Consider the following 72,089-nt stretch of genomic DNA (forward strand, 5'->3'; position numbering starts at 1 on the left):
TAGATACTTTGTAGAACATTGCATAGTATTATTCTAAGATGGAGGTAAACATTTTTTAAAAAAAGAGTATATGGTACTTTTTATACAGTAGTTCCTTAATAAATGCTTATGGAACTTAATCAAACCCCTTCTACTCCAATAAGATTAGTTTCTGAAATGCTTCCCACACATACAATGCTCATTCCCAATTCCAAGACTTGAAAGGATTCAAGAAGTTGATGTTGATTTCATGTTTTTGTCTAAAGATCATAGTCCACATGAAGACAGATCTAATCAATACCTGTGGATTCTGACCACTCACCAAAGAGTAGCTGGAGCCTCTCCAAGGTCCATTTATGTGGATGGAAGCTTCAGGATTATTTTGGTGGAAGAAGTATAGGGACGGGGGTAAAGAGAAGGGAAGGCAATTGGTTGGAAGCAAAATAAATCTGAGATATTAAGACAGTGGTCTGTAGGCAGTTGAACACTGGATTTTGAGTTAGGAAGACCTGGCCCTGGACAAGTTACTTAAACTTGTTTCTGAGTTTCTTCATCTGTAAAAGGAGCTAAAATTAACGACCTTAATCTATAGCCCTTTTAGTTCTCTATGTGATTTTGTTGTTATTGTTCAGTTGAGTCTGGCTTCATGACCCCATTTGGGGTTTTCTCAGCAAAGATACCGGAGTGGTCTGCTATTTCCTTTTTCAATTCATTTTGCAGATGAGGAAACTGAAGCAAACAAGACTAAGTGACTTGCCGAGAGACATACAGCTAGTATCTGAAACCAGAATGGATTTGAATTCCTGACTCCAAGCCCAGTGCTCTATCTATTATGCCACCAAAATTCCCTATCTTTGTAGTACTATAGTTAATAAGAACTATAAAAGAACTAGTGAGAAATCAAAACAGGATATTTGCCCCTTTCACAGAACTACCTCCTTTTCCTTTCAGAATTCTGATTGATTTCTAAGAAAGTCCTATTTTGCCCTAAATGTTCATCTCCTTGGAAATTTTTAACTTTATGATCACTACTACAAGTTATAGCCCATGACCCATCTGTGATCAAGTCTGAAAGACTTTGTTACATTTTGGTGGAAAATTATAGCTTCTCTTGACAAAGGAAGGAAGGAATAAATAGATTGATGCATGTCATGGGTGGATGAATGAGCAAATGAATGAATGAAGAAAGTGTTGTATACTACTCAACTTGTACAAAGTACTAGGGATACAAATAGAAAAGTAAGACAGTTCCTACTCTCGAGTTTACATTCTAATGGTAGATATAACATATATGGAAGATTTTAGTTCCATGTTAGGTGGAAAGGTCTCCCATGGTCCTTATATTGTAGCAGCAAAGCAGATCACACACACACATACACAAACACACTTGCATTTATTCTGATTACAAGTAAAAACAAATTTTAACATTTGCTTTTTAAAATTTTGAGTTCAAAAGCTTCTCTTTCTCTCCATTTCCCCCTCACTGAGGAGGTAAGCAATTTGATAAGGTTATATATGTGCAGTTATGTAAAATATATTTCCATACTAATCATACTGTGAAAATCATACTGTGAAAGAAAACACAGCCCAAAACCTCCCCAAGAAAAATAAAGTAAAATAAAAAAAATCAATTATGCTTCCTTCTGCATTTTGACTACATCAGTTCTTTCTCTGGAGGTGGATAGCACTTTTTATCATATGTCTTTCAGAATTGTTCTGGATCATTGTATTGTTAATAGCTCAGTAATTCACAGTTGATTATAGAACAACATTGCTTTTACAGTGTACAATGTTTAACTTGGTTCTGAGCACTTCACTTTGCATCCGTTCATTATTCTGAAAGCATCCTGCTGGTCATTTCTTATACCACAATAGAAAAAAAAAACAGTTGTTAATATTTTTTAATATCATTTCCACTGGTCAATGATGTCAGTTTCTGATGTAGAACCATTTGACAGCGCCAAAGATTTTGGTTGGTGCAGAGAATCGATACCTGGACTTGGAACTGAGAAGATCTCTGTTTGAATTCTACCTCAGACACTATCAGTATAACCCTGGGAAGTTCACTTAAATTCTCTGCCTCAGTTTCTTTATGTAAAACGGGAATAATAATAACCCCAACTATTCTGTACACTTTACACCATTCCTCAAGTGTTTTTTTTCTATCCTCCTTCCATCATTGAGTTACTCCTGGAACTTTTGTTTTGAGGAAAGGCCAAGACCAGCTACTCAGAAGAATCCTCTAGATAGTGATGGGCAACCTATGGCCCGAGGGCCAGATGTAGACCCCTGAAATGTTCTATCCCCACACACCTTTTTTCTCATCTGATGAATACAATGAGTAGGATATAATACAATGAAACTTCAAAAGAGTTGCCTTAGAAGAAGACTGACAGGTGAGCATTTCCTTTCCTTTGGCCCCCTCTTTAAAAAGTTTGCCCATCACTGATCTAGACCATTATCCTTTCTACTGCAGATTTTGCCACTATGCCTCAGCTGCTGTCTCCATCTGCTTCATTATACCATTGATAAGTTCATCCCTAGAACTTTTAGTTTAAGGAGAGAACCAAACTATTTGAATTTTGCCACATTGCCCTATGCAAGTGCTTTTCCCCATCCTACTCTGCTTTACAGTTTCTCTTTTTCATATTCTGAAGTATATAAACTCTTTCTAGAAAGAAATTGCATTTATTATTATTTTTGTTCTAAAAATATAGTAATCAATAAATTCTTGTCGACAATCTTATAGGGTTGTTATGAGGATCAAATGATATAATGTATAGAAAGTATTTTGTAAGTCTTAAAATGTATAAATATTATTTATTATTATAATTATTATTTATAATAATAAAAATTTAGTTGAAGAAAATAAGGCATTTGAAGATGAAGTACATGGTCCTAGAGCTAGTAAATATAAAAACCAGGATCTGAACCAAGAACCTTGCTTATTCTATACCCGGTGATCATTTTATTATGCCACAGAAATGTCTAACAAATTTGTAAGTGAACATAGTGTAAAAGTTACAGTATTACTAATAGTTATTTGCAGATTTTTAATAGTTGTAGCTGAAAAAGCTCAGAAATTTGTAAGAAAAACTAGGTATGTACTAACAGATGATTTATTTACCTGAGTTAACCTACTATTTGACATTAGTCTACATTATCTTGGATATTCTTAGAACGCAGTCTTTGAATCTTTATTGACATGCTAGCTGCTTCCCTTTTGTATATTCTTTAGTCTTAGAGTGCATTATAATTTTTTACTATTGTAAGTAATATTCTAGTAATAATTATATTTATATAGCTAGTAGTAACAATAATTATATAATAATTATTATATATAACTGTATATAATAATAAATTATAAAAAAGTAAAAATAATAATTGAAAGTAATATTTTATTTTCCCCTATTACATGTAAAAACAATTTTAACATTCTTTTTTAAGTTTTAAATTCCAAATTCTCTCTCTTCTTTTGACCCTCCACCTCTCTCTTTCTCTCTTTCTGCTCTTCCCACTCTTTCAGATGATAAGCAATCTGCTATAGATTTTACATGGAGTGAATTATAAATTTATAATTTCACTCTTTGTTTACCATTCAGATAGTAAAGAAAACTGAAGTGGCACAGTAGACGGAATACTGGGTCTGGAACCAGAAAGATTCATTTTTAAGTTCAAATCTGACCTGAGACACTTACTAGCTATGTGATCCTAGGCAAGTCATTTAATCCTATTTGCCTCAGTTTCCTCATCTTTAAAAAGAGCTGGAGAAGGAAATGACAAACCACTCCATTTTCTTTGCCAAGAAAATCCCAAATGGGGTCGTGAGAATTGGACATGACTGAAACAACTGAACAATAAGACAAGAAAACCTGCCATAAAGTTTAAGAACCAGGCCATGAAGTCTGCCATTCTCACTGAACAGAACTGGATTGTGCCATGGCTGTTACTTTTTTTGGGGGAGAGGGATGTTGGTAGATCTATGGCCTCTTCAATATGGCCAATTTCATTTGCTGATGGGGACGGTGATTTCTATCATGCCTTCTTATCCTTTCTCATTCGTCTATATTTTCTGCATCACCACATGGTCAGGTTCTGTCCTTCCCAATGAACTGGAGAATCAAGGTAATCAATCAGCTCCATAGCTCAGTTAAAAACTCTGTTTTTCAAGAGGAACAGAACAGTTCATGGCCTATTTTATATCCACTATCTTCACAGTACAAATCATTCCCTGAGTCTTGCTCAACTTCCACACTCCTTTCTGGGCCCTTCCAAATTCAGACAGAGCCCTCGCTGCTCAGTGGTAGAGTTAAGATCAAAGTATTCTTACAAGGTCATAGGCTTGGAAAATGTGCTGCGGGAGCATTTTTGTATTGACAGTGGTGTCAGGTCCTTCACTTGTGCTGAATCACAGCTTCAGGCTGTAGAAGGACAGGACTCTGCTCTTAACAGCCAACATTATTTGCTTATTGAGTTTCTTTGTTTACCTGGCTTTGTTGATTTAGCAGATTTCCCATCCCTGATTCTAGAGGTAAAATGTGGAACATCAATAAAATAGAAGTGATTGGGATGGGGAGGGAATGACATACATTTTCCCCAGTAGAAAAGGGCTGCTTTCTTCATTATCTGAATAAATCAAAGAGAAGTTATATGTTTGTCCTGCACTTAAAGACTAAAGGAGGAACAAAAGGGATGTAGCTAGCATGTCAGTAAAAGTTCAGAGATCGAATACCAAGAATATCTAAGATAATGTAGACTAATATCAAAGACTAGTTTAATTCAGTCAACCAATTCTGTTAGTGTATGCAGACGAGACTTTTGCATGGTATTGAATGAATTGGCTAGATGCCTTCCAGTGTGGAAGAAACAATTCAATTCAATCCAGTTCTATAGGTAGGTCATTAAATATTTATTATGTGTAAGATGTTGGAGATTAAAAAAAAAACTAAAACCAATGAAGGTAAGCATAATGAAAGCAATTTACAGTCCTTTAAAAATTATTTTCCAAGTTTTATTGATGTTCCACATTTTATCTCTAGAATCAGGGATTGGAAATCTGTTTCATCTGTTCTCAGTGACAAAAATTGGCCTTTGCAACTCATGTGAGTTTGGCTCACATTCTATAATATCTAGTGCTTCAAGGATCTGTGATTTTTTTTAACATGGGTGTTCCCTTCATTAACACAGAATCTTGACTCTTCTGTATCATGGCAAATAGTCTTCATTAGTTGCTATAGTTAAAGAATTAATTAATCACCCTTATGGCCAAACAGGCTGCGGTTAGCTCAGCTAGTCAGGGCAACAAGCATTTACAGTTCCTCATGGTTCCTATTTGGTAGGACCTGCCAGAGTTTTGTTGTTTGTTTGTTTTTTGCTGGCAAAGCTCTAGAGAAGCCAATATTAAACCCACATCATGATGAGACATAGAAATAAGACTTCAGTGTAAGTGGATGAGGAATATCTCTATACAGGAAATGCCATGCAGCATAATGGTTAGAGAGCTGGCCATAAAGTCAGGAAGAAGTGTGTTCAAGTCCCAACTCTGACACTCATTGGGTAAGTCCTTTCACCTTTCAGTGGCTAGGCAGCTAAGACCAACAGAAATGCCAGCAAGTATCAGAGAAGGAATCCTCTCCTGGGAGTTTTCTATAGCAATCCAGACCTTATCCCTATTTCTTTACAAGCAAGATGAAGCAGAAAAAATGAAACTCTCAAGAAACAACAAATATGAGGAATTCAGAGAAGCATGGGAAGATTTGTAAGAATTGTCAAAACATTGAGCAAAACAAATGCAAAAAGCAGAACCAAAAGAATAGCATACACAAGATGGTCACCCAGCTGGCAAGTGTCTAAGGCCATATTTGAACTCAAAAAGATGAGACTTTCTGACTCGAGCTCTGGAACTCTATTCACTACACCATATAATTACCCAATATAATAATTACCAAAATGTTAACAAAAAAATAGGAAATGGCAGCCAAACTCATGATAGTTGCAAAGGCCAATCTTTGTCCCTGAGAACAGATGATGAAACACTCTTCTCAATCCTGATTCCAGAAGTAAAATGTAAGATATCAATAAAGCTTGAAAAATATTTTTAAAGGAAATAAAGCAATTGTTAGCCTATTTCAGATTAGAATCAAATATTGGAGACAAAGATTTGTGTGTATGTTAATGTTTTACTTTTGCTCTCTACATTGATCAGTTTGCTAAATTGTTGACTGTGTTAAGCTGCTTTTAATGTAAATAAAGATAAATCAAAAACACAACTTCACTTAAAAGACAGTTTGTCTGTCAACAATATGGAGAGACCACTATGTATGAAATGCTGAACTAGTTGCTAAATATTTTTCTTGTAAACTTATAAATTAGTAGAAATATTAGGCAATTTTTTTGTCTAGACTCACATTTTTACCAATGTAAGGAACTTGGACTGGGCAAACTGCTGTCATCAGTGCAGATTGGCAGTAGGCTAAACATTATTATCTTAGAGAATGATCTTGGCACTTTAAGTCACCTGACCATGGTTAAATGGCACATCCAAAGTACAATCTGTACTCCAAAGCCATCCCCTTTATCGGCTGTGCCATTGTGAGTTTCATGAATACCAAAGCTATGATCCCCCTATTTTGTATATAGCATGTAAAAGACAAAAGTGGAGAGAATGACTCAAGTGAAGCAGAAATTAAGTCTTTTTTAATTAAAATCATTGCAAGTAAGAATGAGGACTCAAACCTAGTTTCTCAAACTCTTTGCCATCTGCTATTTCCCATGTCCTCCTATAACGGAATAATAACTTTCGACTTTAAAATTCCTGGGCTTTAGCTACGTAAGCTCTCAGTTTTGATCTTAAACTACAATAGAGTTATAGTCCATTTTTGAAACTTTTAGAAAAATGTTTCAATTCCTTCAACATTTGTGATAAGAAGTGGTTGACACAGAAAACAAAACTGGTATAACTACCACTGTTCAAATAAACTGCCAAGTGTTCCCAAATCTCTGTGATCAAGACCAGCAAATGTCAAGTTTGCAGCCAACACCAAAGCATTTTGCTAATCCTCATCTGAAGTCACAGAGAAAAAAAGTATTTAATCTACTTGGGGCATTTTACCTACAACCATTTAATGGTTGAACCATATGTAATGGTGGAGTAGGGACAGCAGTGCCATTGCTTGCTTTAAGACATTAGTACAATAGCTGGAGGCATGAGTTTCTGCCTTTCCCAATATCTCTCTGATTATGAGGGTGGTCTTGAATAAGAGACAATGTGGAAGAGGGTCATAGATAAAATCTATTGACTGATATTTCCCATAAAGTATTTTTAAGTTTCCTGAAATTGTGAGTCAAAGCACCCAGAAATGACAATATAGATGATGCCGTAGGTGAACTGTGTCCTCTCTTTTCTCCTCCCACTTGGTGCTGCCCACACTGAGTCCTGGGCACCTAATCAGAAATGTGGTTAATATGTAGGGTGATGAGATTGGACTCTTTTCAGGGAAAAGCCTTTACCATTATGACTGCTTTGATAATCAGATCCTCGTCTCAAACCAGTTCTTAAGGTCCAACCTAGGCAAATAGTCATACATGTTTCAATGTATGAATTATAGTAATTCTGCCTCTATGTGGGAACAATTCAAGGTTCGCTAGAAAACTACTATTTTAGAGTAGGGTCATTGAATTTTAGAATTGAAAGGGGTTGACCAGCTGGTCAAAAAGATTCCACAGACATGAAGATATGGACGTCTAGAAAGCTTAAGTTAATAGCCTACATTTTCAGAGACAGGATGAGACCCCAACTACACCCGACATATTTGATTGCCTAGTGCTGCCATACTTAAGCATGATGGGGGTGGGAAGAAATATTTCCTATAAAAGAAAGGCTTATGATCACTTCATTCTAAACCTTAAAGAAAAATTGATGTTATTAAATACAACCTTTTCTTCAAATTTCCTCATTTAGAAAATTGTGTAATCTTTTTAGTGACCAAAAGATATTTAGATTCTCTCTCCCTTTCTCTCTCTCTCTCTCTCTTTCTCCCTTTCCCTCTTTCTGTCCTTTTCTCCCTCTATCTCTCCCCATCTCTCTCTGTCTCTGCCTCTGTCTTTCTCTCTCCCTCTCTTCCTCTCATTCTCTCTTTCTCCCCCTCTCTGATTCTTTGTCTCTCTCCCTCCACTTTTCTCTCGGACTCTGTCTCTCTGTCTCTATTGCACTCTCTGTCTCTGCCTCTCTAACTCCCCGTCTCTCTTTGTCTCTGTCTCTTTTTATACCTTGCTCATACAGATCATCTTGGATAAACTACTCTTCAGTGCCTTCTCATATTATGTAATTCTTACCCATGTTTTGAGATAAATCTTTCATACAGCATCAAGTATAATTCTATAATTATTCTTTTTGACAGGCATCCTGGTATAGTGAAGAGTACATTGATCTTGGAGGCATGAAAACCTACATTTTGGCTCTGCCTCTAACACATCCTGGTTGTATGATTCTGAATAAGTCATTTAGCTTTTTAATACCATTATCAACCCTCTCAGATTATAAATTGCAGAGTGGGTGCTGATATGTATAGGTAGAAGGAATTTCTTTGTCAGGAGTTCTATTCAACAATAAAATAAAAAGTCTATACCAGAATTATTTTTCCAATATTGACATTCATTTAAAAAAGACATTCATTTAAAAATTTTTAATGATTTTATATTGCATTAATACTCTGCTCCCCTATCCCTAGGCACTTGGCTAGATGCTGCCTACTGGATAAAGTCCAAACACCATTGCCTGGTTTTGGAGACTCTCTAAATCACAGATCCAAATTAGTTTTCCAATCTTATCTTCCACTCCTCTCCATTTCCCCCACACAGCAGCCAAATCCAAAAGCCAAACTGAATTTTCCTGAATTACTGTTCCCACTTCTATCATCCTCTATCCCTATCATTCCCTTCCTTTCCTCCTTCCATTGAAATCCTACTCATCCTTCAAAACACAACTTGAGTGCCACCTCCTCCAAAAGGCCTTTTCTGGTTAAATCCAGGCAGAAACAAGGGGAAAAGATGGTCGCCATCAGGTATGGATGGAATGTTGCATGCATTGCTGGGTTCATTCTGTTAGAAGTGAAATGGTGTGTTGTAAACCATGCTGAACTTGGAATCAGGGGTCTTGTGTTCAAATTTTGATTCTGTCTCTTACTTGTATATGTGACCTTGGGCAAATCACTTAGTTGCTCTGAGTTTTAGTGTCCTTCTTTATAATTTAAAGGAAATAGAGGGTTCTAAGAGCCAGGAGTGAGGAGAGAATGCATTCCAAACATAGAAGAAAACCCTGAAGGGTGATCTCTAGCACGCTGGAGTATCCTTTCTAAAGGATTCATCTGGGAATGTAACTCCTTTGGAGAACAGGCCAATTGTCCCTACTAACTGCCACCTAAGGGGCAATTAAGACAGCCTGGAAAAGGCAGCAAGGCACCCTGAGAGGAATATAGGAAGCCACACATCAAACTAGTCATACTCTTTCTAGGACCACTACATCCTCCCCCCCCAGGATCAGACAGAAATAGACAATATCCCTAAGGCAAGAGCCTTGGGAATAATAGTGTCCCCTAGGTCACAAACTCTGTCTCCAGCTCAGGCTCTGGAGCAATCACTGAAGGAAGCAATCCCCGAGGAGAAGAGGATATGCCCTCTTTGCCACCACCAATGCCAACTAATGCTAATGGGCAAGATGGGCCAAGGACCCCAGGGGTGGCAGCTCAACCCAAGACTACTAGTCCTGCTTCCATCCTAACTGCTGAAGATATCCCAAGAAACAACCACTATGGAGATGTACCAACTGCTTCTGCAAGTACTGAATGCGTAGCTAGTAAAGCCTCTAAAAAAATGATAATTCTCACCACCAATGTCTTTGGCATTGTAATATGGTCCAACATCAAAAATAGAGGTGATTTTATCAGTAGAAATAAAATAAAAAAGACATTGCCATTTGTTTTTCATTTATGACTTAAGCACTATGGTACTTTTCCAATCAACTTGCAACTGAAATTCTCTCTCTCTCTCTCTCTCTCTCTCTCTCTCTCTCTCTCTCTCTCTCTCTCTCTCTCTCTCCTCTCTCTCTCTCACTCTCTCTATCTCTCTCCTTCTCTCTCTCTTTATATCTACAAGTATATATATATGTATATATATATGTACACACACCCCCCATAAATTTATACATGTATTATCACTCTCATTAGGATATGAGCTCCTTGAAAACAAGGACTAGCTTACTTTTCTCTTTGTATCCTCGGCACTTAGCCCAGAGTTTTACATAAACAAATTTTTTTGTTCATTCATTAATAGGAGACGATGGACAAAAATTAAGTAAAATGAGAAAGCATAGATGAGTCCCCACTCCTCACCATAGATCATGAATAAAGACTAAGATACATCTATAATAAATCTTGTAAGAAGTTTCTGGTCCTCAGAAAGGTCAGTGAGTTGTCCCTAGTTCCACAGTTTAGATGTCAAAGGCAGGATGACTTCCTGATTAATCTACCATACCATCATCCTAAATCAGACTATATAGCTTTGTGAAATGTAAAGTATTTGGCAAATACTGTTACCTAATCTTTGAGACTAGCTCCCACATGAGATGAACAGATAGGTGTCACAGAGCCTCAAGAGTTCATAATTGCAGGATATTAAAATGAATTCAGGTTTTTTGACCTAAATATCTTAAGCAATATTGTATTTGATTCATTAATTCATCCAAGGGGAAGCCACTGTGGATGGCACAGTGGATAGAGTAGGAACTGGAGTAAAGAAGACCTGAGGTCAAATTCAGCCTCCAACTCTAGCTGTGTGGCTCTCAGCAAGTCATTTCAATTCAATTGGTCTAGGAGGTACCAAAGTGACTCAGTGAATCGAGCTCTGGGACTGAGTCTGGAAGAACCAAGTTCAAATTTGACATCAAACACTTATTAGCTGTGTGACTGAGCACACTTTATCTGTTTGCTTTAATATACTGAATAAGGAAATGGCAAACCACTCTAGTATCTTCATCCAGAAAATCCCATGAACTATATGGTTCACAGGGTCACAAGAATCAGCACCACAACAAAATTAATCTAGAATCTTGCTTTCTGATCTCTGAATGAATATGTTGTAGGAACTTCTAGAAAATAACATGAGGCAGCCTGGGGAGGTGGGCTTGGGAGGAGAACCCAAATAGATGGTTCTTTCTTCTAATTCATAAGTGCTCAGGTAGAAGGTGTAAACAGTCAAATAAGATAATGTTTAAGGGAGACATTGAGAGACAGAATCAGAGATAGAGACAGAAAAAAAAGAGACAGACACACAGAGACAAAGAAACAGAGAAAGAGAAAGACATAAAGAGAGACTCATTCAATAAGTGAGAGATACACAGAGAGAAAGAGCATGATGATTATATCCTTTATACCTAGTAGGACTTTCAACCAAGAAGACAAAAACAAATCAAACCTAAACTCATGAAAGGCAGCAAGGTTTGCCAGAAAGAGCTTTGGTTCTGGTATTGAGAGACTGGCACTTGAAAGTCAATTCTGATGCTTACTAGGTACATGATTATGATAAAGTCACTATTTCTAAGGCTAAGGAGGATGAAGGAAAGGGGTGGTCACTTAATAGAAGAGTACATCACAGACATATTCCTGTTCAGTCTAACAGAGCTAGCATGGCTCTGTGGAGAATGTGTCAGTCTTGGAGTCAGAGCACTTGACTCTGAATCTTGGTTTTTGCATTGGCTGCTTATGCAACTTTGGATAAGTCACTCAATTTCAACAGGTCTCAGGGTCCTCATTTATAAAAGGGAAGTGGGACTAAATGATATCCAAGGCCCCTTCCCACTCTAGATCCATGCTCCAGTCCAAACGCTGTAGGGTTAAACTGATTTCTTCTGTTAGAAGGGAAGGTTCAGATAAGCTGAGATGGTAGTGTAAAAAAAAAATAAAACATTAAAAATAAAAATAGAAATGATTCTAATATTTGCAATCTCTCTTTCACTGTGTTATTTTAAGGAAAGTGTCTGCATATCTTAGAGTTCTAGATGAGTCTGAGTTGTTTTAGGTCCTGCTAACATATTATTATGTAATATTTTAAGTGACTACCCTTTATTTTGTATATAGGTACAATTTATAGATCAATTAAACAATAAGAATATAAAGTTCTTTCCTGATTAATTAGAAATAGATGATAACCAGATATGTGGCCATTGATAGATAGACATTTATTAAACATTTGCTATGTTCTCAGCACTGTGCTATACTTTGGGGATGTAAATATAAGCCAAAAGAAAAAAGACAGTTCTTGCTTTCAAGGAGCTTACATTATAATTCAGGAAAATGGCATATGATGGGGAGTTTGGAAAGTGGGGGGCGGGCATAATAAGAGGAAATGTAGGCCAAAATCAGGTTTGAGAAAATACATACTTTAATCTCCTTCCTGATTATTGTTAATAAAAATAGACTCACTTTTTACAGTGAAAAGCTTTGTAATTCATGAGCTTTTATAACCTCCATAGAAGGTAGAAAGGAAATAATTAGTGTAACATATAGGTCAAATGATTGCCAGCCTTTTAGAGGGGTGGAGGATGTGAGAAATGCCCTCAGGCAAGGAAGAGGGAAGCAGCTCCAGCCCACATCCCTTTGGCTTTCTAGTAACAAACTCTGTGGTGCCATGACATTGCCTGTGGCCACAGAGAGGGCTCTGAGTGCCTCTTCTGGCATGCATGCCATAGGTTCATCATCATGAACATAGGTATTAAGAGATGCAAAGTTGAGTATTTTGGTCATATTCATCTAATGAGTCATTTATATTTGGCAGGGGCCCCTACTTTGTCATTAATTCTCATAGGAACTAAAATACAAAAACATACTAAATAGCAAAGTCAAGTGGAAAGAGAAATGGTTCTCCTGGAGGAGAAAAAATTAGGCTCATATTTCTCCTTTGACATTACTTCTGTGGCCTGGGGTGAGCCAGTTGACTTCTTTGTGTCTGAGGAACATTCCAGATCAATGATGCTATGCTTCTAGATTCCCCCACCACCACCACCTACTAATTGATGGCAATCTTATGACAGTTTCAATACAAAAATCTTTCAGAATCTTATGACAGTTTCAATACAAAAATCTTTCAGAATACGTGGAAAACAAAGTCAGCATCTTCAGATTCTATGTTATACTCTTTTCCTAAGATGTTTGTACACCATTTGTGTCCACATTGTTATGACCACCATGATTCCATGGACTGATTTATGTATCAGTGCTGAAGGAGACTTTGGACTCTATTTGCAAGGAATTCTGTATCTTGAAGTTTGAGTTGAATCTACTGGAAGTCAAAATTGTCCATTTTATATTCTATGATCCTTTCTTATAGACTTATAGCATATCTATAAGAATCACAGTCATTTATTTATTTATTTATTTATTTATTTAGGGCTAGGTGGCACAGTGGATAGAGTGCTGGGTCTGATTTCAGGAAGACTTATCTTTGTGAGTTCAAATCTAGCCTCGAACAATTACTAACTATGTGACTCTGGGCAAGTCACTTAACTATGCTTCAGATTTCTCATCTATAAAATGAGTTGGAAAAGGAAACGGCAAAGCATTCCAATATCTTTTCCAAGAAAATACCAAATAGGATCGCAGAGAGTCAGATATGACTGAAAAAAGACTGAATAACAAATCTATTTATCTGTTCATTCATTCATTTATTAAAGTTTTAATTACTTAAAACTAGAACTTTTGATACACCCTCTACAATTGAAACAAAATAAAAGTATAAAGGAGAGTGATTTATTATTGGTTGTTATTAGTTATTAGTGATTTGTTCATGGATATTAAATGGGGTCAAAGGAGGGATTAGAATGTTTGTGTGTGTGTGTGTGTGTGTGTGTGTGTGTGTGTGTGTGTGCATGGTATGGTTGTTAGAGTGGCTGACTTGGAAATCAGCAAGATCTGTGTTTGAATCCTATCTCACATACTTTATGGTAATGGGGCTTTGACCAAGGTAATTCGCTTTTGTTAAGATTTACAAAGGGACAAAGATTTATCCCCTCATCTGTGCCTTGGGGATAGTAATGGAGCCTTCCTCACAGTGTTGTGCACATTAGTTGAGATAATATTTAAGACAAGTCTAGGGCCACTCTCCCAATCCATATTCACCCTGGAAGGCTGGGTCCTCAGGATATAGATGGCAATTTCTTCCCTCAGGGGTAAGGGATTGGGAGTTTCTAATGCTCTTGTTAATAAGCCCCATCATCAGTTTTTGTCCTCATGGATTATCCGTATTGATGTCCATTATTTGTTCCTACTTAATTAGCTTTAAGAAATGGGAAAATGGGTATTGATGGTTATATAGCCACCTTCATAAATAGTCATTTCTTAAAACTAATTTAGTACAACTGGCACGAAACACTACTTCATAGAGGGGACACATTCCCCCACAAGAACACACAAACTCCAGGGAGAAGTGGGCTCAGACTTGGAGAGTTTGCATGTCAAAGGGGGAAAATCACAGCTCCTGATGAGTTGTATTACTTTGCCACCCTTGGCAGAACCCTGATGTAGTTCACCTAGAGTATAATCTACTCTTTGAGTAGAAATTTGACTCCTTAGAAAGTCTTGAAAACTCCTTTATTTGCTGTACCTAGTTTGTCCCTGGCTCCCAATACATAAATTGCTGTCAGTGCCTGTATTCTGTTGATATTGCTAAGATGGTAAGGGCAAGTCCAAAATCTTTGGATCTTTTGAAATTCATAAAATTATTTTTGGGGCAAGGAGGTGGGGACTGTCATCTTCATCAATGGAAGGAGCATCCACAAAGATGAGGCTTTGGGTTCTTTAAAGTATTGAAGGAAATATAATGGGAAATATAGTTTGGCTAAAGAGTATGAGGGATACCATTACATCTAAAGAAAGCGGAACACGGCAACTGATTTGGTTTCACAACAAAAGGACATTTCAGTGGATTTTGGATTTCAAATTTGTTCAGAAGATACACTCTGATTATATAATATTTTAATATAGGTAATAAATATAACTTAATTCTAATGTAATAATATATGGAATTTAAATAATAATTTAATATAGGTAATAAATAGAATTTAATATATAATATAAAAGAGAATAGTCCTCTTTCCATTGATCTATCTGTCTATAATATACCTAATCACCCATGGCACCAAGTATTCCATAAGGTGTCCTTAGTTAGTGTCCCAATTCAATTCAACAACCATTTATTAAGCACCTATTCTGTGGGAAGTATTGGGGCTGCAAAGGCAAAGTGAAACCATCTCTACCTTCAAGGAGATAACGTTTCTTGACGGACATTTGTGCACAGATAAGTAAATATAACATTACGAATCCAACTCCACTTCACAAGAATTGGGATCACTACAAACTATGCTGAAGGGTTCCAGAAAGTCAACCTAGGGACTTTTCAAGGATACCAGGTTTAATGGCCCAAGCAACCTATCCCAACCAGCAAGCATGATACTGTTGAAAATTCCCTGGGAATGGACCACGGACTTTAAATAAATGGACCAGGAACTTTTCAGGGCCCTTGAATTGACCTCTCATTTTGGCCTTTTCTTGGAGTTCTATAAACTTTTCTGAAAACGCACAAATCTTCACTTTCCATGCCTGACAGGCCATGGCCTTGTGTCTGTAGCTATAGGAAAGAGTAACTTCTGACCTCAAATTAATGTTTAAGCCCTCTGGCATGTGGCTTATGTTCAGAGGCTCACTCTTTATAACTTTAATGAGGTGGAAGAATACAATATTTAGAATAAGCTACAAAGCCCAGGAGATGTTCTTCAGGATAGGGGAAGCCTTAGGCAGAGCAGAACCCTTGGCAAGATAGAGCAGAGCAGAACATCTGGGTCAGGACTGAATCAGTCAATCAACAAGTGTGATTATGGGGAAGAGAAAAAAGAATAAATATTTCTTAAGCATCTATTTACAGTATGTGCCTAGCACGATGGAAAGCATTTTACAAATATTATCTCATTTCATCCTCACAACAACTCTGGGGCATATGTGCTGTTATTATCACCATTTTGCAGTTGAGGAGACTGACAAAGTTTAAGTGACTTGCCCAGAATCCAACAGCTAGGAAGTATCTGAGGCCAGGTCTTTCTGACTCCAGGTCCAAAGCTCTATCCACTATGTACCTAGCTCTCTCTGTAGAAGATAGTCACACAAAATAAAAAGATGTGAAAAGATTGGTATCTGCTAACAGAAAAGAAATCCATTTGGATGGAACCATGAATCTTTTGGAGAATTGAAGTCATAATAATGGCCAACATTTATGTGGCTCCATCATCTCATGTGATTCTCATAACAATTCTGATGAGGTAGGTAAGGCAAGTATTTTTATATTTACAGAGGAATAAACTGAGATCTAGAGATATAATTTAACCAAGTTTGTGTATCTAATAAGTAGCCAAGTCCAGATCTTCTGGCTCCAAAGAGAGCACCATTTTGCTGTCCAGTTGAGTTCCCTTCTTTTCTCGGTCACCAGAAATGTTCTGGCTCTGTCAACAAAACCAATAGCAAAACAGAGGTTTGGAAAGGTTTGCAGGATTCTTGAAATGCAGCTCATTCAGGTGGATGATTCAGGCCACAAAGTCGAGGTTTATGCCAACCAAATTGATGGGGCAGTTGCTAAACATCCATCTACTTGTTCTGTAGCGACTTGTACTGTAAATCTAGCTGTAATCCTCCAGATGAAAAGGCGTGGGCATTTTCTCCCCTCTTCCCATTTGTTTTACAAAATCAACTTCTGGGCAGCTTTCAGTTCAGCTGTTCCAGGAATGTGTGCTCTTCCCCCTATCCCCAACCCCTAGTGTTGGCCTGAAAAATGGATGTCACCATTGTAACTACTTATCGGAAGCAAACAAGCTTGGGAAAGTTAAGCAACTGCTTCTAGGGCTCCAAACTGACAGGAGGAGAAGGGGATGTGAGTTGCCTCTTGACCCTGTAAATAAAAGAAAGTTAACCATTAACACAAACTTCTGGGGGGCCTTAAATGGGAAGAAGAAAGCAGGGTAAGCCATCCATCCAGAACAGCTGTTCTTTGCCATTCATTCCCATCCCCTGAGAAGATGCTCCCAGGGAGGATCTTCTGCCTGGTCCTGTGTGTAGTGGGCACTACCTGGGTATGGTCCTTTTAATTTATTTTCTCCTTTATTCCTATATTATTTCTGGGTATCCCACAAAGATATCCATCAGGGATCTGTAGTTCTTGAGAGACTGGCCTGTCAACCTGGAATCATTACTATTTACAAGCTTCATAAATTTTCCTGCTCCTTGTCAGTTAGCAATTTGATGTTTCATGGCTGGGGATGCTTGGAATTGCCAAATCCCAGTTCCCTAGATAAGCCTGGCATGTTTCTGAACAATAACTGGAGGAAGAACTGCAATGATTCACAAGGGATGGACAGGAGAGTAGGTTGGGGAGTCTGGGGCAAGCTTTGTCATTCTAAACTGGCCCTGAGTAATCAAATCTTACTAGGATATTAGAAAGACCTGAAATCTCTGCAACTAGTAACCTAATACTTAGGTTCAGTAATTTTAATTAAGAATATTAGATGTCTCAGACTTTATGTTTAACTTCTTGATTTTTGTTACTTTGACAAGAAATATTATTTTTCCGGTACATTTTCATAGACATTTTACATTGTCCCTTTATAAAGGAAATAAGTAATCTTTAAAAATATATACATCATTTTAGACTCTTTGATAATAGACATGGAATCAAGGGAAGCCTAGATTCAAGATCTGACAGAAACCTTTCTAGTTGTATGACACGGAGTAAGTTAATCTCTCTGAGTCTCAATTTCCTCATTTGTGAAAGAGGGAGAGACTTGTATTTGCTGGTTAGGGAACTCCCTTGAAAATCAACTTCCTCCATCAAATTGGATCTATATCTTTATTTTTATTTATTTATTTACTTACTTAAAATTTTTTTAATTTTTAAAATAATTTTTCCTTTTTTTAAATTTAAATTTTGAATATTTTCCCATAGTTACGTGTTTCATGTTCTTTCCCTCTCCCCCAAACCACCCCCCATAGCCAATGCACAATTCCACTGGGTTTTACATGTATCATTGATTAAGACCTAATTCTATATTATTGATAGTTGGACTAGAGTTATCGTTTAGTGTCTACATCCCCAATAATATTCCCATCAGCTCATGTGTTCAAGCAGTTGTTTTTCTTCTGTGTTTCTCCTCCTACAGTTCTTCCTCTGAATGTGGCTAGTTTTCTTTCTCATAAGTCCCAGTATATATCTTTATAATTTATAACCTTAGAGACTTACCTAGAGGACTAAGAGGTTAACGCCCAGGGTCACAAAGCGTTTGAATCAACCCTTTCTGGCTTTCTATCTACTACAGAAAAATATTTCTTATTCCTAAAGATTAGGATAATAATACTAACACTACTGTCCAGTAGTGTTCAGCAAACCTTAAAATGCCAAATAAATGTGAATTATCATTTAGGTAGAAGCATGGGAACTTGGTAATATAGATAATAATGTTTTAGAAGTAATTAAGTCTCATGAACTAACCAAGCTTGCTGAAAATTGTTAATGTTTTCTTCAGGAAATTGTCTAAAAGCAGAAAAGCCACATATGACAATATTCCTAGTCTTGAAAAAAAAGCACTATGTGTTTATTGATGTGGGACTCACTCCTCATTTATCTGCAAGATGGTTCTAGTTTCTCTCTGTTAGACAAATTCACTGCCTTTGTTCTGGTGGTCGAAAACAGCAACTCTAGAGAAAGAATAGGGAAACGCAGAGGCACTTGATTGAGTTAGATTTGACTACTCAGCAATTCTAGCAAAAGATACAGTAGTGGACAAAGTGGAAAATATTAGCTAAAATAATGAAGCTTTGAGAAAAAAGAGATGATAGGAATTGAACATTGGATATGCTGTCAGTTATCAGACAGTTTTACTAAGCAATTTCTCTCTGTCTGTCTGTCTGTCTCTGTCTGTCTCTGTCTCTGTCTCTGTCTCTGTCTCTGTCTCTGTCTCTCTCTCTCTCTCTCTCTCTCTCTCGCCCTCTCCCTCTCTCTTTCCCCACTTCTCCCAAGAAGGGCAGGTTCTATGAAATGGTGATATCTTAAAAAATGGGAAAGGAATATCTGGTATTTTTAAAAAAGGCATTTAAAACCATTTTTATTTTAAAAAGGTATAAATATAACGAGGCTTTGGATAATATATGGATTTCAATTATTCTTGCTTTTTGGGTCCTTCATTACTATAGATAATAAGGACTTGATTTCATTATCTTTGGGTTACTTCAATTTGATGAATGGATTTTAATTGTTCCTTTGTAGCTTTTGTATGCAATGGATAAAAAAAATTTCATAATGGTTTGGATCCCTTAACAAGCTCTCTGGAGTTACTACCAGTTTTAGGAATTAGTCTTTCTCCTGGGCATATTAAAATGTTATCAACAAAGTCTTTAAAAAATTTGATAGTTTAAAAATAAAAATGGTGAAGCCCCGAATTTAGTTGTTTCTTTTCAAATTCATACTTTGAATCCAGAATCATAGTTGCTATTTGGGGAAATATGCATTTAGAATTGAGTAACTCAAAATAAAATTTCAATGACTGGCAATTTTTTTAATCCAGCTTTCACAGCTCCAAAACAGAAAAGCTCAAATGAAGAGAAAGAGGATTTTGGAATCTGAATATCATGATAATCATACCTGTCTCTGGCATATGATGAATGAAGCTATAAATTCATCTCTAAAGCTTACTAGCCTTGTGACTATGAGTAAGTCATTCGACTTCTCTGAGTCTCAGTTTCCTCATTTGTAAAATCGAGAGAGTAATATTTTTAGTACTTATCTCACATGGTTAGAATGAAGTTCAAACAAAATAATATATATATAAAGTGATCTGTAAACTTTTTGACCCTTTATAAATACCTTCTTTATTGTAGTCTGGTCTTTAGAGGAGGCTTCCTGGAAGAAGTAAGATGGATAGAATTTGGATGAGTCAGGAGGAAGGGATATTCCAAGTGGAAGAAGGGGTAGTGAAAAAAAAACTTTAAGGTCAGAATAAACAAGGTGTAGAGGAAAGAGAAGAGACTGATCTATCTGAAGGGAAGGATATGTATCTTGCAGTCTAAGAACTAGTGACCCTACAGCTTAATGAAGCTGCTGGACCTGGACCTGGACCTCCTTTCCGTATTGGATGGTCACTTTGGCAAAGGGTTGAGAAGACGCTGGCCAGATTCTCACTTGGATACTTCTGTAACCAATTCCCAACTAAGCCAGAAAACATGTTGAAATGCAGGCTTAACTACCTGCCTTCCAAAGTCTCTCTCTCTTTCTCTCTCTCTGTTTCTCAAGTCAGTACATAAGGGAATATGGAACCATTCAAGTTGTCTCAAAGTAGGAAAGAAGGGTATCTCTCCTTTCCAAAGCTCTAGAACCAACTCCATTCCTCATACTGTCACCAAAGGTGGCAAGTCCATTCTCCCCACCAATCTAGAACCATGTTCTACAAGCAGCAAGTAATGAAGGGTACTCCTTATCCCCAATTATTAATGTACATGGAAAAGTCCAGTCAAATCTGGCACCATATAGAGCATTTTGTTGAGAGAATTAGATCATTTTCCTGTTAAAATAACACTATCTAGTACTTATTTTGTGCTTTAAGGTTTGCAAAACACTTTACAAATTTTATCTTATTTTATTTTCCCAACAACCTTGGGAGGTCCATGTTATTATTATCTCCACTTTAAAAATGAAGAAGGTGAGTCAGACAGAGGTTAAGTGACTTCCCCAGGGTCACAGGGATGGAATATCTCTGGAGGAGGATTTGAATTCATTTGGAGCCCTTTTCAGAATTTATTCACTGGTGACAACTTTTTCATTTGCAAATCCACTTTGATGTTGTTTTCTTTTTCCTTTTGATTCTCTAAAGGCAACTAAAGATGAAGGAAGCTTCCTAGCCGAAGGAGGAGGAGTTCGAGGCCCCAGAGTTGTGGAACGTGTCCAGTCCTCTTGCAAAGAAACTGACTGGGAATTCTGTTCCGATGATGATTGGGTAAGGCAGTCTTTTTTTCAGTGGCTGATTATTTTAAGGTAGATTGCTATTCTTTCTACAACTCAGCATTACTGTGGCCCAAAATTCCTCAACCTGTGGCCAACCTGGTGATGATCACACCCTGCTCCACCTAACCCCCTATTTTAGGCTAACCCTTAAGTGGCAAAACTGCAGTTTCTCAACAGATTACACCTGGTCCTCCAGCTAGATAGAACCTTACAGAGCTTGTATCTTCCTGAAATAGTGTTTAAGAGGCCACAGCCACTTCTGAACCATGGTGAGGCAACAGAGGACTTTATTGAAAGAGATAAGACAAGGGAGGGGGAAAAAGAAGTCCAATACTAAGCCAAAATTTTGAAATGCTTATGCATTAGCAAAACTCTTTTGTTACAATCAACTAATTAGTGGTTCCAGGTTAGGAGTAGCCAAGTGGAAAAGAGACAAGCTCTAAAGATACTAAGATGACTTAGTGCAATGATATCTATTTATCTACCAGGGAAACACAATGTAGGGGGCTTACTAGCTTAAGGAGTTTTGGTTTCGACTAAACATGAGCTACAGTGTTATAGCAAATACTTGATGCCGAGATTCTAGGTATTCCCTGGAAATGACCTGGATGGTCCTTAGATGAGAAATTCTTAACTTGGAGTCTATGGTCTTATTTTAAAAAAATATTTTCATAATTGTATTTCAACATAATTGCTTTCTTTTGTCATTCTATGTATTTTATTTTATACATTTAAAAAGTTATTCTGTGTCTACAGATTTCACTAGATTGCCAAAAGGATCCATGACACAAAAAGAGGTTAAGAACCCTTGGGCTAGATGATATCTAAGTAGTACCTAGAGATTACCTTTGATTTCAAAGCTGAGTGGACCTTGGGCTTTGTTTTATAATTACATACATCCCCTTCCAACATTTCCAAGTGCCCAAAGCAATGCCACATACTACTTCTAAGTCAAGAAAATGTCATATGAATGAGGGGAAAGAAGCATGACTTCTGAAGGGGTCATGCATAATAAAAAACATATAAGATTTTCTTTCTATCTCCACTGATTGTAGTCTGAGGATTTTCATCTTTGACACCCTCAACATGCTGCTTTTTTTTGTTTTAACATTTTTTGTTTTAACATTAAATAATTCTTTAAAAAGTGGTCTCTTCTTTTCCCCCCTGTCCCTTTTTAGACATATAAGTGTCCTTCTGGCTGCAGGATAAAGGGGCTAATGGATGAAAGCAATGAAGATTTCAATAATAGAATTACCAGGATCAGAAACTTGTTGTTTGATTATCAAAGGAACAACAAAGATTCTAGCTCAGTGACCAGAAACATCATGGAGTTTTTGAGAAGGAACATGGCCAATGACAACAGTGAGTATTTGATACTTAGATTATGAAAACAAACAATACTTTCCTCGATGAAGATATTACTTTGAATTTCAACATATCATCAACATCATCAACAACAACAAAAGACAACAGTGCATTGACAAATACTATTTCATGTACCCACTCCCCCAACACCATGCCAGTGATGGAAGGTGGGACTGACTGAGGCTATCTTCATTCTACATAGAAACAAAGGCACCTCTGTGGTTGTGATTTGCTAGAGGAAGACATTGAAAGTCATATGTTGGAGTGAGGATTATAACCTAGGGAAACATTCGACCCACTGGATAATACTAAAAAAAGTCTCATTTTTAAAAAATCAGACCTGTGATTTTTTTGATGCCAGGAATTGTCAGTAAAGAAATTCTTTCTAATGACTGATTGGTTGGTATCTGATCCCTAACAGAGTTTTAGAGAATTGCTGGGGTATATCAAGAATTTAAATAATATACCCAGGATGACACAAGCAATATATATTAGAGGAAGGAATAAGCATTTATTAAATATCTACTATATGCTAGACACTAAGCTAAATACTTTGCAAAAAATATCGCATTTGATCTTCACAACACCCCTGGAAGTATTATCCTCATTTTATAGTTGAGGAAACTGAGGCATACAAGGTTAAATGAGTAGTTCAGGATCACAGAGTTAGGAAGTATCTGAGGCCAGATTTCAACTCAGGCCTTCTTGTCTGCAGGCTCAATCTTCTAATCACTGTACTGCTAAGTTATTTACAGCAAGGTAGAATTTAAATCTGGGTCATCATGATTCTGAGGACATCTACCTGTCCACATGACACCACGTTACCTCTTGCCTTTTCGTAATTACCATTTTAAAACATATGGAAACTATGGTGGTGGTGGTGGTTGGTTTTTTCCTGGCAAGACTTATAATTTCATCCCACTGGGAACACAACACAACAAGGTCACCCAGTTGTTGCTTTGAGTGGCATAGAGAGGGAATGGTTTAATAGATGGTCTTTGAAATTTATCATATCCTGTGGCCAACCCAGTAGAAGTTATTTTCCAAACTTAGTAAAGCTTGTCCTCAGAGGACAAACAATTGGTCATCTGGCTCAGACTTTCTAGTTTGCTAGATAAAACCTGGCAGATCTAGAGCTCCCTCAGGCATGATCAAGAACAGGAAGAGAATTCCAGTGGATGTTAAGCAATGTTATATTCCAAAAGTCACGTGATTAATTAACGTAGTTCTATAAATTAAGGATACAAGACCTATTTCGACTAAATATCTATGGATCATTGTTTTTTTTTTTAATGTAGAAGTATGGTTTATATGTCCTTTTGGTCATAGTTACTCTAAGCAAGACACTTGGCAATTATTACTCATGTCTCCTATTTCAGATAATAATAATGCACTTAGCCAAGTGACAGATGATCTAAGAAGAAGAATTGAAGTCCTAAAGCGCAAAGTGACTGAACAAGTACAAAATATTGTTTCTCTGCAGACCAACATCCGTAATCAATTAGTGGAAATGAAACGACTAGAGGTAGGTGACTCATGAACCTGGTGCCCTTGTTTCCAAATAACAGGTATGAAGGGAGGAGGAACACTCATTTTCTAGTCTTCCGAATGCCCTCCAAACAGTTCACTTTTATAGGATGTCCCTTGACTGCTGCTTCCTATGAACTTAGAACCTCAGCCTCTAGTCAAAATAGCAAAGTTAGACCCCAATTCACATTGCCTTCCTGGCTAACCATAAGGGAAAGCGCTGAAAAGCCCTAGCTCCCCAATAGATCCTGGGATTATACATTTTGAATTTAGAAGAGAAACTAGAAGCATTCTAATCCCTCCTCCCCCCACCCCCCATTTATAAATGAGGAAATTGAGACCCAAACAAGTTAATTGATTTCCTCTAGTTCACATAAGTGGTATGTGACAAAGATAAACGACAGGATCATAGGATTTTTAGCTCAAAGGACCCTAGAAATGATCTCATCTAATCCTGTCACTTTATAAATGAGGTGACTGAGGTCAAGGGAGATTAATGACTTACCCAAGGTCACATAGACAGTGACAAAGGTAAGATATGAACCCAGGTGCTTCTGCCTCCATGCACTAAGTTTTTATTTTTTCAATGTCACATTGCCAACAAACACTAGCTCTTATTTGAGAATTCTTTACTAGATGGAATGTTAATCTCTTTTGATTATGTTATACTACCAGAAAACCTTCACTTTTCCTAGATCCTCTATTAGATAGAAAATGGGAAAGTACTGGCTGGCATGTCTATGAGTCAAGAAAATGAATATGGTTACCTGGAAACAAGTGGACCATCAGGGCCTTAGCCATCATAGTTTATGACCCTTGCCTTTCTTCTTCTCTTTCTGTCTCTCTAGGTGGACATTGATATCAAGATCCGGTCCTGCAAAGGGTCATGCAGCAGGTCTTTAGAACGTGAGCTTGACATAAAGAGCTATGAAGACTACCAGAAGCAACTTGAGCAGGTTGCATCCATCAATTTATACCCCAGTAAAGAGGTCCAATACTTGCCCAAATTGAAAATGAAACAAGTGAATTTTCTGGCTCCTGGGGAGTTCAAAAGCCAGGATAGTACCGCAGAATGGAAAGCATTAACAGAGATGAAGCAGATGGAGATGGTATTGGAGATACCAGGCAGAGATAAGAATTCCCCAACAGGTTCTTCTACTCAGGGAATAGGCTCAGAACTTGGAAACACAAGAGGTTCTGGCAATTATAGATTTGAAAGTTCTGGGAGTGAGAATTTTGGAACCCAGAATCCTGGAAGCACTGGATCAAGACCCAGGGAGAACCCTGGATCAGACAGCTTCAGACCTGATAGCTCAGGGCATGAGAGCATTGGACATGGGAGCTCAAGGCCTGCACATCCAGATTGGGGTCATACAGATTGGAGCAGAGCTGAGGAGCCATCAGGGGATGTGAGCTCAACGGCAAGTGGAACTTTCCATGTGAGCAAACAAGTTTCTGGAGGAGAGAAAGAGTTTGTGCTGAGTGGAGGAAAGGCCACATCTGGTGCCACCACTACCACCCGCCATTCATGTTCCAAAACTATCACCAAGACTGTTGTGGGTCCTGATGGCAAAAAGCAAGTGACCAAAGAAGTGGTCAACTCAGAGGACGGAGCTGATTGCTCTGATTTTGATTTTGAGCACCCTGACGAAAGCTCATTTTCTTTCACTGGCCTAAGTAGCCTAGATGACTTCCGTCGTCGACATCCTGAACATGCTGACTTCTTCAACACCGGAACAACTGGGTCCAGATTCCATAGTACAACCCACCGAGGGGATTCTAGATATGTTTCAGAGGCATCCCAAGGAGCTGGTAGTAAATTCTTTACTCAAGACTCAGGGTCACATCTGGATATTGGAGAACCTGACTTTGTCCCCCACAGAGAAGCAAGCACTAGCTCAAGTCACAAAACATCAGTATCCAGTAGCAAGACTTTCAGCAAAGGAAACAAGAGCTTCAAAATGGCGGACGAAGCTGATGGGGAGTTTCAGAGAGAGGAAGGCACATTCCTCCAAGCCCGTAGTAGCAAAAGAAGTCATGGTAGAACCCGCAGTGCCCGAGGTACCCAAAAATTCTTCTGAAACCCAATTTTGAGCTAGCCTTATCAAATACTTCCAATGCTAGCCCAGTCAGATATATCTAACATTAAGAATGCACAGTTGGTGAGTGCCCCTTCCTGTACCCCCTCTCCCATTTCACTGATTAGTCTGTCCCATATATCTCAGTTGACATTTAGAATAGCTAAGATAATAGGAGGGGAAAAAAAGCTACAAAACAGTAATAATAAGTGATCTTTAAATATCATCACTGCTGGTCGCCTACCACTTATGATATTCAAATAAAGCTCTGTATTTCTCTGAGAAAAACCCTATGTGAATTGTCCTTTTTTTTGCATAGGTTCTAGCCCAATACATCCTGAGAGGCCAGGATCTGTTTTAATTCTATTTGGGTCCAGGCCTGACTTTAGAACCTTGACTGAGCATAACTTCTGCCAACCAGCTCAAATTTTCTTTTTAGACTGTGATGATGTCCTGCAAATACACCCTTCAGGTGTCCCAAGTGGTCTTTTCAATATCAAGCCAGCAGGATCCAGTAAGTTTGTTTCTGTTTATTGTGACCAAGAGACCAGTTTGGGAGGATGGCTTTTGATCCAGCAGAGAAGGGATGGATCTTTGAATTTTAACCGGACATGGCAAGACTACAAAAAAGGTTTCGGCAAGGTCAATGACGAAGGGGATGGAGAGTTCTGGCTGGGTAATGAATACCTCCACTTGCTGACTCAGAGAGAGTCTGTCCTCCGGGTAGAACTGGAGGACTGGGATGGGAATGAAGTATATGCTGAGTATAACATCCATGTTGGCTCTGAGGCAGAAGGGTATGTTCTACAGATTTCTTCCTATGAAGGAAGTGCTGGAGATGCTCTGATTGAAGGTTCTGTGGAGGAAGGGCCTGAGTACACTTCTCACGCCAACATGAAATTCAGCACCTTCGACAGGGACAATGACCAGTGGGAGGAGAACTGTGCTGAAATGTATGGAGGTGGCTGGTGGTACAACAACTGTCAGGGGGCCAATCTAAATGGTGTCTACTATCCTGGGGGGCCTTATGATCCCAGAGACAATAGTCCTTATGAGATTGAAAATGGAGTGGTTTGGATCCCTTTCCGGGGTTCTGACTATTCCCTCAAGAGTGTTCGCATGAAAATTAGGCCCCTAGAGACCCACTGGCCAGAATAGGAGGAAGAAAAGAAAGACTCTTTTGTTGTTATGCTTGTGTCTTGAAGTTGGAAAAGAAGGCAGAGGGACAGAGGAGTTAGGGGGAATGGGTCCTTGAGTTCCAACAAATCCCAGGTGCTATTTGATTTCCCATGGTACTGTAGTAAAATGCAACTGAGATATATTTGTACTTCTAAAAATAAAGTTCTATGATTTTTTTTCACTTCTAAAATAACTTTCAGAGTTTTTTTTCTTTTTTCCCCTCCATTTAATCCTCAGCATGAACTGAACCATTTCACTTCCCTCATTCCTCATTCCCATCTAGGACATGATGATGTATGTAAAAAGTCACTTTTAAATATTAGGAAAAGGGATTGGACCTCTTGTTTTACTGATAAGGAGATAGATAGCACCATGACTAGAGGGTTAGATATGGAGGCTTCTTGGAAGGCTTGAGACTAATTCCTACTGCTGACACACACTAACGAGGTGGCCCTAGGAAAGTCACTTAACCTCACTCTGTCCCAGTTTCCTCCTTTGTGAAATAAGGACGATAGCAGCATCTATCTCCCAGAGTTGTCATGAAAGTCCACTGATGACACATAGGTAAAAAGCTTTGCAAACTTTGATGAACTGCATAGATGCTTGTTATTATATAGGGAACTCCCTTTGTCAACACAGGTCACATATTCTCTGGTAGCCTTATGTAGCTTCCAGACATTGTGAGATTAAGAAAATTGACCATGGTCATAGATTCAGGTTGTTTCAGAGGCAAGACTTGAACTTAGGTCTTTCTGAATCTAAGGCTAACTATTGATCTATTATGCCACATGATCTCTTTTTAAAAACTACTTTTAAAATAAATGTGTCCAATTTTAATGCCAGAAAAGCTTGCTTTCCAGGGTATTTTAGGTATTATTCAGTGACACATCAAATTGCATATGCTTTTTGGAATGGGAAGTTAGGTGTGAGTTCATCTGGCATAATTTGTAGAAATAGCTCTAGATTCCAAAGGACCATAGTTTTATCAGTAACTACTTCCCAAATTCTGATGAATATTAAATAGACTTTGATACAGCACCAGTCGCAACTCCAAGCCCACGTAGATACCCCCAGAATATCCTCATTAAACACTTTGAAGACATAAAGGGAGAAAGGGACCAAACACTGGGTGCCTTCCAGAACCTATTCCCTACAGCATCACCAGTCCCCCTGGCACTGACTCTCCACAAACATCCATGCCCACCACACACAGAAAACTGCAAATACAACAGCCCCCTTCTTACTGTCTGGATCTCCCCAAGCTCTTGGCAGAGGTGCCCCTCAGGGCAGGTCTTTGGAACCTCATGACTTCCTATGCTATGGGAATGTCCCAAGCAGAGCTGCCACCAGAATCTTAGGACCTCTGGTAAATTCAGTTGTTGTTGTCATAGTGAGAGTGATATGTGTGAGTGTGTGTGTGCACAGGTAACAGTTTGTCCTGGTATAGTACGGTATCGCTGGAACCCTGGAAGAGATGTACGAGTTCTGTAGTGATGGCTCAGAGGACAGGTGCCCCTGTTTGGGCATAGTGAATCTGGGGAACACCTGAGAACAGTGGAGAAAGGTAAGGGGATGGAGAGGAAGTGGTTGTGTCAGAGAATGGAAAATCCATGGAGAGAAAGCAGGAGGGGAGTGGGGCAACAGATGGAGGAAGTATATTCCTCCCCAGGATATTAATCCCCTTGGAGAAAGCCCTCACTGCCCTGCCTTGGCAATGTCCCCAGTGTAGAAAGGGAGAAGAAGATTGAGGGACGGAACAGTGAAAAATCTTATTTAAGGCTGTCAGTATCTTGCCCTATTCTTTGTGAAGTAGGGAGGTCCTCCCTGAAAGAGCCAGTACTCTTCTAGGGGTGGCAATCAGGGGCGAAGTCAAGGGGACAAACAGTTATGATACAAAAGAGAGGTCTAAGACAAGTCCTACCAGATATTTGAGGTGGGGAGTCCCCTTGGGGTGGGGATTGGGACACAGTTCCTGTTGGTGGTGGTGGTAGGATCAGAGAAGGCTTCATAGACAAACCACTCCAGGATCTTTGCCAAGAAAATTCCAAATGGAGTCACTAAGAGTTGGACATAACTGAAAACAATTGAACAACAATATAATTTAGCAGGTCTTAGCTCATATTTTGAATTAGTGGATTTTCCATGCCAGTTTTGACTGTTAATGCCTGTGTGGTATGCTATAGTCAATAGACAGTCAGGAGACCTGGATTCTAATTTTGTGTTCATTTCTAACTTGCTCTCTGGACTATTTGAACTGTGAGAAGTCTAGATAATTTTTTATCTTATTTCTAGATAATTCTTCCCATTTCTAGCATTCTATTGTTAAGCATAACAGAGGCTTTTCTTACAACCACAGCCCACAAAACACTTTAAAAACATCACGTCACAGGTCTAAATCCTCTTTCTGTAAAACAGATAAGTTTCATTTATCAGAGTTTGGCAAACAGAAATAAAGTTTATTCAAGGTCTTTTAGCCAGAAAGGCATAGCAGGGTGCTCTAGGAGTGTGTTTCTTAGATGATAACCAAATTACTTTGAAGAATACGAGCTGTAAGTTATTTAAACATCAACCCCAAAGGATTTTCCTAAATTGTTAAAATTTGAGGAGGTAGATAGTAGAATTGTTGGAAATTTTAGTACAAGAAAATTAGGCATCTTGGAAACATACTCTCGCTAAGATAAAATACATAATTGTTAAGAGGCATGGCAAATAGAACACTGCTCTTAGAGGTAGAGAAATCTGTTTGGATCCTGCCTGGGACACTTAGTAGCTGAGCAATTAAATAAACTATTCTCACCCACAGCTCCTCATTCATAAAACGAGGATAAATGAGGTGCTCCCATCTTACAAGAATGTGGGAAGGATCAAATGAGATGTCAAAGCACTGTGAAAACCTTAAAGTGTTCACTATATCAGTGTTAGTTATTTTAAAGCAATCTTCAAAAATGGACCCTGAAAATACGATGCAGTTTTATTTCACATTTTGTGGTTCAGAAAATTAGTTAGAAAGAATAAGAAAAAAAATGCCCACAAAAAGCTTATTACAATAAAACCTCCAGTAAGCTGTTGCACCCATCAGATGTCCTTCAGATTGGGAGATAAGGAAGTTTATTCACCTCCATGAAGTCAGGCTCAGCTGTTTTTCTAATCCCACTGAGTTATCTGAATTCATTTGCTCAATCTCTCCTCATATCCAAGGACATCGTCCCTTTGTGAAACAGTTGGCTAGGGTTAAGAGTGATCTCTGCTTCCATGGAACAGGATTTGTTTTCCTCTCCAGGAAACTTACTGTCACATCTGTGGATAAGACCTACAATGTTGGTGGTACTGACACCATTTTTAAACCGAAAGAAACAACCAGGTTATTTTCCCTATGAAAGTAATGACTTTCTCATGTGAAGATGACATTAATGACTACTCCACATGTTTTGAATTATTTTTCCAGTACAGTTGATAAATTTGTGAGGGGAACTCAATTTTCCTTGTGACCAACCAAATGCATTTACCAGTTGAGGCTGAGACTGGCGGGCAATTTTTGGAAAAGGGCAAAGCTAACTTGCCCACCTTTACAAATAAAACTTCTTGATAAATAAAATCATTTCGGATAAATGTATTTGTTAATGATCTTATATAGAAAGTCATTTTAACTGTCCATCGGTTTCGACATTCCCTAACTGGTTATATTCTGATACTGGTATAGAGTAACAAAGAGTCAATTACTCTTCAAGTTAAGGGTGGTTACCTATTAGAATGCAGAGCAATTATAATATACTGATTTAACGAAGAATCGGTTAAAACAGTCCTAGAGTATTGTTACAAATCGGTCTTAGAACATGTTAAAAGTTTGAGAGTGTTGTGACATGTAAAATGAGTAATTTTGGATACATTAAATTGAAAAGTTTTTGTACAAATAAAACAAATGTTGCCAAGATTAGAAAGAAAGCAGAAAATTTGGGAAAATTTTTTCTTAGTCTCTCAGAGAGAGAGAGGTCTTGTATCTCAAATACATAGTGAACTTTGTCAAATTTATGGAAATATGAGCCATTGCCTAATTGATAAGTGAACAAAATATATGAATTGTTTTCAAATAAGAAATGGTACAGATGAAAAAGGCACATGAAAAATGCTCTAAATCACTGTTGATTAGGGAAACAAAACAATTCTGAGGTAACATTTCACACCCATCAGTTTGGCTAAAATGACAAAAGGGCAAAATGACAAATGTTGGAGGGGACGTGGAAAAATGGGGATATTGATATTTTGTTGGTGGAACTGCAAACTGATCTAACCATTTTAGAGAGCATTTTGGAATTATGCCCAAAGAACTATAAAACTGTGTATATCCTTAAACCCAGCAACACCATTGCTGGGTCTATTTCCCAGATGTTAGAGGGTGAAGGGTTGGGAAGGAGCCAATATTCTCCAAAATATTTTAGCAGCTCTCTTTGTGGTGGCCAAGGACTGAAAATCAAGGAGATGTCTATCGATTGGGGAATGGCTAAACAAATTGTGGTATATGATTGTGATGGAATACTACTGCACCATAAGAAATGATGTGCAGATTAATTTTTTAAAAACTTGGAAATAACATGAGATAATAAAGACCTAAGCAAGTGGAACCAAGTGAACACCATATACAACTACAGATTTGATATTTGAAGAATAACTTGTAAATGTTAACCCCCAGGAAATGAACTGAGAAGTGGAAGATGAGATATAATCTATATATTTTGCCATATAATGTCTTCCATGGTATGAGGAGGGAGAGGAGGGGTTGAACTAAAAAAAGGAATATGCTAAAGAAATGTTTTCCTTATTAATATGGTCCTAAAAATAAAAATCATAATGTTTCATATTTATAAAGTTCTTTCTATACATCATGCCATTTGAGCCTTATACCAAGTAAATCAAACCTGTTATTATTTTATTGTATTAGTCTTCTACTAAAGTTCTATTCCAATGCCTTTTTGTGGCATAAAAGTTTTTAAAAGGCTCTATTGGGGGGCAGCTGGGTAGCTCAGTGGATTGAGAGCCAAGCCTAGAGACGGGAGGTCCTAGGTTCAAATCTGACCTCAGATACTTCCTAGCTGTGTGACCCTGGGCAAGTCACTTGACCCCCATTGCCTACCCTTACCACTCTTCTGACTTGGAGCCAATACACAGAATTGACGCCAAGACGGAAGGTATGGGTTTAAAAAAAAGGACTCTATTAAGCTGGAAAGTTTTGAGTACTTTTGAGAATCCAAAAAGCCTGAGTTGCAAGTTCAGACTATTCAAGGAATATTGATTTCTTCCCTCAAAAGGAAAGATATGAATTGTGTTCATATACATAGAGATAAAGGCTGGGGATCTCCCCATAAGATAGATGAATATGGAGATTTCAATGACTTCTCCAATAGCATAGATGAAGAGTAGGAGTTTGGCTTAGTAGAAGAACATCACACTCAGATACAGAAGAACTAAGTGGGAATTCTATATCTAAAATTCATTTGCTGTATAAACTTGGGCAAATCACAAAATTATAGAATGTGTGAATTAGAAGGGACTCTAGAAACTTTCTAGTCCGATTCATACCTAAAATGAATCTCTTCTACAACATGCCTAACAAACGGTAATACATTCTTTACCTGAAGACCCAAAGACTTCCAATGAGCTACCTCTGGAGGCAGTAATAAGCCCATTTCCACTTTGGGATATTTCTAATTGTTGAAAGTTTTGTTTTGTTTGTTTTTTTTTAATAGGGACAGAGCCAAGATGGAAGAGAAGGTACATGGACCTGTCTGTTCTCTACCAAATTACTTAACCAAAACTTTGATATAATCCCTCAAAATGAATTCTAGAGTGACAGAACCTTCAAAAGGATGGGTGGAAATAATTTTTTCAGACCAAGACAACATAGAAGGGGGGCAGCTGTGTAGCTCAATGGATTGAGAGTCAGGTCTAGAGACAGGAGCTCCTAGGTTCAAATATGGCCTCAGACACTTCCCAGCTGTGTGACCCTGGGCAAATCACTTGACCCCCATTGCCTAGCCCTTACCACTCTTCTGCCTTGCAATCAATACACAGTGTTGATTCTAAGGTAGAGGTAAAAGTTTTTTTTTTTAAACCCTTACCTTCCATCTTGGAGTCAATACTGTGTATTGTAATACTAGCATCACCTCAGGAACTGAGTCTACCTGTAGCAGTTTTTTTAAAGTAAAAAGACAATAAAAAGGCTGGAAAATGAGCAAACAACAAAATTTAACGAAGAAAATTATTTTGGTGATAGGGAAGACTAAAATACAAACTCAGAAGAAGACTATGAAGTCAAAATTGCTACATCCAAAGCCTCTTTTATCCTCCATGCCTTTGTCTTTTAAAGGGATCTGCACAATAATAACCCTTCTATTTCAACTTTTGCTGTTTTTATATGCTAGCTGGCATAGTTGGGTCTTCCATCTGTAGTTATTGATAATGTAAGGGTGAATGATAAATCCTAAACTCTGGATTGTGGGCTCAGCTGGTGTCTGGTTTTTAATCTAGACTATCTGGAGTAGTAATCAGTGTCTAATTCAGTGAGTATGGTCATGTGGCTGGTCAGTTGCTTTTGTGCCCCAGACTGTGGCTCCAAGGAAATATAGAACAAATAAATTTCGATGAGTTTGAGGGTTAGAGGAGTGAGTCTAATAGCACTAAGATCTTGCATGATTAGGGAGGTAACACCAGGGGTAATGGGAGGGAGGGAATAAGAGGTAGGGGAACAGTAAAAGTTAAATACTGAAAGTAAGACTGGTGGAAAGAAGGAAAATCTTTGGTTTAACAATTTTGTCTAAGATTTACCATGTCTGGACTATGGAAAATGCAAAAATGACAAGCTTCATGACAATTGCCCTGAATATCTATATTCCTGCCCCTGAGCAAATGGCAAAGTGTCAATTTTCAGGGTAGTGGCAAATAGTGATTTTTTAATTTAAATCTTTCTACTTTCTTGAATAATTATACCCGAGTCAATAAACTCAGCAGGACAGTAGCATGGTACAAAGGGAAGCACACTGTATTCAAAGGACCTAGGCATGAAATAGGATTCTGTCAGTTATTAGCTGTGTAATCCAGCCAATACATTTGACCTCCTTCCTTCAGTCTTAGTTGGCTCATCTATAACATAAAATGACCTCTGAGATAATTTCTAGCTCTTAATCTATGATTCTCTGTGCTATGAAATAAGAACACATTGACTTATTGCAGTGAAAAGTATTTAATGAACATGTTTTTGGAAAACGTTCTCTCACAGAACTTGCATAAATAAATATGGTCCATAGAGTTTGAAACATTAGCTTATAGCTTGCCTCATAGATTTTTTCATAACCATATAACATTCCTCTACTTATTTTAATGCTTTTCATGAGTAGGCAGAGTTGAAATTTATTATTGACTTTGTTTTTCCAATTTTCTTTATAGTAGTTTCTTGACAAAAAAAATACAAATCAAAAATAGAAAATAAAGTTATATGGATGGCATTTAAGGGCTTTTATCATGAATAACTTTCCCAATTTATATTATACCAATAACCTTTGGGAGGTTTGCTTCCAATATGTGAAGGAAAATTGTAATCACAATATATAAAAAAATCCATTGTCCCATATGGAAAGATTAAAAAAATCTGTTGGTTTTTGGAACTATTGTTGTGGGAAGAATGGTCTGATCTTCATAGACATTTTCTTCAATGAATACCATGACCCCTTCCAATTCATCCACACAACTCCATCGTCTGTACCATGTTTTGCCATATCCCAGCTGTAATGCCCACCCCAATAGTATCTGCCATTTGGGTTAGCTGAATGGCATCTGTTGTACCACCATCCACCACCATCTTCCTTAGAACACTGTTTACTCAAATCTGCAGTTACCCTGAAAAGAGAAATATTAGTAGTTAATAATAATACATGAATTCTATCAATGGCACATATTAAATAGAAATCACAGGGAAGAAGGAAAATTCTGTGTTCATTTACTCATTATGAAACTGCTATGTGCCAAAAAGTTTAGATGTAAAATTATTTTCCTATCAAGAAATATAATTCCAAGAATTTCCTCTATTTTTATAGTAATGCCAAAGAAGCATCTGATTTTTAGGTAATAATTTTGCACATTCTTTTTTAGGTCACTAAATGTGGTAAGGGGATGATCTGGAATCTAAATGATGAGCACTCCAGGTCTGGTGACTTCCTGGAATGTCCTGTTTATTGCTCCTGGGAAGAGAGTGGGAACAAAATTTAGAGCAAAGCCACAGTAAGTAGTGTTGGCACCTGAATGGAGCCAGGTTCATAAAAAAGCCAGAATGAGCAGCATAAAGTGGGCCCTGAAGTAAACTTTAAAGACAAATTTAGTGGAAGGAGGTAGAAAGAAGCTAGCGCATGAGTTCCTCTGGGGAAAAGCCTCCAGGACCCCCTGAGGCTAGTGCTAGAGAAGCAATAGAGCCAGGTCAGTTAGGGAGAAACTAACTTCCTGCTTTAATTTTTTTATTTTTGCTTCATGCTAATTATTTTCTACACAACTGTGCCCATCCCCTAGGAATTTCCATGCTCTGGGGTAAAGTCCCACTCACTCCAACTTAGTTATAGCTCTGCTGGCAACCTCCACTAGCTTCCCTTAAGCTGATGTTAAAATATTCCATAATGCTAGATTCTGCTTTTAACTCTCCCTCTTATATCCATGTGGAAAGGAGTTGCACATGAAATTATGCTGCAGAATTATTGCCTACACATGGCACTTAGTTGGTTCTGCTCTGCTTCTCCCCAGCTGTGTCTGCTTTCAGGATAGAATAATTCATGGGCAGAGGAATACCCTGGAAAAGTTGCTCTATTTAGGCATGGGTTGGACTTTTTCTTTTCTCTAGTTCCTACAATGAGGAGACAGAGAGAGATCTTTTTTGTTCCATAATAAGATGGGACTCTTCCCCCATTGTACTGATGAAGCTAAAGTTTTAAGTTCAGTAAAGGAGTAGCAGCCTCATCACTTTTTAAAGGAATAATCAGTTGCAGGTCAGTCTAGAACTATTTAGGTTACAGGAAAACTGAATGCAAGAATTAGATTATCAGAGATGCTGCAACTGTTCATTCATTATGGGAATACCTTCTTAAAGTATCAGAAACATAAGCTTACGAATGATCAGCTATATCCAGAGCACACGTATTCACTGGTAAGGACTCGGAGTGGCATGGTTAGTGCTATATTTCAATGATGAAATGAAAATGTGGACATACCAGCCATCGTTGTCTCTGTCATATGTGCTGAAAAACATGCCATTGTGAATGGTCATGGTCCTGTTCTCTCCCACCAGTTGTGATGCTCCATCCATAAGGGCATTGCCAGCAGTTCCTTTGTATTTACTGACGGAGATCTGGTACTTGTTTCCTTCATTCTGTACAGTGAATCCTCCATAATGAGCCTTCACCTTATCGCCTTTCCAGTCTTCCATTTCAATCAGAAGTTCAGTGGGCCCCATTTTGGTAAGCTGGCTAATTTTATCATTTCCAAGCCAATATTCACCTATAAGAAAAAAATAAAACAATTCCCCTCATTAAAATATTTGAAAACTAACACGACCCCTACTTCAGCTGATCATAATTTTCCTCCTCCCCTGATCATTTAACTTCTCCAACACTGACAAAGTTACAGTAAATGCCTGACAGCTAAGATGCTTTCTAAAAGGCCAACATAATGTTGCAGAGACCAATATTTAAGTAACATTTGATGATAGATTGATGAGTAGTAAAAATGCTAACAAGCACATATATTCTCTAACTAAAAAAGAAACTATTTTTAAAAAAATCTCTTTGATTTTAAATGTACCTGGTAAACCACAGTATTTCTTTGCATCTTCGTTGGTTGCAATATTTCCAAATCCTTTTTTGTATGCATCCCATTTTCTACCAAAGTCAACACTACCATCTTGACGGTTCTGGATTACTGTCCATCCTTTAATGAGAGAGAAACCAAGATTGTGTTCATTAATTGTTAAAATAATCTTACTTCACAGTCAGTAGGCTTTTTAATTGATATCTAAAGACCACCACGAGTAGGTGCTCAAAAATCCTTCAAAATAATTTAAAAGTTATACTTAAAACAAAATACACTCTAAAAATCAAGCTCCAATCCTTATAAAATAACAAGTGTATAACTTTACCCAAGGACGCCAAAAACTCATTGGTATTTTACATCTTTGGGAAATTGGTATAAAACAAACCGAAGTTTTTTTGTTTTTGTTTTTGTTTTTTTATACCATTACCTATTGCTTTAGAATCAGTACTGTGTATTGGTTCTAAGGCAGAAGAGTGGTAAGGGTTAGGCAATGGGGGTTAAGTGACTTGCCCAGGGTCACACAGCTAAGAAGTGTCTGAGACCAGATTTGAACCCAAGATCTCTCATCTCTAGGCCTGGCTCTCCATCCATTGAGTCACCCAGCTGCCCCCGCAAACCAAAGTTTTGGCAAAACTCTTTCTCTTTCCAATAAAATCATCTTATAAGCAAAAATAAAATATTTTAATGATTTCTTTATAATTAGATTCATAGTAGTAGGTTATAAAGTTTCTTGAAAAAAGGATAGACAGAAGCACATAATTATATAATTCTCAGATTATTTTTGACAATAATAGTTGAGACAACATGGAGTAGTGGACAAAATCCTGGGCTTAGAATTAAGAAATTCTGAATTCAAATTCCTCCTCTGACACTTACTAGGTATGTAATCCAGGCAAATCATTTAATCTTTAAGGGTTTCTTAGACTTATCTAATGAGTCATAGGTCAATGAGTTGTTTTTCTGTAAGGTTAAAACCCCTTTGAGGAAATTGCATTTCTTTTGGGCATAAGAATGCTGGTAGATATTAAAAGTCAGTATTATAGCAATGTTTAAAGAAAAGTAAGTTTTAAGGCCTTTGGCAAAAGTTAACCAACCTGATCACACCATCATATCAGAGTTGTACTTAATGATACTTTTAGATTATTTTAAAATGTACTTAATGATACTTTGCAATTGGAAATTTTACAATATCATAATTATTTAATATATCAACAACTCAGTGAAGGACTTATAATTGTTCAAACTTCTTCAATTCTGAAGTCCAGGTTCCACAAATATTAATGTCATATTATTAACATAAACATATTTTATTTCATGATTACCTTGAAAAAAATTCACAGAAGCATGTACTCACCTCCATTTTCTGTCTTCATGTCACAATAAACTTTGTATGGTTTGGCAAAACCATCAGGCTGAATGAGATACATTTCAGATGTGTCACCTCCTTTCCTAATAATTTCTTCACACTCTGCAAGCATAAAAGCAATCAGGTTATCCAAGGAATTTTACTGTCTTAAGAAAATGTAATAACCTTTTAATGTCTTGCCTAGAGATTATTCTATACATTCTGAAAAATTATAAAGGAAAGATATTGGCTTGATTTCACAATACTTTCGCTCATAAATCAATAAATATATAGAAAAGAAAAATAAATTTCCTTAAGTGATTTTCCTGAGCCTTTATAAATAAGGGAAATGCTTTATTTATAAAATGAGGGAAGCAGACTAGGTGACCCTTTAAGGTCTCTTTTACCTCTAAATCAATAATTCAGTTTTTATTCATAAAGACAATACATCTAGAAGAACAAGTTGTTATTATTAAAAAGTAGATATATGTAGTATCTCAGTGCGATGTTGCCCTCATTGCAACAAATCAACAGCATATCTGTCTTTATGATTTTCAATATTGTAATGAAATAAACTTGCCCATAATATTGGTAACTGAGATGTTTCCATTGTTGATATTTAAGAATAATATACAAGCTAGGGATGCTGTCATATGCCTACTATCTTTACTACTGGGGGAGATGAGATTAACCAATTAATTAATTAATTATTTGGGGGGTTCTGAACTGTAATAGAAGTAAGGTCAATCAGGTGTTTTCATGAAGTCTGGCACTAAGATAGTGAGTCTTGAGGAGAGGAGGGCCATCAAGCCGTGTGAGAACAAGCTGGCCCAAATTAGGAAAATGGCACAGGTTAAAATTTCCAAGCTGATTAATACTGAGAATGGGCTCATGATTGGCATGGCCAGCTTGGGCAGGATAGGAAAACTCAGTCTCAAATATATACATATGACTAGCTAATTAAATTCATACTTTAAATAGTTCCTTGAAAGTCAAAGTTTTTTTTTTTTTATATCTTTTTCAGTCTATAACTTACCTCTAAGCTTGTCACCAACATACAGTAACACAGAAAATGGCGGGACTTCACATCTCTCTCTTTCTATCCCAAAATCACTCATCTGACGGTTCTCACAGTCTTTCTGCAATCTCCTTCCCAACACATACACTTAACATGCTCTCTCCTCTATTCTATATTACTGCCACTGCCTTCATACCCAACTTGCCATAAATACACCCCATTCCCGTAGCTAGAAATGAGAAAACTTCAAATGGCATAACATCACCCCAGATCATCATGTGCCAAAGTGTAGTGACGAAACCAATTGAAGAAAAGTGAAGCTACCTGAGCTCCTTTGTGGCCTTCTAGTTGTTAACGGAATGGAAGTTTCTATCAAACAACTAAGGTATGATGCTCGTGATTAATATACCTTTGCCTGAAACCACTGGGATATTACAGCTGACAGAGCATGGGTTGCGGCAGTAGTCCATTTGGGCTGAAACATCACTTTCTAATTTCTGTATTTTGCTTCTTAGGTTTTCCAGGATTGAACGAAGTACTCGGAGGTTAGTTGGGATATGAGTGTTCACAGTTTCCTGGATATAAATTTGATGCTTTTCCATTTCAGAGGAAAACCCACTTACTGCATTTTGATTGTCTGTTTAAAAAAAAAAAAAGAAAATGATAGGAAAGGTCATTGATTTCCCTTTATTCTAAATACAAGTGTGCAAACATTTATTAAGCATTTATGTGCCAGACACTGTGTTAAAACACTGAATACACTAAAATCTTGTAAAAGGTGGATATAAAGAAATGCGACTAAAACTTGCCCATAAACTTAACCTATTAACCAGGCTTTAGGGTACATAGTTGTTATGTTGAATGGGTGAAGGGAAGAGAAGTGTCATATACGAATCTCTGTAATAATAGTCATTAATATTAAGTCTGAATAAAAATTATGATCTATGAGAATTAGCTGAGGTTTATCTTTTGTAAGGAAATGTGGAAAAGGCAGAATGTGTATCTTCACCTTAGGATGGCAACCTTCCAAATACTGAAGAACTTGGCATGTTTGCCCTTTGAAAATGACATATGTAACATCTTCTGTGTTACAATGGAAATTTAGGTTGACTGAGAATAAAACAACATGAAATCAGAAATAAATTCTTTATAAAAAAAATACCAATTCTGGCCTCCAATTGGGTAGGAGAAGTAGATGAAAGGTATATTCATCACAAACTGTAGAATGCTGCTAACAGCTTAGGCAGGATCCCTGAGCAATCAGAGTGCTGAAAAAATGAAGTTTTTCTTGCTGTTAGAAAAATTATATAATTGTTACTAAATTTTAAGTTATTGTACTATCATGTAAACAAACTAAAAGATAAAGTTTGAGGTAGCCATTCCTCTAGGGCAAGGGTCGGCAACCTTTTTGGCTGTGAGAGCCATAAATGCCACATTTTTAAAAATGTAATTTTGTGAGAGCCATAAAGTGTTCACAGTGCGAGCTCCTGTAACAGTGCGCACTCCTGTAACAGCACCTGAAAAAAAAAATTGACTTTATGGCTCCTGCAGAAAGAGCCATATCTGGCCCTCAAAAGAGCCAGATATGGCTTGAGAGCCATACATTGCCGACCCCTGCTCTAGGGGATGGAAACCAATTTGAAAAATTACAAGAGAACATAAAGTGGAAAGATCTGGGAAGGAGACAAGATACTAGTAATTGGACACAGTAGATGTAAACCCGTCCAGTTCAATAAAATGGCCAAGAACTACTGACTACTAGTGGAAGGGATCAGAGCGTCAGCTCCAGACCATTGGTCCTTGGGGTTCAAGTCTGAATCTTGGCTTTGTCAGTTATTTCAAACTCTATGTCCTTTGGGCAAGTTGCTCTCTAGGTTTTAACTTTCTCTATACCTATGAACATGCTCAACCATCACTGTGTCTCACCCTTAATTTTTTTAGTGTGAGGTGGAAGAGAAATGATAGTTACCTATTGTTTGCTTCTGTTGTTTGGCCCACAAGTCTTTTAAGGCCCCTACGTACTGAAAGCTGGTAGAAGTACTCCGAGAAATCTCATCCACTTCAGTACCCAAATCTCTTACAGTGGGTTTGATATTTCTTTCCTGTTTTACTAATGCATCTTGTAGCACACATCCTGTTGGACACAACACTCCCTAAAAGAAAAAGATAGGTATTAGAAACCTACAACATGAATTCAGAAGAGGTTTTTGAGATAAGTCCTTTTATTGAAACAACACAATAAAAGCTCAGTTTTAATCTATTTACTTTACTAATCATTAATTTCATTTTTAGTTAAAAAAATAAAAAGGTCAAACACAAGATTGGCCTCAAGCAGAAGTAATGTGAAAATATTACTGCTATCACAGACCATTCTTGTTCATCTCCAAAGGAAGGTACATTTACCTGGTTGCTTTCACCATATGGTATCATCAGGGTACAATGGTTTAAAAAATATGATCATACATGTATAACCCAGGTTGAATTGGTTGTCAGCTCTGGGAGAGGGGAGGGAAAAAGTGAGGGAAACAATATGGATCATATAACTTCAGAAAATTTGTGGGGAAATTTGTTATTAAAATAAAATAATAAAATTTTTAAAATATGATCTCTAGTTCTAAGTTTGACTCTTTAAAATATTTTATGCAAAGTAGATATAAAATGAATCCATTAGAATGCTCCATCTTTCCCTGAATAATAACTGACTAGTTTCCTCCTCTAAGGATCACAGAATCTCAGAGTAGGAAAGGATCTCAGAAGTCATCTAGTCCAAATAGTACTTATACAGGAATCCCTTCTATCCTCTCTCCAAGAAGTGGTCTCTCATCCCTCCCTTGAAAAGGGAAACAGAGTCAGAGACAGAGACACAGAGAGAAAGAGCATCCTACTTCCCAGGGAGGCCTGTTCTAATCTTGGAGAACTCTAATTAGTAGGAAGTTTGTCACTTTAAGCCTAAATCCATCTCTGGGACTTCTACCTATTGCTCTGAGCTAGGACCATGCAGAATAAGTCAACTCCCTCTTCAGATGATTACTCTTTTTTTTCCCCTAAATTTTATTTTATTTTTTCCCAATTACATGTAAAAACAGTTTCAACATTTTTGATCTGGAATTCTCTCCTCCTTCCCTGCCCCCCCCCATAAAAAAAAACTCTTCTCCTGCTGGGACAATTACTCTTTAAATACATCTTCATAACAACCTCCTTCTCCTTGTTCTTCTCCAGCATATCCATCCCAAGTTTAGTTCCTTCAACTCATCCTCCTATGGCATACCTATCTCTAAAATCAAGAACAAAGCTTTCTTTAGAATATCATATAAATATGCATAGATATTAAAGGCCAGGTTATGAGAATGAAGATTTTTTAATATATCACAGCAGGAGAAGCTACCATAGATTATTTTCAACTTGCTTTCAAAATTTTTTTCTTTTTATTATGAACTGAACAAATGACTTTTTTAATATACAAAGAACAGAAGAAACCTCTATATGAAACTGCAAACTTGTGCAACATAATTTTCTTCAGTATGTATGAAACTTAAGCTGTTAGCTCTTTTTTGTGTTATTCTAAAAATGTTTTATTGAAACTTTCTTCCCCTTTTCCATTTTCTTCTCTCACTTTCCTCTTCTCAGTCAAGTCAGTATTTTGCTCAGTGTGGCAAAACCAGGAAAACATTAGGACTGAATTCCTGGGTTCCTGCTGTGTTGTGTCACTCAATTACAATTCCTCTTGCAACTCTGAACCAGAAATGGGCACATTTATGGCATTTAATAGTAAAACCAAAGAAATGAAGCAAAATTCTTAATTAATGAGGGTCATGAGGACATTTCTATAGCCCAGAGTCTTCTTCTAAGCATTGACAGTCTTTGACCAATTTTGCCAATGATTTCATTGCACTTACCATATCTGCATCAGCATGGAGACAGCCTCCAGCATCAGGTGCTTTTCTTTCCAATTTCTTGAGATGAGCAGGCTGAGGTTGGGATGGACGAGCTCGGTATCCTCCTCCACTGATGGGAGGTGGAGCTGGTCTCAGAGTTGGAATTGCTTCCCGTCTTTTATCTACTGGTCGATGACCCCGAGCACCCACTTCAGGCTTCATGAAACAAGAGAAAGAGAAGATGCATAGTAGAAGAGCCGTAACATTGTAAACTTTCAAGTTCTTTTCTTGCCTCTTATCTCTTCCGTCTTTTCTCTGTTGATTTTACCCAGTAATACTACTTCGGTGATCACTTCTATACTCATGACTTCTCAAAATCCATTTTTCCAACCCCACCAAACATTCTCCAGAGTTTTGGTCTTATATTTATGACTCCATGCTGGATAACTTCATTTGAATATTCTACCAGTTCCACAAATTCAATGTGTTGAAAACTGAATTAATCTTTGCTCTCAAATGTGTGCTTTTCTCTAACTGCTCTGTTTCTGTTCAAAGTACTACTACTTTTTCAGTTACTGAGATTCCTATCCTCAATTGTCTTTGACTCTTCCCATTCCCTCATTGCATACATTCAGCCTCTGATTATTCTACTTCTGCAATATTGCTAGCAGATCTCTCTCTTCCTCTGCAATAAACCCTTGTTCTGGGCAATCTCGTCTCTTGGAGATGGCTATAAAAGCCTCCTATATAGTTTTCATGGTTCCTGACTATCCCTTTACACCACTGACTAAATAATCTTCCCAAAGTATTATTCTGATCATGTCACTCCTCTACTCCAAAACCTCCAGTGGCTCTAATGAAAGGTTTACTGTAGAAAATATTCTAATATTGACATTCAAGGCCCTCCACAGTCTTGTTCTAATCTATCTCCTGAATCTTATTTTATACTATTTCCTATCTTGTAGTTTGAATTCCAGCCAAAATGTAATTCTTTTTCTTGCACTCTCATTTTGCCCTCTGGGCCTTTGTTCATATTTTTCTAGGTCTTTGTTTATTTTTTTTAACCTTTATCTTTCATTTTAGAATTAAGTATTAGGTCGAAGGCAGAAGAGCAGTAAGGGCTAGGAAATGAGTGCTAAGTGTCTTCTTGCCCAGAATCACACAGCTAAGAAGTTTCTGAGGTCAAGTTTGAATTCAGGACCTCTTTCCTGTCCCCAAAGCTTAGTACTCTATCCACTGAGCCATCCAGCTGCCCCCTATACCTTTGCTTATGCCATACCCCAGCCTAGAACAAGATTCTCCTTGAAGGAGAGAAAATCATTTTAGTTAACTAAAAAAAATAAGATTAAGACTTCCTTTATCTTCCTATCATTTATCCATTTATCACTTTTTGTTGAAGCTCTTTCTTTCCTTCCTTTACCCTCTCACTTTCTTCCTCCTTTTTTTCATGCTCCTCTCCTCCAAGAAGCCTTTGCTGACAATTCTCTTCAGATTTCGTAGAGAACTCTGTCTGGATTTCTCCTTTGCAAAGAGAGCACTTTCCTTTGTATCATAGTTACTTGTGAACAAGGGCTTCCCTTCTATTCACCTGTAAGCTCCTTGAGATCAAGCTCTGTATTATTCTTTTGAATGCCCAGCATAGCCCCTTAATAATGCTTAATAAATATCTCCTGAATTGACCTTCCTTCTCTTGAAATGGAGGAAACAGGCCTAGAAAATTAAGAGATCAGCTCAAGGTTTCACAGACCATCTGGGCATGCAAGTTATTGGAATTGAGGTAACTCTTGGGCACAGGAATCAGGCAGAGTCTCTAACATCAGCAACCTGTATAAATAGTCACTACATCTACAAACAGAAAGTATTTCTAGATATAAAAGCAATGAGATCAATTCTTTACATCTAAAACACTAGAAATCTATCAGTAAGTGATGACACAAGTTAATAAGGATTAATGTCATTTTGTTGTTCCTTTGTTTCAGTCATGAGTGACCCTTTGGGACCCCAGTTAGGGTTTTCTTGACAAAGACCCAGGAGTGGTTTGCCACTTCTTTTTCCAGCTCATTTGACAGGTGAGGAAACTGAGGCAAATAGGGTTAAGTGACTCGCCCAGGATCACACAACTAGTGTCTGAGGCCACATTTGAACTAAAAAAAATGAGATTCCAGTTAGTCCTCTTTCCACTGCACCACCTAGCGGCCCTTAATGCCAGTTAGCTAATTTTATTTACCAAGTACACATACTTGGTTGATCATACTTTGGAACATTTATTTACAAGTATTTAAAAGTAGCTTGTCTAAGCCCTGTAAATTCCAACTGTATCAATAAATATATCTCTTTATTAAGGTGAAAGTATTAACTATGAATGTCATAATATGTATAACAAGATCTGAAGAGTAATAGAGCACTGAATGGTGCGAAAAGTAGCTATTAGAATTCTCAGAAACTGATTTCTTGGCTCTTTTAGTCTACCATCAAAATGTTTTCCTAAACCTTCCCACGGTAGCTCGGATCTGCTTTCACTTAGTTACTTTCTTTGGATCAAAGACCATGAATGTATACCACACTTGAAAGTATTTGCTAATTTTGAAAAAGTAATTGTTTCTCAAGGTAACAAAAAAAGAAGAAAAAGAGAGGAAAGAGTCTCAAAATATTAGATTGATTCTGTGTCTCTTGGTAGTTTACATCACCCCACAAAAGCGTCTTTAAAGTTACCAAGTATGTCAGTTGAATTCATTATATGCTGGCCATAGAAGGCACTGAATTACCACTTCTATAATGCATTTGTGCATGTATTTTTTTGGCACTTAACTTATTCGCAAAACATATTAGGTACTGTATAGAAAAAACCTGAGGCAAGACCTCTGTTCTCAAAATAATGAAAAGTCTTGTAGAAAGAAACTGTGTTGCCCTGTTCAAAACAATGTGGTAAGATTTATCTAATCAGTTTATTGTAGATAAGACTTGGAATGGGAATAATTTTTTGCTTTTAAGTTAAAGTAATACTTTATACGGTATAGTGAGATTGAGACAGCAGTGGTAGAATACAAAACAGAGGTTTCACAATTATAGCATCAGTTAATTTAACCAATGAATATGACCTAGCTAAATAATTCAAGTAAAAAAAGATCACTTTGAAGCCTGAACTCCAAATCTGCTACCTCCATGAATCAAATTAACCAGAAAAATGTCGTTTTGTAGAATGACACAGAAAAACTGGATTCTCCTCCAGATCCTAATGTTCATTCATTAAAGAAGCTTAAAGGAGTCACTTTTCATCTCTATCCCTGACTATCCTCATCTATAAAATAAGGCTAATAAAACTGGCTCTTAAATTGATCTCAAGAAGTTTTGTTACAAATGTTATTTTTGCTTTATAAATTCCTTCTAATCTGTTCCTCAATTTTTATTGATAAGACGACTTAAGATATGATGCTTAAATGAAATATATTTTTTCAAATAGATGAATTAGACTATTTGCTTTATAATGTTCCTTATACTTACAGGAAAACACAATAAGAATTACAGCGTTCATTTTCTAATATGACAGTCTATTTTCTTAAATCACTGCTGATTATCGCAACCACCCCCCTTCTTTCTGTTGCTAAATATTGCTTTTCTTCATTGATAGGTAAGCTTTAAATACCCATTGATCACAGTTTGCCTGCTTCTTGTCTGCAGGTTTTCTGATTTCTATTCTGTACTATTTTCATATTTTTCTTTTTTTTGTTAATATTAACACATTAAAGTCTTACATGCAATAAAACAAGTAAATGACAAATGTATATCTTACCGTACGTAGATCATCATCCTAAAGAAAAGAAAAATGAAAAGTTAAAAAAGTAATAATAAAACAGAAAGAAAAAGACCTTCCTTTTACATAAAGAAATTAATCACATTTTCCATGAAAAGTCATAATAAAATTATTCCTCAAATTGATGTTTTAACTAAATTTATAAAATTTGCTATCATTAATTAATTTTAGTTCTTATAAATAAACATGCATATATAATTTCACATTTGTGCATATCATCAGAATTTATATTAATTCTATTACAATAACTATCATTGATATTTTTATAATAACCTCATCATAATCCATCTGGGATTTAGCTATGGAAACGCAGAGGAGGAGCAGCAAAAGACGTTTCATGGCAGAAAATGTTGAGAGGTTCCAAGTAACTACCCTTTGCTAGTGGATCTGAGAGTGAGATCGTCGATCCTATTTATATATACTGGGTAGTTTGGTAGGCCTGATATTAGAACTAGTCAGAGCTCCAGTTAATATTTAATTTTGTTGGTTGAACCATTTAAAACACTTGAGCAATATCTTCCCAGCAACCCATATTTTCCTGTCATACTTGATGCCCAAATTTAGATGCCCCACAAAAAGTTCTCTAAGTCCTTCAATTTGGAAAGATGAAGGGAAATTCAGGGTTTCCTGAAAACAATATGTGTCACTTTCTCGATATCCTAATCTAGGTTCAGGCAGATGTGTAGAAAGGAATATGCTAATAAAAAATTTACAAATTTTCTCCCCAAATGTATACAATTTCACAAATCAACTCAAAAGTTTAAGCTATTCATAAGGCAGTGATTTAAATGGCAAGCTCATTATTTATATTCCAGAAATGTTCATTTTTCAAGGGCTACCTCTTAAGTTTTAAATATCCCTAGTGGATGAGAGAACTAGGTAAGACTTCAAAGTTCATAGTTCATGCCCTTCCCCCTCATTTTACAAATGAGTAAATCCAGGCTAGAGAGTAGAAGTGGGTTAAACAATAGAGGTAAGGACTAGAACAAAGATTCTGCATGTTGCATTTTTAGCCCCTAATAATGATGCATTACAAATATAATATTTGATTCTGTTGCTGCTAAAAGTCTCCTACAAGAAAACACAGTTCTTAATATCAATCAGCAAATATTATGGAGGGAAAGGTCAAGAGAGTTCTGTTTTCCTTAGGAAATGTCTTATTTTGTTCTTTCTTGAAGCAAATGAAAATGTTGGATATGAAAACTTAAATTATAATTTAATCAAATATAAAATAATTAAAATATAATTATAAAAATGTATTATTATGAAAATAGCTGGTTGACAACCAGTGCCTCATTCAAGATAATGATTATAGTAAACAATTGGTGGAAAATAGGATACATCTGGAATAAATGTTTGCATTAGGAGAGCCTTTTCATCTTTACTCTTTTTCCTAGCTAGCATTATCATGAATTTTTGTTCATTCAGCTTGTCATTGTTCTCACACACTAGAAATGATTATTACCTTGGTGATTTCCAATCAGCCATATCTTTTTTAGTTTTAATTGTTATAAACTGAGTTAACAGGTGGTTAGATTGCAGGATATCTAGATCACTGCACTTTGGGGTTAGGGAGACCTGAGTTTGAAATCTGCCTCAAACACTTTGTAAACCTGGGCAAGTCATTAAATCTTTCTCAGCTTCAATTTTCCCATCTGTAAAATTATGTTGCAAGGTTATTGTGAGGATCAAATGGGGTAATATATGTAAAGCACTTTGTAAACCTTAAAACACTATATAAGGGGGAAGCTGGGTAGCTCAGTGGATTGAGAGCCAGGCCTAGAGATGGGAGGTCCTAGGTTCAAATCCGGCCTCAGACACTTCCCAGCTGTGTGACCCTGGGCAAGTCACTTGACCCCCATTGCCTACCCTTACCACTCTTCCACCTATAAGTCAATACACAGAAGTTAAGGGTTTAAAAAAAAAACACTATATAAATGTTAGCTATTAATTACAGACACAAATCAACAACAAAAAAATAACACTAAAACCTAGGAAGTAAAAGTAAATGATACACTCTTTATGAAATATCCATATCCATATCATATCCATATGTACATGTTATATCACACATATACAAGATATATGTGTATGTTTAATTTTTTTTGTAGGCAATAATATAGGACTTCTCTTGTGGAAGAAGAAAAAGGCACATTAAGACCAAGTTATTCTGTTTTGTAAAACTTAAATAAGAATATGTTATTTGAATTTGGGTGATAGTGTAGCCTTAAAAAACTATGCTTCAAAAAGATAACCTAATAATTATATCAGAAAAACACTGAATTTGTTTCTTTTTTTATATTTTATCATTTATCTCTGAGTCTTTTAAACCAAAAGTCAGTTTTCAAACCCCGTGAAATTCTTCTCAATCTGTGCTTTGTATAGTAGTTGTCTGATTATTGCATTAAAACATGATTTGGAGGTTATTCTATTTATATATTTATTTAGCAATGTAACTGAAAAAGCAAGAAAATATTTAATGACAAGACATTGCTTTTAAAACAGAAGAAAAATAACCCACCCTCGATAAATGAATTGTGTTAATTGATTGTAAAATAAAGATTCTTATTTTTAAAAAAAATACAGATTCGTATTGATATAATATGCTAGGGTAAAAATAAAAGTCTTCCCCCCCCCCCATAATGTTATCTGGTCATTGTTTTACTTTACATAATTCACCTTAAGATCAGATATGTTTCTTTGGAACATTAATTATATATTTTAATTGGTTGTATGAGCCCTGATTTTTTACCTTTCAGGTAGGAATGGAAAAACATCATTTGATTTCCAATAATTTCTCATTTCACTGTTTTTTCCCTGAGTTAATGAAAAAAATCTTTTCAACTCTGGAATATAAATTATTTTATTTGCATGCTATTATGAGTGAAGAAAAACAGTATACAAAGGGTAAATGAAATTTAGCAATGCCAAATCATATAGGTATACATATAATATACATATGTTGTGTATGTATATACAAATTCTTTCTATCTCTGTTTATCTATCTATCTGTCTGTCTGTCTGTCTGTCTGTCTGTCTACCTACCTACCTATCTATCTATCTATCCATCAGACAAGGACTTTATTCCATAGTCATGCTTCCTCTCAAACTCATCATAAATAAGCACATGAGTAAAAGAGAATAATCACATAAAAATATTAAAGAAAGTGAAGGAGTATAAAATGCTAAGATTTAACTAGAAAGAGTCTTAGAAATCATTTAGATTAATCCTATATATATTTGAAGTGCAAGTTTAGGTACTCATATATCAGCAGGTACGAATGCTTCTTCTTTTTTCAGGTTCCTGTCGTGTAATAGTGGATGTTTTGTCTTCGGAACTGACTTGCATCCAATTGGACTGTCTGTTGTAATTACATCCCAATATGCTAAACATGTTAACAAAAAGACAAAGCAACTTACTTTGTTTTCAAACAGAAACAGAAGGGCTGAAATTACATAAAGAAATAGTTAAATAAAAGGGATGTTCTAGAAATGGGAGTACTGTTTGCTTTGCTGTGTTTCTGATCAATAGGGCAATAGTGCAGTGTATGCATTAGCCCACACATTACACAAGTCAAGGGCAGTAAATCAGTGACAAACACACACACACACACACACACACACACACACACACACACACACACACACACAGAGACACACACACACACAGAGAGAGAAAAAAACAAAGATAAAAATCCATCCAATATGATTACTGCCATGAGAGGAGCCAGAACTCCTGAGCCGAAGCCTCTTGGGGTAGGGTGAGCAACTCCAAGGGCTGTGGTGGTGCCATTAGAAATAAAGACTACTAGAACAGCACTTGGTGTTCTTTGGCAAAGAGGAAAGTGTATCTCTAAACGTTTCCTTTATTGGTTACTCCAGTGATAGAGCTAAGAACTGTGACAGACAATGTATATGTTCATAACATGTATACATCTGCATATATGTATAAAAATATGTGCGAATATATCCAAATGTATAAATATAAGTACATGTACATGCTTTTTATAACTATTTATTAATTATATGAGTGTCAGCATATATATACATATATATATGCATGTCTATGTGTGCATATAGATTTAATTTAATTTTGACAATTACCAAAGATTTTTCTCTGCACCTCCTTATATCCACCTTTAAATACTGGAAAATCAATTATAACTGAGATGTATAGCAAGCAAAATAAAGTTCTGGGTTCAAATCTGGTGTCAGACACTTCCTAGCTGTGTAACCCTGGAAAGATATTTAACCCTAATTGCCTAGCCCTTATTGCTCTTCTGTCTTAGAATTAATACATAGTTTATTACAATTACTTTATTATGTATTACTATTACAATACAAAATACAATTCATAGTAATAAAACACATAGTATTGATTCTAAGACAGAAATAAGGATTTAAAAAAAACAAAAAAAATAATCTACTCATCATTTCTTACTGTGTAGTATTCCATCATAGTCACATATCACAATTTGGTTAGCCATTTCCCAGTTGATGGACATCCCCTCAATTTTCAGTTCTTTGCTACTGCCAAGAGAGCTGCTATAAATATTTTGGAACATATATGTTGTTTTCTTTTTTCCCTGATCTCCTCAGGAAATAGTCCCGGCAATGGTATGCACAATTTTATAACTCTCTGGGTATAATTTCAAATTGCTCTCCAAAAATGGTTGGAGCAATTCCCAGTTCCACCAGTAGTGTATTAGTGTCCCCACTTCTCCACATCCTCTCCAACATTTATCATTTTACCCTTTTTTATTTTAGCCACTCTGATGGTTGTGAGATAATACCTCAGAAATATTTTGTTTTGCATTTCTCTAATCACTAGTGATTTAGAGCATTTCCCCCCATACCTATATATGGCTTTGATTTCTTCATCTGGAAATTGTCTATTCATGTCTTTTGTCAATTTATCAATTAGGGAATGGCTCTTAATCCCATAAATTTGACAAATTTCTCTCTATATGTAAGATAAGAGTCCTCTATATGAGAGACTAAGACATCTTTCAATTGTTTGGGTTTTTTTTTCTTTTCTTTATAAAGTTTTAATAAATTTCCATGAAATTTTTTCAGAAGTTATATAATACAAATTGTCTCCCTCTCTTCTTCCCTCCCCACTTCTAGAACTGGCAATCATTTCATTATGGGCTATATTTGTATTATCATGCAAAATATGTTTCCATATTATTCATATTTGTAAGTGAATGATCTTATAAATCCCAAACCCCAAAATATATGCCCCAATGAACAAATGATAAATCATGTTCTTCTATTGCATTCTTACTCCAACAGTTCTTTCTCTGAATTTTCATAAGTCCCTCCATATTATTCTGGATCATAGTATTGCTGTTAATAGTAAAATTGATCACATTTGATTGTTCCACAGTGTTGCTGTTAATTGTGTAAAATGTTTTCCTGGTTCTGCTTATTTCACTCTGCATCCAATTGTGTGTCTTTGTGTTGTTATCATATGAATTGCTTTCATATTTCTTCTCACTTCACTCTGCATGAATTGCATACTGAAAATCTCTTTTGAATTCTTACTTGTTACATTTTTAATTCATTTAGGTGTAAAAAAGATGAACTGGTCCAAAGGCAAAGACAATAGTAGGACAACCTTCTTTTTGCTTCCTCCTAAATAAGAGAGGAAAATCCAGTCCTAAATTCCATATATCTTGCTGGCTATCCTTCATTTGAAGTATAAATTGTATGATGACCTCAGGGATTATATTCTCAAATACCATTGAAAGTCCTTTTTAGCAGCTCTCCTAGCTTGCAACATACCACAGAGATGGTACTAATAGTAAAATTCTGAGCCCCAAAATAAAACATTCAATTTTATTTATAGCATTTTCAATGGCACTTAACCAAAATATTTCCCTTCCTAATTTTCCCAAGGTGGTGGGCACAATCATTCTCTGAGTCATCTGGATCCCAAACTTGGGGACAGTCTTGCTTCTTCATTTTCATTCTCCCATATAGTCAATTTCCTGCCACATTTTGGTGCTTTTACCTTTATAATATCTTTTCTGTAAGTTTCCTTCTTTCTGTCAGCAGAGCTACCCACGTAGTATGGGGTACTAGTATATCCTTATCTCATCTGGACTATTGAAATGGCTTTCCAATTTGACTGCCCTCCTTAAGTCTTTACCCAATCTGAAGTATTTTTTAGGGAGGACTGGCAATGTCACCTTTGCTGCCCTCTCCCTGCCAAGCTGTAGTGGTTTCCTATTATTTCCAGGATCAGACGTAAACTCTGACATCTGAAGTTCTACATGACCTGGCCCCTTTCTTCCTTTCAATCTTCTTACTTTTTCCATACCTTCACAGTGCAGCCCCCCCCCCAATCTAACTCCACCAATCTTCTTTCTATTCTTTACAGAAAACATTTCACTTTGCTTTGGTTTGCCCTCAAACTCTTTTTTTGATAATCTATAATTTATTGCATATTTTTTTCTACATAGTTGTTTTCATGCTGTCTTCCCTTTAAGACTCTAAGCTCTATAAGAGCAGGGACTGTCTTTTGCCATTCTTGCCTGGTGTCTGGTACATAGTGGGAGCTTTAAAAAAAAGTTGTTGATTGACTAGAAAGCACTCTCTCCTCATCTCTGCCTCTTATTCTCTCTGGCTTCTTTCAAGAATCAACTCATACGAATTTTCTGAGCAAAGTCATTCCTAGTTGATCTATCTGCTCTATTCTACTTGCAAGTATCTGCTCTTTTTAGATCATGTTCTATCTACTCTGTATATATCTTGTATATATACATAAGCGTATATATCTTATGTTTTATTTGTTGTCTCTCCCCCCACCCCATTAGAATAGCTCCTTGAAGGGACTGTTTTTATCTTTCTTTTTATTTTCAGTGCTCATATCTACACATAGTAAGCTCTAACTATATAAATGCTTGTTGACTAAATATACAAAGACTGCTTAAAATGAATTGAAGTTTTACTTTTAGAAGGCATTTAAATATAGCAAAGATATTTTATTTTAAATATTAGTTTCAGCTAATATTACTACCATGATTGCTAGAGCCTAATTTTTTTTGCTATACATATAGATTTTTTATAATTGGTGTTTGGAATTTTGGAAACAAAATACATTTTAATGTAGCAAATTTCTTGAAATACTTGTTTTTCTGAAAAAATAGAAATATGCTCTTTTCATTTACTTTTGTAATGATTTTGAAAGTCAGAAATATATTCTTATATATAATTTTCTCTAGTAATCCTCAGGCTAAATTGGAGAACTCATCAGCAACTGCTAAAAGACTAGGGATTCATTTTTCATACTTCAACAAGGCTAGTAATCTTCGAAGGATGAACTGTGAATTATACTAGGGTTCTAATGATTTTTCATTAAGCACCTAGAAAAATCATATTAAATGAAAAAACTATTACATACATTAGATTGTCACAGTGATCTACCCTCAGAAAATGTGAGACCTTTAATTATTTATCACATATCCTTTTCTCAATGCAGTTTTCCATAATTTCATCCTGTGATATTTTGCAGGAAAATACTTATTATTTTTTTTAAACAGCATCAAATGGAATGTAAGATTTTGGGAACATTTAAAATACTATCATTTTATTACTTGTAGAATTATTGAGATGTGAAAAATCTTACAGGTCATATAGTCTAACTCTTTTATTAACAGGTAAAGAATCTACTAAGTGACCAAAATGGGTATAAAACCCAATGTGTATAATTCTTAGTCCAGGGCTCATTCCACTAACCCCAGGTATCCCCCAGGGTTGAAAAACATGAATTTCAAACACTACACAGAAGCGAGGAAGAAAGTTGTAACTAGTAATTTTGGAATTAAGGGGAAGCAACACTAAAAATATAGAATTTGGGAAATATATAATAGTTCAATTTAACAGGAATGCAAACGACAGGAAATAATATGAGAAAAGAAGGGAAGTCAGATCATGGAGGGTCTTAAATGCCAGGGTAAGAAGTTTATATTTTATTCTATCAGCAATACAAGGCATCCTGTATCAGTAACAGTTTCTGGGCAGGAATTCCCAGCTTAACAGGCAGGAAGAAATATTGTGCCAAGCAAATCTGAAAAGCAATAAGAGATATTATAATATTCAAAGGTTATATTAAACCAGAGATTCTTAACCTGTTTTATATTATAGATCTTTTTGGCAATTTGGTGAAATCTATGAACCTTTTCTCAGAATAGTGATTTAAGGGGAATGGCTGAACAAATTGTGATATCTGAAGGTGACAGAATAGTATTGTGCTAAAAGGAATAGCGAACTGGAGGAATTCCATGTGAACTGGAACGACCTCCAGGAATTGATGCAGAGTGAAAGGAGCAGAACCAGGAGAACATTGTGCACAGAGTCGGATACACTGTGGCACAATCGAATGTAACTGACTTTTCTACCAGCAACAATGCAATGATCCAGAACAATTCTGAGGGAGTTATGAGAAAGAACGCTATCCACATTCAGAGGAAGAACTGTGGGAGTAGAAACAGAAGAAAAACAACTGCTTGAACACACATGTGCTGATGGGGATATGATTTGAGATGCAGACTCTAAACAACCACCCTAGTGCAACTATCAATAATATGGAAATAGGTCTTGATACATGTAAAGCCCAGTGGAATTGTGTGTCGGCTATGGGGAGAGGTTTGGGGGGTGGGAAAGAACATGAATCATGTAACCATGGAAAAATATTCTTAAATTTTTTAAATTAATATTTAGAATAGTGATTTAATAAAAAAGTTAATAATTGAAATAAATGCTAAATTTTAGAGGTTAGTAAAAATTAACGATATGATTTTTCCCAAGTTAATTGGCCCCCTTTCCTGCAATTTATCCACAGATTTCAGATTATGAAACCCTGAATTAAAACTATTTAAAATTGGAAAATCCTAGAGGAAAAGAAGTGGTCAGCATCCTTATATGACAAGATTAAAAAAAAACATTTACTATGTATTGTTTTCAAGGTAGAAGAGCAATAATGGCTAGACAATAAGGGTTAAGTGACTTGCCAAGTGTCTCAGGTCAAATCTGAACCTAGGACCTCAAGTCTCCAGGCCTAGCTCTCTATCCACAGTGAGTCATCTAACTGCCCCTGATATGATCAGATTACATCTGATCCTTCTTTCTATAGCTAAGGAATCTTAGGCTTACAGAGATGACCTAACATCCTGAGTGTTGCACAAGGGCCAGTGGTAAAGATCAGGACAAGAGTCATGAAAGCTTGTCCAATGCCCTTTTCATTATACTCTGTGACCTCAATTAAGCACAAGAATATAAAGTTTCATATGAAAAATAAAAAATTCCCTTAGAAGATAATGAAAAAAATTACTTTGAAACAAACATTCAGGTAGTCTTCTATTACTACCACTTCCTGAAACCAAAACGTCACAAGAATTTTTGAGAATTAAGAGAAATTCAAAAGTGGTGGAATTGAGTAGTTTAATTTAGATAAAAATTATAGAAAGTCTGACTTGAGCAGCTTGCACTCTTTCCTTCCCCTAGATTTTTAGTAATCCTCTTCCCAAATATTTATTTTAATAAAACATTAATATTATCAGACTTAAGGAAAACTTTTCAGTGAGCTCGTGAATAGTTACAGTGACGCCTACTGGTAAAACTTGAAAACAGATGACTACAGTTACAGAAATAAGTGCCTTAGATCTAAGAACATCAGAGCTGGTATGGAAGAGTCCAGGTACTCCAATCTGAATATGGAGATCAAGAAGTCCTTCTACAAAATACCCCAAAGGTAGCCATCCATGCTTTGCATAAAGACATAGTAAAGAAAAGCTCATCACTTTAGAAGGCAGCCCTTTCTGCTTTTTCACATTACTAGTTGTAGGGAAGGTTTTAAAATTTTTGTTTATTTTGTTTTTAAAGCCTAAATTTGCCTTTTTGAAACCTCCACTTAAAACTATTAGATTTTCCCTATAGAATCAAGAAAAATAAATCTAATTACTTTTCTACAAGGAAAATCCTTCAAATATTTTTGGACGGTTTTCTTGATCCTCTCAGATTTTCTCTTTAGCAAGGCAAACATACTCACTTCGACAGATTCTTATATGGCATGAATTCAAACCACTTCACTATCCTGGTTGTCCTCCTCTAGAAACAATCCAGCTTATTAATGGCCTACTTAAAATGAATCATTCAGGACTATACATAACAGAATACTCAAGAAATGGTATAAATAGAACATAGGACAGCAAGATTACTAACTCCTTTTTTCTTAAGCATCTTGCTTGCTTCATTCAGCCCAAGATCATGCTTGCTTTCTTCACTGCCTAGATATTAGAATTGAACAAATGGAAGCTAATGGCTCCATATGACAGAAGAAAAAAATAAAGAAATTCAAAAGAATGAAATTCAAAAGAATGAAAAAAATAGGAGGAAATCTGAAATATCTTATTGTAAAAACAAGTAACCTGGAAAACAGAAATTTTCAGAAAGAACTACACTGATGTTCTTGAACAAAAGAATAAAACAGAAATGGAAAAATTCCACTGATCACTACCTAAAAGAGATCCCAAGTTTAACAGTCCCAGGACTATTAAGGAGAAAATACTGTAAGCAGCCAGGAAAAAAACCAACTAAACAAACTAAAAACTAAAATATTGTGGAGTCACATTCAGAATTACATAGGATTTCGCAGCTTCTATATTAAAGGATTTGTTGACTGAAAAAAAAACAGAGAACTATTAAATAGTCAGAAAAGCCACTCTTTAACTAAGGTTTGGGGTCACAGGGATGAGCAGGCCTCTACACAGTGCAGCACGCCACATGCCTATACAGTGTCCGAGGATTGAGCTCTGGGTGCTCTGGGCTGGGAGTGCCACTGCGCTAGATGACAACTCCAAGTTATAAAAGAAATTGGGGAACCTAAATACCATCTGGAGAGATCCCAGTCCAGGAAAAGATAATTGAAATTACCCTAGCTACAAGGAAATGGGAGTGTTCAAACTATACTGACAGGATACAATCAAGCATGGAAAAGGAATCATAGACAGAGGCTAGGGTGTAAGGGAATGGACTACCTACAATGGATTCTAAAAGGGTGGTCCTAGCCCAGGTGTGTCTTCTTGGCAAAACGTCTCTGATACAATAGGGAAGACTACCTAAGACAAAAGGATATTTAGCATTTACCTTAGGGTCCATTATTCAGTCTGAAACTTCTAGCCTGAGATTTCCTTCAGGATAGATTCTCACAGGAACAGGGAACAAGTCCAAGCTTTGGGGTCTCCAACTTACAAGCTAGTTCTAAAACTTGGGGTTCATTAGATCTTATTAGACTACAAGTTTGGGGTCTCTAGATTCCATGTCAACAGATTAAAAAGTATAAATATGATATTCCATCTACTCAGGGAAACAGCATAATACTCCATTTCATTTAATGAAATAGAGGACTTTTAGGCATTCCTAATGAAATGATCAGAGCTGAAAAGAAAATTCAATAAACAAATTTGACAATGAAGAGGCATTTTAAAAAAAGAACAAGAAAAGAAAAAACTTAAGATCTCAATGGTATTAAAGTGATCATATTCTTATATGGGAAAGTGTTAACTAAGATACTTAAAATATTTTTGAAACATGAGCTACTTAAGGTACTTAAGATACTTAAGGTAATCAATGGAAAATAGGGATAAACTGATTTGCATTGCTATATAAGTTGATAACTATGATACTTTAGATATCTATTATACTTGAAGTACCTAAGGTACCTAAATTACTTAGAATACTTAAGGTATATATGGAAGATACTTAAGAGTTTTATCACTATTAGCTCAGTGAATTGGAGCTACATAGACTGAGAGAAAGGAGTGAGTTGACTATGATGGGATAATATTAAAAAAAAAAACAAGCAAAATAATCAAGGGATAAGAAAGAGGAATACCAGCTAGGAAAAGAGAAAAAGAGAGAAAACTGGGGGTAAATTATCTCCTTACATGAGGAGGCACATAAAATCAATAGTGGAGAGGAAGATGGTAGTTGTTGTGGGCAATGCTTGAAACTTACTGCTCTTTGGAATTGGAAGAAAGTGGGAATAACATCAGCATGCAGTTAGCTAAAGAAATCTATCTTACTGTATGGGAAAGTTTGAAAGGATGGAGAAAAAAAGGAGAGTATAGACCATCGATGGGCAAACTATGGCCCCACCTGCAGGCCAGATGCGGCCCCCTGAAATGTTCTAACGGGCCACAACATTAGTCTTAATCTGACGAATATAATGAGTAGGATACAATAAAATGAAACTTCCAAAGAGTTGCCTTAGAAACAGACTGACAGATGAGCATTTCCTTTCGTTTGGGCCCCTCTTTAAAAAGTTTGTCCATCACTGATCTAGACGAAAGGGAGAATGAACTCGAGGAGACATTAGTCAGAAAAAAAATATTTACTAACAGGGAAGGGGTGAAAGGAGAGGGAAAAGGACAAACAAGGGAAAATTAGGATAGAAGGAAATATAGTCATCATAACTGTGAATGTGAACTGGATAGACTCACCCATAACAGAAGAGGATGCAGAGTGGATTAAAAATCTGTATTCCACAATATGCTGCCTATAAGAAACACATTTAAAACAGGGAACCACACAGAGTAAAGGTCTAAAATAGAATCTTCTAAAATAGAATACTTCAGACAAAATTTAAAAAAGCAAGGATAGCAATTATGATCTCAGACTGTTTATAATGGAATATATTATTGTGCCATAAGAAATGACAGACAAGATGATCACAAAAATAAAACCCTGAAGAAACTTATATGAAGTGATGTGAACTGAGCAGAATGAGGAGATATGTATATGGTGACAGCAATCAAGTACAATGATCAACTGTGAATAACAATTATTATCAGAGATGCAAGGATCCAGGATAACTCTAAGGGACCCAGGATGAAAAAGATCATCCACTAATATAGAAGGAACTTACGAAGTCTGAATGCAGATTGAAGCATGTTGCTCTTTACTTTGTTGCATCCATGAATTTTTCTTTAGTGTAAGGCAGGGGTTGGCAACGTACGGCCCTTTCTGCAGGTGCCATAAAGTCAACCACGGCACAGTAACTAACAGTTTACGCATGACATTGTGCATCATGTGATACGTCACGCGATCCTTTTGGTACCGCGACTATCTTCTACGATAGAGGCTCCCTCATTGATATTGCCGCGTGAGACAAATCCTGCTCTTTAGTTCGGCTTGGTAGGTGTGCTGTGTGTTCCTTCTTCTGTCCTCCTTTTATTCTTTCCACACCTGTTACTGACATCTTGAGGTTCCGTATTGATCACTTTTGTCTACACTCTCTACCCCTCTGCCTCTGATTTACATGGCTTTATCTCAGTGCATTCATGGGGTCTGCACTCCCTATTTGTGGGATTGTTATTGTTTTTAACTTTTCTACCTGCTCTTAAAGGGGAACTATAGTCAGACTACATCTTTACATATGCTTCATTAGTGAGAAGCATTTCTTCTCAGTAGTTGTTTCATTTGATGCAGAATGATTGAGTAGGGAGCACTGATAAACACCTGTACCAAGAAATGTGTGTGATGTGTCCTGGCCAGTTTTCCATGAAAAGGTACCCTCCTCCCCACTACTTACTAATGCCTGCACACAAGTCATGTTATTTTCTGTAATCTCCTGATCTACTTAATTTATGTGGCCAAATGGCTTAACCAGCAGGCCGGTAGCTTTTTCTTCTCCTTTTGCCTGACTTGAGAGAGGGAGAGGAAAAAGTTTTCTTCCCTAAATTTTTCTTTCTTTATTTTAGCAATTTTCTTAGTGTAAAGGAGTTTTATATGTATGTGTGCAGTTATATCAGTATTATAGTGCCCCACTAAGTCTTGTTTTTTGATTAATAATCAAAATAATTTTGATTAATATTCAGCAAAACCATGCAGCACCAGCAGTCACATTAATGTACTTTATTCATCATTGGTTAGCACATAATAACGTTATTAAAAATAGTTCACAGACTTATTGTACTTTAAAAGTGTTGTTCTTACGTAAAATGCACATATTTACTTGTATTCAGTGTTAAACATATTGTACGGCTCTCATGAAATTACATTTTAAAAAATGTGGCGTTTATGGCTCTCACGGCCAAAAAGGTTGCAGACCCTTGGTGTAAGGTATGTGTCTTCTTTTACAACATGATGAACATGGAAATATGTATTATATAAACATGTACAACCTATATCATATTACTTGCTGTCTTGGGGAATGGGGAGCAGTGGAAGGAAGGAAGGAAGAAGATATGGATTGAAAAATGTCAGAAAAGGAGTATTGAAAAATGGGTAAAAAATGGGTAAAAAAAACATTTTAAAAGATTTGAAAAATAGGGAATGGCCAAGTTTTAAAGGTCTTTCAATCATATAATAGTACTTACTATGTGCTAAGTGCTTTTACAGTTACTATCTTATTTGATCCCCGGGAGGAAGGTGCTTTTATTTTATAGATGAAGAAGGTGAGAAAACAGATATTATGGGATTTGCCAGGGGTCATACAACTAGTAAATATCTGAGACTGGATTTCACTTACATCTTCCTGCCTTCAGGCCCAGAACTCTATTCACATTGTGCCACCTAGTGGCCATGCTTTTTCATATTCAATTTCATATTCAATCTAGGAGGCAATGGGAAATCAATTAAGTTTATTTAGTAGGAGGGTGACATGAACAGACTTATACTTTTAAGAAAATCACTTTGGCAGCTGAGTAGAATATAGATTGGAAGAGGGAGAATCTTAAAGTAGGGAGAAGATATAAAAGGCTTTTGCAATAATACAGGTAAAAGATGAGAAAGGCTTATACAAAGATGGTGGTTGAGGGGAGAGGTGTCTATGTATATAAGCCTATTCATGTTTCATTTATTAGAATGGGAACTCCCTGAAGGCAGGGATTGATTGCCATTCTTTTTTTCCCCAACACTTGGCACACTACTGGCATATAGTAAAGGCTTAATAAATGATTACTGACTGAGTTACAAAGGGATCTATCACTAGGAACATAATTGAAACTCAAAGAATGTGTACCTATCAACATAAAAAAAAAACACAGAACCATGAAAGTAGTTAAAGAGAACAAATCTTTAATCAGGACAAGGAAGACAATTCTCTCATCTGCCACTACACAGAGTTATGCACTAGGTACCACACAGAGACAAAGCTCTGGGACTCTGGGAAAAAAACAAAAACAAAAACAAAACACACCTCCAAAGGAGATTTTCCAATGAACTGAGGAACTTGAGGTCTTATCTACCTTTTGGGTAATAAAGGACCAGAAGGTTCTCTTGGCTTTACAATGAACCCAATGGAAGGAGAGGCCTCTGTTACAAAGGTTCTAAGACAAAATGGTATTTAAGATTTGATTATATCTACTAATTCTAAGCTGAGATCATTGGGTACTGTAAGGTTTATTGTTCAGTCTAAGACAAGGTCTGTCTGGGACTTCCCTTAAAGGCAAGTTCCCAAGGGACAGAGGCAAACTTGGAGATTCCATAAACAAAGCTGACCTACCTCAGAATCAGAAAGATCACAAGTTAAAAGTAACCTTGGTTTCTATTTGGTCATGGGGTACTGGTTTTCTTGTCAAGGTTCTATTTCCATCTATACCCCACCTCTCTTTCTTGTCGGCATTGAATTGCTACAGGGATAATAAGTCTATCAGGGGGATTCTTATGATCATAAATTTAGAGACAGAAGGGACCTCAGAGGCCATCTAATCGAATCCCCTCATTTTACAGATGAGGAAACTGAGGCTCAGGGAGTCATCAGAAGCAGGGTTTGGAGCTAGAACTTCCTGTCTGTAAGCCTGGCAGTTTACTCCAATCTACTGCCTCTAATGAAAAAATTTATACACGCACATACACACACATTATGTATTAACTACACACAAATATATATGTAATATATAAATATAAACAATACATTCATATATTATATAAAATAAAACTAATTGAATATAAATTAATTATATATAGAATATATATTCAATTAATTGGAGCGGCTAATTAAGTTTGTGGTTTCTGCCAGCTGCCAAATAGTTGACAGGTCCAGAAAGCTTCTTGTCCATCAATTTATACTGCACAGGCGCAGCGATCACCTCGCTATTCAATGCGCATGCGTCATTTACGACACATCCGGCGCCTGCGCCTCTGGACGCCGGAAGTGTTTGTGCAGCTGTGGCGGCGGGACCTCCACCTGGTTTTCAGTGCCTCCTTTCTCCGTCGGCTGGGCGGGCGACGTGGTCGGCGTCATGGTGGAGGTGAGTGACGGACGCGCGCGAGGGCAGCCGGTCTTTGGGAGCGCGAGAGTTCTGCCGGGGAAATAGGATTTTGGCCTGCCGTTTGTCCGCCTATGGTTCCTCCTCTCTCCGGGAGCTGCGGTTTGAACCTAAAGTGAGAGGAGGCCGTGACCCAGGCCTACCACAGATGGTGGTGGGCTGGTGGAGAGTAGGGAGCCCAGAAGCGGGAGGAGTGGGCATGCGTGGCTCCGCGAGACCCCGCGCCTAACCTGAGCCCGCGGGGCTCTCTCGGGTCGTGTCCCTCCCGGGGCGGGGCTTCTGCTGGGTCGTGGGAACCCGGGCTCTTTGGGGCGATGCTCGACCTAGGATTTTTCGGGATATCAGCGGGATCAATTCCATCCGGACCATCACATCTTACTCTCGGGAAGATGCTGCCTTCCTACAGTATCCTAAGGGGATCCACTTGTGATCCCTGCTACACCCGCACACGCTGGCCCTCCCTCTCATCTCCTAATCTGACCTTTACCTGGAGGCCATTTCTCCACTCGCTCTGCAGGTGGGCTTGGTGAGTAGTGTCCGCGTAGGTCATGCTACTGTGAGAGGTTCTCTTGTCCCGAGTTGCCCCTTTTGTAGGGTATGTCGGTGCATCGCTGCTTCCCTCTCTCTAGTCTCTGCCGCTTTTGGTTACTGAGCTTCAGTGTAAAACACTAGTTGCAAAACTCCTCAATCGCTAGGATAGGTGTAGTACTGACACCTTCTTAGTGATGTAAAAGGGGCTAGATTGTCATCCCTAGTTTAGAAACACATTGCCCTTTACTCCCCATTCATAAGATAAATGCATTGCTGGCAGTTGTTTAGAGCATGTAAATACTATGACTTCCTTGATTCAGGAACATCTTTTTAGAGTAGATGAATTTCTGGAAACCGCAGTCAGAGAACTCCTACTTAGAGAGGCTTTCTTGGAGGGAAGACTACCTTTCCTTTTTTTTGCCATCTTATCACTAGTGTTGGGGATGATAGCCTGGTTCCTGGTTGTTTGAAATGTGCTGTATATAGATATTATTTTAGTAAAATATGAATGAGAAGATATTTAATTTATAGGGCATTCGCAAGATTTTTTTCTTTTGTAGCAAAGCATGCTTGGAATATCCTTAGAGTATAACATTCTACAATTTATGCCATATTTGTGAAATAGAATCAATTCTTTACCTTTTTTGGTGTCAGTTGCTATGGTTCTTACATATGTGATTAAACTTTAATCCCTGGAATTATCTGTATAATCACACAAAGTGATCTCAAGAATTTTTGTGTTTTATTTAGAATTTGTTATTGAAAGCAGAGTTAAAACTCATTTTTTTTTTGGTAATTCTATTTGATTCCCATTTGTGACTACAGTTTCCACATGTAAAGGTTTTTTCCATTGCATGTGATTATTTATAACCTGTAATAACACAAATTAATGTGATACTATTATTTGCAGTATTTTCAGAGAGAATCTTTGAAAGCAAGAGCAAAAACTAACAAAAATTGCAAGTTATTCAGTAGAAATTTGGGATTCAACCTCTCCCAGTAAAACTTCTGGTATTTCTTTGAGTTGTTTTATCATAAGTTACTTTCATTTACCTTTGCAGTCCAAAATTGTTGCCTTCTCATTTTATATGTGATATTTATCATTGACTGTGAAGTCCGTATTTTTGTAAATATATTATTAACAGTACAAATTTTTGAAGGAATTTGTTCACTGCTGACTTTTTCCTGAAATCAGATAAAATTCTGACATTTTACTGTATTTATGAAACCAATTTTTTTTTAAACCCTTGTACTTCGGTGTATTATCTTATAGATGGAAGATTGGTAAGGGTGGGCAATGGGGGACAAGTGACTTGCTCAGGGTCACACAGCTGGGAAGTGGCTGAGGCTGGGTTTGAACCTAGGACCTCCTGTCTCTAGGCCTGATTCTCACTCCACTGAGCTACCCAGCTGCCCGAAACCAATTTTAAATCAAATGTAAATTTAAGAAAACTTTTTAACTAAAGGGGATTATAAGTAGAGCTATCAGTTCAATTTCACAAACATTGAATGCCTTCATTGCCCACATGTGAAGAAAATTGCCATAAACTTTAGGTTATCAGTGGTAATGGAAAGGAAAAATGAAGTATTTAAATTTTTAAAAATAGTGTTTTAATAATTTAATTATGATTAAATTAAATATTTTAAAAATAATTTCAATTAAATAAAATAATTAAATAAAAATAATTTAAAGCACTATTCAGAAGTTCTTATGTTTGTTTGCAACTCATTGGTGAAGGTGACCTAGATTAGAACTGATCCATTTGCATAGCAGGGTAGCCTTGTTTAGTAGTTTTCCTTTTTTTTTGCTTTTAGAATACAAATGCCTAAAAATAATAATAGCATTATATAGCTCTTTAATGTTTGCAAAGCTTTACAGACATCATATCCCATTTGATCCCTGCAATAGTCCTGTAAAGTAAATTCCTTTATTTATACTTAATTTATGGATGAGGAAACTGAGGTCGAGAGAGATTAAGTGACTTAGCCAGAGTCATAAAACTAGTAAGAGTTTGAGGCAAAATTGGAATTCAGATTTTCCTGACTCAAAGGCCAGCCTAATCATCTGCAGCTTTTAGCTGCCATTCTGGTGCCAATACCTGCTTATTTCAGACAGCTTAGAACAACCTCATCCCATCAATGGCTTTTCCTTATTATCTTAGCCTACCTCCAGTTTGTATCTTCTGGTATTTTTAAATAGACAAAATATTTTGAATGTTAATTTAATCTTTATATGATATCTCATAAATTGATGTGATCAATATTGGTTAGTTGTTCAATTGATAAAAGTTCCATCAGACTATAGGAAGCTATATACACTGAAGCAAAATGACACCACTGTGCCATGGTGTCCTTTTATTACTTTTGTATCTAAATCCTTTTTAATAAATGCTAGGCACAGAATATGGTTTCATGTATTTAATTTATACAGTATTGCTAGTTTTTTGTTTTTGTTTTCCTTGGAATAGCTATTTTCTAGATAATGGGCAGCTTACTCTCTTAAACATTAAATATATTTTCTGAACTTCAAGCATTTTGGATGTGTATCTTTGTAAAATATATCGCACATTGCCCTTTCTCCTTAAATTGAAACATTATTACTTGAGAACCTTATTATGAAAAAAAAAACTGAACTTTTTTCTTGCTTACTTGAGGTATTCATGAAAATCAGTTATTTAAGTGTTTTGGACTACATTAGGACCAATTGAATTATGTACAAGCTCCAAAAAAGACTTCAGAGAGGTTCTTTTGGTTCCTCTATCTGCTTTTAAAATTTTCTGTCCATTCAGTGGATGGTGGATTTAGAATTGTATTGGACCTTAGAGTCTCGTTATATAGTGTTCAATTTGAATTCAGGTCCTCTCCCTCCAAATCCAGTGCACTTTTCCGTACTCCAGTTTGCTTTCCAAAAGGATGCTTTTCCCTCATCATCAGCTGTTAACTTCTTGTTCCTCTCAATATATCTATCTTTAGGAATCTCTTTCCTGATTTGTTGTTTCCAGTGTTCAAAAAACTAGGAAAACATATAAGACCCATAAGAATTGTGTTTTAAGTGTAAATAAGCTTATAAAGGGTATCTGTGAGGGATGAGTAAAATGTGTGAATTTTTTTTGTATGCTTTTGCTTAGATAACAGGTTTTAATTGCTCAGCAGTTGGATTTTTAATCTTTTAGGTTCTTAGCTGTCTTCTAGGTAGCTGAGATTATTGAGTAATTGAAATGTTATTGTAGTAGGAGCTGACTTAAAAACCAGACCAAAAAACTGAATCTTTCTCTATGGCAGTGATGTCAAACCTATGACATATGTGTCAGCACTGACACGCATAGCCATTTTCAATGACACACGGCTGCATACAGAGAAGTATGGGGCCATATGCTGAGGATGATACGTGGCTGCATACAGAGAAGTATGGGGCCATATGCTGAGGATGAAACATTTGCTGTAGTGCAGTGTAGACACTCTATGCACTATAGATGTCAATTCTGCCTATATTAATTTACCTGTTTTGGTTTATTAAATACAGTAATATATTATAATTATACATTTTTGTTATTTAAACTATAAATATCACAAAATTATGGTTTTTTTTTCTCGAAGTGACACACCACCTGAGTTATGCTCAGTTTTTGGGCGAATTTTGACACACCAAGCTCAAAAGGTTGCCCATCACAGCTCTATGGCATTGCAGATATCATCACTCATTTTTGTTTCCTAAGTTTATTTAGTTTCTTTGCCTAAGAAAATAATAGCTATAATTTTACTGAAATGTACATCACTGAAGCAGTGTATTACTTCTGTGTAAATACTTATAAATGTCAGAAACATGTTACTAATCTATGTGCTTTATTGTTTTTCTAATGGTAATGATGTATCTTTTCCTCTTGATCTATATGGCTACATTTACCTCCCCTCTCATGGTAAATGCCATACATTTTCACAACAACTGATTTGGAGAGGAGTATATTCTGTGGTTATAGCAGCATTTGAAGCTAGTATTAGTGTATGAAGTGATTGAGCCCATGATGTTGACTTTATTGAGTACTTTCTCAGACCAAATAGGCTGTTTAGACCATATGAATATGGAACAGACAAGCATGACTATAATGTGCCTTCAATTCATGCTTGCAACCAGAAATATAGTGGGTAAGTCAGTTAGACTGGTGAGGGGTACATCTTACAAATGTTTCCATTTTCTAAAACACAAAGTAATTTGCAGAGTTATCCTGAAGTCAGAACTAAGAACAAAAGTAGTGTTAGATGGCCAGGTTGGGAGGAATTATTCTTCTTTTCTGAAGATTGTTTTATTTAATCTTCTACTCTGAGGTTTTGAAAATTCATATTTCAGTCTTTCCATTTTAGCTTTTTCTATTTGTAATTTGTTGCTAGATGTATAATTAAAATTTTTCTTTTTAGGAGGTACAGAAACATTCTGTGCACACGCTTGTGTTCAGATCATTGAAGAGGACCCATGATATGTTTGTGGCTGATAATGCAAAGCCAGTACAGTTAGATGAAGAGAGGTAACTATGACTTTCTTGCCTATCTTTCTGGCCTCAAATTGCTACATTCTGAGTTCCTATTCTGTTTTTTTTTCTCCTTTCTAAAAAAACCTCTCCCTGTAATTCTTGAATTCATTTATATATTATAAGCATTGTAATTCAAAATTAAATAGTGTATTTTCCTTAAAAGTCAGACTTTAAACTGTTCTCTCCCTACTTTCCAGTTTAATAACAGTAGAATTTGTTGTATGGCTTTAGATGTTTATACATTTTTTTAGATTTAGGGAAATGTGTGGAACTTTTAAAATGTTTCTTAAAAAAGTTTGTTAGTCTTTAAGCCAATTAACAATTTTTTACATTTACTCTTGCATATGTGAAGAGTTTTGTAGTCATATAACTATCAAGCTAAAAAATGCATTTACTTCAACCATTTAAACATGGGCAAGAAACTGTTTAAGGTGCTAGGGGTACAAAAAAGATTACATAAAGGCCTTCCATTAAAGAATTGACATTCTGATAGAAAAAAAGTAAGTATACAAACAAGTAGGATATAAGACAAAATGAAATGATCCAGGAAAATATTATAATGATTATCTTTTTTTATAGTCACTTAAGGTTTCACATAAGTTCATCTCATTTGATCTGCACAATAACCCTAAGAATTTGATTAGTTTCTGGAGCATGGGAAGTGATGAGATGAATTTCTATAGAGCCTTCCTTAAAATATATGGAATATATTAATAAAAAATAATATTGCAATATTTTCAGGATTTTAAATTTTATTGAAATAAATACCCACTTTCCACAGCTGCATATTGCAACCTTTCTGTTGCTTAGTCTTTGAATATTTTTAGCTAAAATATTAATCATTCTGCAGCTTGGTGATGAATTTCTTGAAACTTTGCTAGACTGTTTCTTAGATTGTAGACAAACAATTGCATATCTACTTAATTAGACTTGCCAGTGTTTACACTCTCCTGGCATAGTCGTAGTCTTTGGGTACCTATATTCACCTTTATACTATAGTGAAATTTTACAATAGTAATTTAGTGGAAGAATTGGAAGTGTATATAAAAAAAAGAATAAGTGTACAAAGATTGTAGCTGTTTCATATGTACGTATACTTTGTGTGTGTGTGCACACATGCTTGAGCAGAAAGAGAGAGAGGGAGAAATAGATGATTTGTTAAATCTTATTTAAATATTTAACAATTTGTGTAAATAATGACAGAAGAAGATATCCCCAGGCAATTGATAAAAGGGAAACATTTGAGTTACTGAATATTTTGATAAAATAACTGAAGATAAGTGTCATGTCTGTTTTCTCTTAACAGTCACAAGCTAAAGATGTCTGTCAAACTTCATACAGAATATGGTCCTGTGTTACACATGCCTATTTTGAAAGAAAATCTTAGAGAGAAAGGTTCTCAGAGTGCAGTGGATGCATATGGGCATAAACAGTATCCTGCCAATCAAGGTTAGTATGTCATATATAAAAGCTTTTAGACTTTTGGAGAACTGTTTTACTAAAGCCTGACAATAAAAAAATATGAAACTTAATTTGGTTAGCCCCTTTCTGGTTGTAACCAACAACTTGAGTGGCAATAGAATGGAAATCTAACTTCCTGTGGGAAGGTAGAGTGGGATTCTTTATAATTAACTCACTTCTTTTGTCAGCGTAAATATTGATGCCAGTAAGATAGAAAGATGACTTCTCAGAGGAGAAAACAAGTTGATGAAAAGTGCTTGTAAGGGTATGCCCTTCAATTGGGGAATGACTAAACAAATTGTGGTATCTGTTGGTGATGGAATACTACTGTGCTCAAAGGAATAAAGAACTGGAGGAATTCCATGTAAACTGGAATGACCTCCAGGAATTGATGCAGAGTGAAAGGAGCAGAACCAGGAGAACATCATACACAGAGATGGATACACTGTGGCATAATCGAACGTAATGGACTTCTGTACTAGCAGCAATGCAATGACCCAGGACAATCTGGAGGGATTTATGGAAAAGAACACTACCCACATTCAGCTGAAGAACTATAGGAGTGGAAACACAGAATAAAAACTGCTTGAACACATGGGTTGATGCAGACATGATTTGGGATGTAGAATCTAAACAACCACCCCAGTGCAATTATCAATAATATGGAAATAGGTCTTCGTTGATGAAACATGAAGAGACAAGTGGAAATGTACGTCGGCTATGAGGGGGGTGGGGTTAGAGGGGTTGAGGGGAGAGTAACAACATGAATCATGTGACCATGGAAAATTTTTCTAAAAAATAAAAGTTCAGTCGTAAAAAGAAAAAAAAGTGCTTGTAGACATTGAGGAAGCCAAGCTCACTGTACCTGGGAAGACTTAAGTGAGACTACTCACATATAATCATTTCAGAGAGTGTCCTAATAAGGACAGAAATGCCAGGCTGCCATGGAAGACCTACTTGCTTGGTAAATGGACTAGTGTGTCATCCTTTGAACAACATTTACAAAGTCTCCAGTTTTGTATAAAAGATGTACATTTAAGTAGCAGAACATGGCATAACTAATATGTAGTTATTGCCTCCCTCATTCCTCCAAATAAGGAATATTGCCACTATCCTTTCCTCTTGGGACAGAGTTTGTTAATTAATAACTAATATACTACAAATGTGAACTCAGCCTCTTGAAGATAGACTAAAGAAAATGTATTGGTGTTAATTTCATTTAATGAAAAATACCTTTTCCATTTAGGACAAGAAATTGAATATTTGGTAACTGGTACACATCCGTATCCACCAGGACCTGGTGAGTAAACTGTTAATTATTTTATATGTTATTTTGGATAGAAAGCTTCCCTAAGTATAAAGAAGGTGTGTTTAGTTCTCACTCTTGTCACATGTAAACTCTGTATCCACTTCACTCCTTAGTTGATCTAAGTAATTCTAAAATGATAAGTCATAGAGAAGATGCTGATCAGTACTGGTTAAGGGAATTTCCTCCTCTGACAGTTACCTATACTAGTGAAATCACAAGTCTAATATTGGTCTATCCTTAGTTTAATAACATCTGGGCATGGACTAGAGTTGCATAGGATTGGATGACCACAAATGGATTACTATCTATATTGTTTTGCTAAGTACCTTTATCAGTGAGAACACAGATTTTTTTAAAGTATTGGAAGTATATTATTTTCATATAGTTGTCTGCATGACTGACAGTACAATGGCATTTTCTGAGTCATTTTGGCCATTGGATATTTAAAAATTGAAATACATAACCCCAAAATATCAGTTTGGTGAGAGAAATGGGGTCAGGTATGGAAATAAAAAGAGAGATTGATGAACTGGAGTGGAAGAGCACTTATTAAGCAATTACTATGTGCAAAGCACTGTGTTAAGCGCTTAGGGTTACAAAAAGAAAATTGAGAAATCATCCACTTTAATGTTCACATTCTAATTGTGGGAGACAACAAATAAGGGAAGACTAATGTTCATTTTCAGTACATGGTAGATAGAAAAATCAGGTCCTCTTAGGTTCTGGTAGGAGAAATAGAACAAATGTCAAGGTCCTGAAGACTCTGGGGACCAGTGGCAAGATAGATGGTTCCAAATCAAAAGGAAAATGGGTCCAAGGGCCAGAGTGTAATAGAGCTGTAGGATACCTCCACTTAATTTAGGAATGTGGATATCTAGCTGATAATG

At 36.6% G+C, this 72,089-nt stretch overlaps 3 protein-coding genes across 8 annotated transcripts in view; 2 read left to right on the top strand and 1 right to left on the bottom strand.

Annotated features, from left to right (window-relative positions):
* The first annotated feature begins 17,062 nt into the window (after positions 1–17,062).
* Positions 17,063–27,399, top strand: FGA (fibrinogen alpha chain). The gene is made up of 6 exons (XM_044680947.1): positions 17,063–17,143; positions 20,930–21,052; positions 22,239–22,422; positions 23,805–23,950; positions 24,801–26,013; positions 26,470–27,399. The coding sequence occupies exons 1-6, from the start codon at positions 17,090–17,092 to the stop codon at positions 27,186–27,188; spliced, it is 2,439 nt and encodes an 812-aa protein (XP_044536882.1). The 5' UTR covers positions 17,063–17,089; the 3' UTR covers positions 27,189–27,399.
* Positions 27,400–34,424: 7,025 nt separating this feature from the next.
* FGB (fibrinogen beta chain) lies at positions 34,425–47,461 on the bottom strand. 4 transcript variants are annotated; one of them, XM_044680215.1, is made up of 9 exons: positions 47,372–47,461; positions 44,675–44,701; positions 43,309–43,503; positions 41,382–41,565; positions 39,822–40,049; positions 38,404–38,517; positions 37,041–37,166; positions 36,452–36,737; positions 34,425–35,096 (listed from the first exon to the last, which is right to left on the bottom strand). In XM_044680215.1, exons 1-9 carry the CDS (start codon positions 47,435–47,437, stop codon positions 34,865–34,867), a joined length of 1,458 nt encoding a protein of 485 aa, XP_044536150.1. In that variant the 5' UTR covers positions 47,438–47,461; the 3' UTR covers positions 34,425–34,864. The 4 variants fall into 4 exon arrangements, with proteins under 4 accessions (XP_044536150.1, XP_044536152.1, XP_044536149.1 ...); XM_044680217.1 differs by lacking the exon at positions 44,675–44,701 and adding an exon at positions 44,708–44,722; XM_044680214.1 differs by lacking the exon at positions 44,675–44,701 and adding an exon at positions 47,078–47,095.
* A 15,821-nt stretch (positions 47,462–63,282) lies between these two features.
* The window catches only part of PLRG1 (pleiotropic regulator 1), a 26,068-nt gene continuing 17,261 nt past the window's right edge, over positions 63,283–72,089 (top strand). For all 3 annotated transcript variants that reach the window (XM_044680380.1, XM_044680381.1, XM_044680382.1), the window contains exons 1-4: positions 63,283–63,357; positions 68,320–68,426; positions 69,739–69,881; positions 71,140–71,193. In XM_044680380.1, the coding sequence (XP_044536315.1) occupies positions 63,349–63,357; positions 68,320–68,426; positions 69,739–69,881; positions 71,140–71,193 (313 nt within the window). In that variant the 5' untranslated portion in view covers positions 63,283–63,348. The remainder of the gene's footprint in view (positions 63,358–68,319; positions 68,427–69,738; positions 69,882–71,139; positions 71,194–72,089) is intronic.

Source organism: Gracilinanus agilis, chromosome 6 (genome assembly GCF_016433145.1).
Source record: "Gracilinanus agilis isolate LMUSP501 chromosome 6, AgileGrace, whole genome shotgun sequence".
Taxonomy (NCBI): Eukaryota; Metazoa; Chordata; class Mammalia; order Didelphimorphia; family Didelphidae; genus Gracilinanus; species Gracilinanus agilis.

Coding starts and splice junctions, on each gene's coding strand:
- FGA (XM_044680947.1), top strand. CDS start 17,090: ATGCTCCCAGGGAGGATCTTCTGCCTGGTCCTGTGTGTAGTGGGCACT. Junction 21,053..22,238: donor TCTGTTCCGATGATGATTGG/GTAAGGCAGTCT, acceptor GTCCCTTTTTAG/ACATATAAGTGTCCTTCTGG. Junction 26,014..26,469: donor TAGAACCCGCAGTGCCCGAG/GTACCCAAAAAT, acceptor TTTTCTTTTTAG/ACTGTGATGATGTCCTGCAA.
- FGB (XM_044680215.1), bottom strand. CDS start 47,437: ATGAAACGTCTTTTGCTGCTCCTCCTCTGCGTTTCCATAGCTAAATCC. Junction 43,504..44,674: donor AGAAAGAGCTTCAACAAAAA/GTGATAAATGGA, acceptor TGTTTCATGAAG/CCTGAAGTGGGTGCTCGGGG. Junction 40,050..41,381: donor ACAACAGAAGCAAACAATAG/GTAACTATCATT, acceptor TTTTTTAAACAG/ACAATCAAAATGCAGTAAGT.